The sequence below is a fragment of the Balaenoptera musculus genome, chromosome 8, assembly GCF_009873245.2.
Source record: "Balaenoptera musculus isolate JJ_BM4_2016_0621 chromosome 8, mBalMus1.pri.v3, whole genome shotgun sequence".
In the NCBI taxonomy this organism is placed as follows: Eukaryota; Metazoa; Chordata; class Mammalia; order Artiodactyla; family Balaenopteridae; genus Balaenoptera; species Balaenoptera musculus.
In genome coordinates, this window is record NC_045792.1 from 7,857,261 (window position 1) to 7,928,000 (window position 70,740).

The 70,740-nt window shown below is 40.8% G+C and overlaps 5 protein-coding genes across 6 annotated transcripts; 2 read left to right on the forward strand and 3 right to left on the reverse strand.

Moving 5' to 3' along the window:
* Window positions 1–1,187: 1,187 nt before the first annotated feature.
* On the reverse strand, window positions 1,188–20,702 carry DDX25 (DEAD-box helicase 25). Its single transcript, XM_036860932.1, has 12 exons — window positions 20,572–20,702; window positions 19,886–19,952; window positions 19,588–19,632; window positions 18,942–19,077; window positions 17,649–17,741; window positions 17,435–17,537; window positions 15,756–15,870; window positions 14,294–14,471; window positions 6,230–6,467; window positions 4,877–5,039; window positions 2,636–2,824; window positions 1,188–1,457 (listed from the first exon to the last, which is right to left on the reverse strand). Exons 1-12 carry the CDS (start codon window positions 20,632–20,634, stop codon window positions 1,396–1,398), a joined length of 1,452 nt encoding a protein of 483 aa, XP_036716827.1. The 5' UTR covers window positions 20,635–20,702; the 3' UTR covers window positions 1,188–1,395.
* A 1,157-nt stretch (window positions 20,703–21,859) lies between these two features.
* Window positions 21,860–30,512, forward strand: PUS3 (pseudouridine synthase 3). Of its 2 annotated transcripts, XM_036860933.1 has the most exons (6): window positions 21,895–21,984; window positions 23,272–23,401; window positions 28,014–28,434; window positions 28,550–29,115; window positions 29,676–29,866; window positions 29,983–30,512. In XM_036860933.1, exons 3-6 carry the CDS (start codon window positions 28,060–28,062, stop codon window positions 30,291–30,293), a joined length of 1,443 nt encoding a protein of 480 aa, XP_036716828.1. In that variant the 5' UTR covers window positions 21,895–21,984; window positions 23,272–23,401; window positions 28,014–28,059; the 3' UTR covers window positions 30,294–30,512. The 2 variants fall into 2 exon arrangements, with proteins under 2 accessions (XP_036716829.1, XP_036716828.1); XM_036860934.1 differs by lacking the exon at window positions 23,272–23,401 and having other exon boundaries at window positions 21,860–21,984.
* On the reverse strand, window positions 23,924–36,151 carry HYLS1 (HYLS1 centriolar and ciliogenesis associated). Its single transcript, XM_036860935.1, is given in 5 exon segments — window positions 23,924–24,891; window positions 24,894–25,257; window positions 27,382–27,499; window positions 32,680–32,729; window positions 35,998–36,151. Coding segments are annotated over 3 exon segments (942 nt in total). The 5' UTR covers window positions 27,396–27,499; window positions 32,680–32,729; window positions 35,998–36,151; the 3' UTR covers window positions 23,924–24,327.
* Window positions 36,152–54,532: 18,381 nt separating this feature from the next.
* Window positions 54,533–56,456, reverse strand: LOC118899005 (prostate and testis expressed protein 3-like). The gene is made up of 3 exons (XM_036859890.1): window positions 56,408–56,456; window positions 55,093–55,215; window positions 54,533–54,675 (listed from the first exon to the last, which is right to left on the reverse strand). The coding sequence occupies exons 1-3, from the start codon at window positions 56,454–56,456 to the stop codon at window positions 54,533–54,535; spliced, it is 315 nt and encodes a 104-aa protein (XP_036715785.1).
* A 3,554-nt stretch (window positions 56,457–60,010) lies between these two features.
* PATE2 (prostate and testis expressed 2) lies at window positions 60,011–61,361 on the forward strand. Its single transcript, XM_036860936.1, has 4 exons — window positions 60,011–60,102; window positions 60,245–60,268; window positions 60,737–60,865; window positions 61,225–61,361. Exons 1-4 carry the CDS (start codon window positions 60,051–60,053, stop codon window positions 61,359–61,361), a joined length of 342 nt encoding a protein of 113 aa, XP_036716831.1. The 5' UTR covers window positions 60,011–60,050.
* The last annotated feature ends 9,379 nt before the right edge of the window (window positions 61,362–70,740 follow it).

Genomic DNA, 70,740 nt, shown 5'->3' on the forward strand with positions numbered 1-70,740 from the left:
AGGTACTAAGTACCCGAGGAGAGGCACCATGCAACTCATGTTCTCTCTCATAAGAGGAGATACGATGTCTTCTCCTCTGGGAAACTGGCCCCGACGGTGTTTGGGGTGCCTCCTCTGAACCCCTTCCTTAAGCAAAGATCATTATTAAAATAATGCTGGCTTATTCTGAGTCTCTGCTGTGAGACTCTGAACTCTGAAATGACTGGTACATCTTATTCATCTCTCTTCCTTGGTGTTTAGCATAAAGGGTGCACGATAAATATCTGTTGTGGGGTGAGGAGGCTGAACGATTTTCATGTATTTCTCAGCCCTGCCCACAGGATACAACATGGGCAGGTGACACGCACATGGAATATCAGAAGACATAGGCCAGAAACACTCCTCCACACCGGGATGACGGGCGCATTCACCGAGGCTGCTGGTGGCAGTCTGCCGTGACAGAGCAGGGGTCCGGCTCTGGCTGTGGGCTGCAAAACCTGCTCAGGCTTTCTGGGAGAGTATCAATTTCCCCCCCTTTTTCTCAAGCCCACTGTTTCACTTTTTAGGAGTAAATGTGAGAAATGAGAAGCATCTCAATGGGACTTGCAGGAAAACATCCAGGATTCTCAGATACACCATTAAGTTCTTAAAAGCGAAACCCTTTGGCTCCCTGAAGTGTCACCTCTTTCCTAAGGCAAGTGGGTTCCCCCGACCTCCACTGCCTGTTTTTAAGAAATGTCTATAATAACGCCACATTTTCAGAGACTATGAAATAACTGATGATGGATTAAATCTTCTCTAATTTGAAGACATTAAGAAGTAAAATACAAAAATATCTTGAAATTCTGTGTGTTGGTTGAAACACTAAAAAAGAAGCAAAATACTCTCTTTCAAATCGTTTTACTTTGTGAAGGTTTCACCCTGCACTCACACGTGAGAGTGTGTGTCTGTGCGGGGGGTGCAGGGGTGCGTGCATGTGTGGGGAGGGAAGACACTAGGGGTGGGAGGGGCAGCAGTGAGCAAGTCTGAAGACGTGTGGTTTTTTCACTTGTCGACCAACTCAAATTCCAGAAACACTGACGTTCTACTGCCATCTCGCGGCACCGTGAGATATTCACAGGCGGCATGACCTGCTCAGATTCTATAAACTAAATCCCACAACAACCCAGTAGCCCACGCAAAGATGTTGATCTGTGAAAAGACTGGAATAAGAAATAATCTCCCTTTTTTTACTCAAAAGGATCAAGTGCTTCGCATCAATTTGGTTCAGAAAGGTCTTAAAACTAAGGCTACCATGACATTTATTTTGCCATATATTAACAGTTTCATGTTGAAAAAGGCTCAACATAAAAAATCGCTTTCAAAACCTACATTGTCGCATAAACCAGAATACTTGTAAATGATAAAGTTCTTTCTTCAGTATTCAATCTTTTCAATTTCATCCATGTCTTCAGGGTCGAGTTGCTTAATATTGCTGTCTAAAAGAACAAAAGAGAATGGAACAGTCTTATCCCAGGGCCTAAACGAAATGTCATTCCATCCAATTACATTTCTGAAGATAGTGACACCTTGTATGGAAAGCCTCGTGATACTGGGACATTCCCTAGATTAGGTAAGGAAGGGATGGTATCCAAATAACCAATCCATACTAACTACAATGGCATCAAATGCACCAGACAAGACAACACATGTCTAAATACTGTGGGGCAGAAAAAAATCACCGAGTGCAGAGAGGGGAAGGTGGGAACCTGGGAAGGTGCCTGGCTGAGCTCAGGAGGGTGAAGTGGGCGTGTGCATTGGGGGGGGCGGGTTTGCTGAATGGCCACAGGGAGTGTTGATTACCATAGCAACAGTGATCTTAATGGTTCTTTCTCCGCCCCCATCCCTCCTCCGTTATCCTAACGCAGGGGTGCTTAATCAACTTCCCTGAAGGGTCCACAGCCAGTCTGCAAACCTTTTAAAATCATATTCCAAATTGCACATATGTGCCTGTGTGCATTTCCCCGGGGATAGTGTCCTTTGCTTCCCACAGAGTTTAAGTACCATTGTCCTAAAGGTGAAAGATACATCTGGAGTCCTGCGAGGGTTCTTCCTCGCCTGCTCCGCAGCCATATCTATCCAGGGCCCTGGGGCAGGGGGACATCTCAGCTTCTGTTACCCTTCAAGTTTCCACCAGAGTGTAACACGCCCATCCAAGAGCCCCAGCGGGTCAGCAGAGCCTGCCTTGTTTAGATGGCAGGGGGTGGGGGGCACTGGAGGAAGGCAGCAGGCCTCAGGATTTAGGACTGTCCTAGCTGGTCGCTGGGGCAACAGGAAGGGAAAAATGTACATAAAAAAGGAAGCTGGGGACACAGTATAATCTTAAAGGAGCTTATTACTTTGCCTAGGGTGGTTCTTCATGGACGTAAAATCTGCTCCAGATCCCAGAATGAGCAATGACATAGAAATATGAGCTCCTATCAATTCCACTTGGTTTTCACATCTTCCCTTAGTTACCCCTGCCTCCTGTTAGGAACTCTGGCACTAAGAAGCAGAAGCCTACTCCCTGGCTCCTGTCCCCACCCGATCACGAGCCTCTGGGCTCAGGTCCACGACACACATCGTCACTGTCAACGTGGGCAGGCCCACAGCTCTGAGCACGACGGGTGCTACTCACTGAAGTGGTCCTGGATCCTCATGAGCAGGGGCAGCTTATCCACCTCGACCATGTTGAAGGCAAGGCCTTTTTTCCCAAAGCGGCCTGTCCGCCCAATACGGTGGAGGTAGGTCTCATAGTCTGGCTCCTCTGCTTGGTTCACGGGCAGGTCAAAGTTCACAACAATCGTGACCTGCTTCACATCAATCCCTGGAAGAGGAATGACACTGCAGGCTCCTGCAACTTTTTCCTCAGGACATAGCTATTCAAGAACCACATTTGCCGAGGGAATTCTCATTTAATAGACACAATCTGTAAATCAAACCTGCTTTTACGTAAATGAAATAGGTCCTTTGGTCAGGCAGTTTGCTTGCAAGTATGTATGTCTATGATGCTGGATAAAGAGTGTCAGTAGAAGCGAATTATACAGAAGTCTAAATATGTACAAAGCGCGTGTGCATGCGTGCATGTGTGTGCGCGTGCGTGTGTGCGTGTGTGTGTGTGTGTGTGTGTGTGCTGGGGAGGGGCTCTCAGCAGGTCACAGAGCCCCTCCATCTTCTCCACCCCCACTGTGCTAAGTGCCCAGCAAGCTCCTTAGTCTCACATTCCCTTACCCATCACAGGGCCCCAGCTCCACCCCATTCCATGGCCATTGTTCTCGGCAGGGCATTTTATCCATTGCCTCAACTGTTACAACAACTTCCGGACTGGTGTCCCCAGTCCCTCATCTCCCACTCCTCTAATCGTCACCATGGTCACCACAGCAACGTCCAGAGCACTTGTGTTTAGAATCCAGCTGCCCAAACAGTGCAGGATAAAGTACAAACAACTCAAGACTTCCAAGAGTTCTCCCCTTCCTTTCACACCTTTCACTCCTAATGTTTCCTAGGAAGACTTCTGTGCTCACCTAGCGCCTCCATTCCCCAACACTAATAAACTGTCTGGGTCATAATCCTTGTCCTCCCTGTACGGTGTTTTGACTCTGGAGCAATTTGTGCCCTCTTTTCTCTGGGGTCTGGAGTTGTGCTGTCCAGTATGGTAACCACTGGCCTTATGGCTATTTAAATTAATTCAAATTCAAAATCCAGTTCCTCAGCCATACTAGTCACACATCAAGTGCTCAATAGCCACCATATATGGCTTGGACAGCAGAGAATAGGAGATTTATATCAATGCAAAAATTTCTATTGGCTAGTGCTGGTCTAGAGAGCCAGGAGTCTAGGCAGCGTGCTCCCGAGGGGAAGGAACCGCGTCCTTTTTTAGGTTACTCCTCCAAATGCCAAGCTCAGCACTCATGGCAGGTCCTCAGTTCTATCTGGTGAACTAGTAATAAATTAGGAAACATGGTTTGAGTATGCGGTGTAGGCAAGGATACAGGAGGAATGAGGAAAGTACGAAGGCCCTCCTCTTGAAAAAACAAAGATTTTTCTTCCAGTAGTCAACAGTTTTAAAATTAAAAACACCTCAGAGATGACCAACATCATTAGTCATTAGGGAACACAAGTTGAAAACACGAGATACCACACACATCTACTGAAAGCTTAAGATGAAAAAAGAGTGTCAGTAGCAATCACTGACAAGGATGGAGAACAACTGGAACTGTCCTGTATTGCTGGTAGAGATGCAAAAGGGTACAGCCACTCTGGAAAACAGTTTTGCAGTTTCCTATAAAGCTAAACATACACTTACCACATGACCCAGAAATCCTCCTCCTAGGCATTTACCCAAGAGAAATGAAAGCATATGTCCACATAAGCCTTACACATGAATGTTTATTACAGCTTTAGTCTAAACAGCCCCAAGCTGTAACCAATCCAAATGTCCACCAGCTGGTGAACGGAAGACCTAATTGTGGTACGACCCATTCCATGGAATACTACTCAACAATAACAAGGAATGACCTACTGATACATGTAACAACATTGATGAATTCCAAAGTATGATGTCAAGTGGAATAAATCAGACACAAAGGCTACCAACTGTATGATTTAACTTACATGTCATTCTGCAAAAGACAAAAATACAGAGACAGAAATCTGGTCAGTAGTTGGCAGGGGTCATTAGTTACAGAGACTGATTGAAAATGAGCACTGAGAAATTTTGAGGGGGGATGGAAATGTTCCATATTTTGATTACAGTGATGGGTACGTGACTATATATGTTTGTCAAAACTCTCTGAAACGCATCCTTAAAAAGAGTGAATTTTATCATATGTAAATGATACCTCAATAAACTTGACTTTAAGTGCATACACATACACACCTCGAGCACAGACGTTGGTTGTTATAAGAACTTTCTCCTTCCCATCTCGAAACCTCTGAATGACGGACGCTCGCTGATCCACAGTCAGCTCTCCACTTAACAGAGACACCTGGTGACCATCCTGCATCATCTCCACAGTCAGCCATTTGGCATTCTGACGAGTCTGCAGGAAAATCAAAACCCAGCAGGGCGCCCACGTTGAAGCAGCCTGGCTACGTGCGCAGCGCTCACGTCTGCAGGGCATGGGAGCTGGGGGTGCTGCAGAGGAGTTTTGCTTCACCTTCCCTTTGGGGCCTAGAGGGATCTGAGAATGTGGCAGGGGATTCTCCCTCCCCCGGGCTTTTAAGGGGCACATGCTCTCAACCTGTCAGAGCTTTGGCTTCTCAGCCCTGAAACAGAGAATAAAATGCTCCGCCCACCTCTCATGGTGGTCTGATGACAAAATGAGGTAACCTAACAACGATGACATCCTTGTGTACGCCAGGTACTTTGCTAAAACCTTTACGTGCATCAAGTTCATCTGCTTTCCTCATGATCTGATGAAGTAGCTACCTAAGTTCATTTAAAAAAACTGAGAAATAAACCCAAAGCTTGGAACCATTAAGTGATTTGCCCAAGGTCACATGGCTAGTCCACTGGCAGAGCTGAGCTTTCCTTTACTCTACAAGTATGTTTCCAGGGCCCTCCATGTGCTGGGTGGGGCTATTCTAGGGCGGGGGCATGAAGATGAGTGGAACAGGTGAGAGCCTGCCCTCACAGAGCTGACACTGTGCACATGGTGGTGAAAAAATACAACCAAGACACGAACACGAAAAACGTCCGATAGGAAAAGTAAATACGAAAATAAAAACAAGGGGCTGTTAATAGTGAGTGACTGAGTGGCTGCTTTGCTCATAGTAAGTTAGGAGTAGAAGAGAACATTCTTAACCTGATAAAGGGTATCTATGGAAACACTACAATAAACATCAACCTGAATAGGGAAGTGTTAGAAGCAGTCCCTCTAAAAGAAGGATGCCCATGGAGTTCCCTGGTGGCCTAGTAGTTAGGATTCCAGGCTTTCACTGTCGTGGCCCAGGTTAAATCCCTTGTCAGGCAACTGAGATCCCACAAGCGGCACGGCGCGACCAAAAAAGAAAGAAAGAAAAAAAGAAATAAAAGAAGGATGCCCTCTGTTTCACATCATATTGAAGTCCTATTCCATTACTTCAGTTTCACCCGTGAAATACAGATAATCTCTATTCAGAGCTGCTCTGAAGATTAAACACCACAATGTACAAAGAGCACCAAACGCGGTGCCCGGCTCCACCTGCACAGAAATCTGGGCACGAGTAAGACAAGTCCCGGCGGACTCACCTGGCAGAATATGATGGCCTGGCCAACGGTGATGCCACCGTAAATGTTGCACAGAGCCTGGTACTTGTCTTTCCTGCTCCTGCACAACACGTAATACTGTCGGATGTTGTTCAGGGTCAGCTCCTCTTTTCGTAACTTGATAACGTTGGGGTCAGGAATGATCCGCTCCGCAAACTGCCACACGGAGTCTTCAAAGGTCGCTGAAAAGAGGAGCATCTGGCACTTGGAGGGTAAAGCTCTACGAGAGAGGAGGGAAGAAGGCCGTCACCCGACGGCCAGGCCCGTCCCTCTCCTGGGGGGGCAGCTTCCAGCACTTGACGCCCACGGCCATCAGCTGCCCCCCACGCCCCTGCTCCGGGGTCACCGTGAAAGGTGCTGCGGCCACGACAACTACACCTGCTGCAGAGCGCCACGTGTCAGCCCCTCCTGCCCACCAAGAATTTGGGAAAATGGATACACTGAATGTGGGGCTCCAGAGTGAAGTTCAGGTAAGTGATCTGGGTTTTCACGCCAGTCTTCTCCTTAGGAAAGGCGGGCTCGTGGAGCCTAGGGTGTTAGTCTAGGTGCTGTTCACGGCAATCATCCCGCACAAGTTCCACGCGGATGAAGGGCACAGAGGCTCATCATTCGATGGCAGGTGTTCTGTCTCTGGGGCGGGAAAGAACAGCCACATTAAGTCTATTTGGAATGGGAAGAACTTGGATATAAATAAAAGGGGAGCAGAAGGGGAAGATGCTACTGCGTGTGGAATGTAAACTGAACCCACAGTGAACACAGGCTAATTGATACCAAGTTCAAAAAAAAGGCAAAACGAGGGTACGGAGTCAGCAGTCAGGATACAGCTAAGCCTGTGGAGGAGAGAGGGGCGGGTGACAGGAAAGGGACTGCAGGGGATTTCCGGGGTGCCAGTAAAGTTCTGTGTCTTGATCTGGGCCATTGTCCCGTGAGCATAGCCCCTCCGTGACAGCTCACCCAGCAGTACCCTTAGGATTTGTATATTTCTCCATCCATATTTTATACATCAATTAAAAAGTTAATTTTTCAAACAACAAAATAGAAGAGAGACCAGAGAGGAATCACTGCCTTTGAGAAGACAACAGAGCACTTAGAGAATAAGCGGTCAGGGCTAAAAGGGAGCAGGTGAGCTCATACAGCCCAGCGATTCCCAAACATTCTTTCAAGCCTGGGACCTGAATCATCTGGGAGCTTTTCAAACAACAATCGGACCGATTTCTGGTTGGCCACAGGAGACTACGTCTGTTACCTTCTCAGTGTCCAGCATCCCACTAATGTGACTATAAAGTGATTAAGATATGAACTTACAAAACGTGCAGAATAAGAGAAGAGAAACGGGTGGATGAGATATTTCAATATATTTTTGCAAGATGGAAAAGCGTGATAACCGAGAAGGTGGATGAAGCCGCAATATGAGCGCTACAGAGGGAGGTGCTGATGCAAAGGCAGCGGTTCCCTCAGAACCACTGGGAGGTCTAGGACGTGCAAGACCAGAGGCCTGGTGGGGGTGGGGTGAGGGCTGTGAGAAGACACGAGGAGAATCTGTGTCAGCAGGCTGCGTCGCTCGGCAATCTGCTCTCCCACACCCTTCACCTGGAAAAAGAGGGCACCAGGACTGGTATCCCAAGGCTGCGGCCATTTCATTCCAGAAAGAAAACTTACACAAATTGTCCAAGGGAAGGAAACATGGGCTGTTCTGCAGAACACACTGGATTTTGAAGACTTAGTATGAAAAGAAAGAATGCAAAATATTTCATTAACAATTTTTAGATTGGTAACATTACTTGTTAAGATGCTATTTTTGATATGTCACGTTAAATAAAATATTTTATAACATGAATTTCACCTGTTTCTTTTTTAATGTGGCTATTAGAAAAATTTTAAATTACACTTGTGGCTTACCTTATATTTCTATTGGACAGTGCTGTGACTTAATGTATTTTAAGCAAAAGAAAGGAAAACTGAACAATGGAGGGATGAACAACCAACATAAATACTCTATCTAATTTTACTTAATATTCTTTTTAGTAGAAAGCCCTTTTTGACTATCGAATCTTCCCTGGACTTCCGCCATCTTTTATTCACTGTTACATTTAAACATACCAACTTATTGGCAGGGGATGGCAAGAAGGGAGTCTTGCTTGACCTTGGGCCCACATTTTTTTAAATAGGAAGGCTGGATGAAAATAGATACAAGGAGCAGCTGGACCCCACCCTTCTTTGGCAGCTAAGCTTGTACAAGCAGAAGAGCCTCAGCGGACGGTGAGGATAAAGCAGACAGCTGAATAGGGGATCAAGTGAAAATACGTATACTGAACGATGGACCCCTCCCAGCCCATCCACCGGACCATCCTGCTCTGCTCCCAAGATGCCAGCAACGGAGTGTCCCAGGAAGGAGATGAGAGACATTACATACTCCTAAAGACCTCCAGGCGACAAGCCTCCTCAAGTGAAGCTTCCAAGTTACAAGCCCCAACCGTGCACACAGAGCTGTCGATAAATAAGCTTTCTAGTTCCTCAGCTTGGGTTATGAAAGGCTAGCGCAGGGTCACCAGATGCGAGGAGGAAAGATCCGCCACAAAGACAGACTGTAGCCAACAAACACAAAAGGAAACTCAGATCACTCAGAGACAGGGTTGAGAACGGAAACAAATTTTAATGCTAGAATTAATATCCTCAAAGAGGTAACTGTAGATATCACGTATCTTTCTTGTGTTATGGATGTTTTGCATCCGTAAGACAAGAAAAGGAAGCTATGGAAAAGAAAGAGAGGGCAATGCCGGTGTGATCCAGACAGGACAGAAAAAGGCTAACCGACTGCGTTATTTAGTGACGGATGGAATGACACAAACAACTGGGTTAAAGAGGTAAATACTGCCATCAGAGCAGACTGCGCCAAATGAAGGGGTGAATTCGGCACCAGGCCTGCGGAGAAGGGATGTGGAAAGCATATATGGAAACTGAATCGCGCAAGTTCAGGATGAGACAGGCAATACTTCTAAACTAAGTTTTTTGCCTCCTCCAAACACACCAGGGCTCAGCTGAACGAGTTTGCCCACATCACGCAAAGGGACACGTGTGACTGTGTCTTTCCCTTGCCATCCCTATGAAACTGAGTAAAGTTACATTTCCTGGTTCAGAGGCTGCAAGTAAAGTGTCCTGCGGGTGAACAAGGCGGGAACTTTTGATAACAGACGTCTCTCCTCCCTCAGCGTAGAGTGGAGTGTCTCAGATCTTACCAGAGACCATGCTTCTACAGTGTATCCAGTGAGATTTCAAATCACGGCAACACAAAATACACGCCTCCCACCCCCCAATCTCTTAGGTACTTGGTTTTGAAAAAATGGAGTCTCAAAACATCTTTTTGGCTTCTATGAAGTTTTTATACAACACAGAAAATATACAACAGAAGACTGTCGACATTGTATCCAAATACAAACTAGCCTTTGTTCAACTCCCTGCATGAGCAGCAGTGCAAATGTATATTCTGGCATATTCCATTCAGTCTATAAATTCCTTATCAAAGAACATGAAAAGATCTTACCAGCTAAATGTCCTGCATCCTTTGTACACAATACTTCTAAAAACACATACAATTTGCTTACCTGTGCTATTGAGCTTTTCATTACCAAAGTTTTGGGTCACTTTGTTATTTCAAACTTGCAGAAGCCTTAATAAGATTTCTAACTGTGCAGAAATGGACGTAGAGCCACCTCAGACGTGTGCCTACGAGACGCCTGCCACTGTAGCTGGCCAGTGAAAAGATTTAAAATGTTGGCCTATTTTCAAAGTTTGAGACAAAAAGAATGTTCAACTCCAACTTGGAAATACGTCAAGGATGAGAATGGAGAAAGATTATAGTAAAATAGAAATACCACACTGTTTCTCCACAGCTGTCTGGTGACTTGTGAAGAGGCCTCGTACTGACTGCACCTGGGCTGTCTGGTGTTCTGTAAAGGTTGCAACAAAAACTTGTAGCAAAAAATGACTCATTTTTCCTTTTTTTAGGAATAAAGCTGCTGCAGAAGTCAAAAAATGTCACCAGAAAAGGACAGCCAAGTTGAGGACTTTCTTATTTCTTTACTAAATTTGTAAAGAATCCATCTTTCAGTTTGACAAGCTTAAGTCACCTCTGTGCCTTCTAATCATGTTCCCTGAGGAGAAGAGGTTTCACTTATGATGACATCTAATAGACTTCAGAGTGCTTGAAAATGATGGACATTTTAGACATGGATAACCTAAACGATGGATTTATAGATGCAAAGGATCTGAATGACAAACAGTTGGTCCACAGAAACAAGCCTGCAGATACAGTGGAAGAACATTTTGAAGGAGCTAGAAATTGATTCTTGCAAGTCTAAAAACCACTGTTGCTAGTAGGTAAACTCCTAAGTATTCTATGCTTGAACACTTCTGTTCAGAGGATATCACACTGGACTGATACCAAGAATCAGTGTGGGCTTCTACTATATATAAAATAGATAACTAATAAGGACCTACTGTATAGCACAGGGAACTCAAATCAATATTCTGTAATGACATATATCAAAAAAGAATCTAAAGAAGACTGGATATATGTATACCTATAACAGATTTACTTTGCTGTACAGCAGAAAACTAACACAACACTGTAAATCAACTATACTCCAAAAAAAAAAAATGAATCAGTGTGGGCTTAATAAGGGCAGAGCTGCAAGTCAAAATGAATTTTAGATCTGACTGTATTCTGTTTTACTGCCACATACAAGAAAAGAGGGCTGCAGGGAGTTCAGAGGATACTGGAAAAGAGAGAGTAAAAACAACTTACCAGACTGTGAGACAGAAAAAAAAGTGTCATTATTGTTTCTGTCATTAAATACAGGTACAGTAAGTCCCCTACATACGAACCCTCAAGTTGTGAACCTTCAAAGATGCGGATGTGTGTTCACATGTCCAATCACGTAATTTAGTTCACATCTCTGGCGTACGTTGTCACATGCGTGCATCCTCTACAAGTGGTTGTGCTTTTGTGTACTTTACTGTGCCATACTGTATAGAGTACAGAAGTACAGTATCTTTATTTGAAGCAAGAGGACGACTTCACTGAACTCCTTGCTGTGCAACACCAGGAGCTTACTAATGAAGACCTGATGGAATTGGAGGCCCAGAGAAAGGACGAAGAGAGACAAGAGGAAGAAGAAGTAACTGAAGAACTGAAGAGATTCACGACTCAGGAAATAGCAAGGGGATTTTCTTTATTTGAGGAGGCACTGTTAGTTTTTGACACACAGGACCCGAACGCAGAATGGTACATGAAGGTTGCAGCAGCCGTTCAGAATGCAATCCAGTGCTACCGTGTCATCTATGATGAGAAAAAAAGAGCTACTACCCAGACGTCACTGGATCGTTTTTCAAGAGGGTAGATAGAATTGAATCCAGCAAGGAACCAGAACCTGTGCCATCAACGTCAGGTGTGAGTGAAATTGCAGTTTGTCCTCCATCTCCTATTGCTGACAATCCTTCAGCTCTACCATCTCCCACCTCCTCTCCCTCCTCCAGTCAGTAACTCTTCTTGCCTGTTCACTGGATGCCAGCCCCTGTGTGCCAGCTGTTGTACTGTACTACTGTACTTTTCAAGGTACTGTACTTGAAAAGTAAGTAAGATTAAAAATGTTTTATTTTTTGTGTTTGTTTTTTATGTATTATTTGTGTGAAAAGCATTATGAACCTATTACAGTACAGTACTATATAGCCAATTGTGCTAGTTGGCTACCTAGGCTAACTTTGTTGGACTTACGAACAAACTGGACTTAACGAACATGCCCTCGGAATGGAACTCATTTGTATGTGGGGACTTACTGTAATATGTTTAATTAGTTCTATCGTATTTACGTTCTCCTCATAAATAGTTCTATAATTACGTATCTTAAGTATATACAGTAGGGAATTCCAGGGAGGTCCAGTGGTCAGGACTCAGTGCTCTCACTGCTGAGGGCCCGGGTTCGATCCCTGGTTGGGGAACTAAGATCCTGCAAGCTGTGTGGTGTGGTGTGGCCAAAAAAAAAGAAAAAAAAAAAAAAAGAATATACAGTAGCACAGCCTCCAAAATTTAAGCAGCCAATCATGTTTAAAAAGATTAAATTGCTATATCAGAGACGAAACATTATTGTTGTATTTTTCTCATACATATTATTTAATTAGTTCTCCTATGAATTACTAGTAATTGCCAGTTTAGTTCTACAGTTTTGTTTAAATAGTAGCACTAATGTAACAGAAAAGTACAGAATAATACATAATTTCAAATAAACATATTTTCCATATTTTTATGTTAAAGTAATAACACATGTACAATTATTTCTTCTGTATTATAGTTTTATATATATATGAGATATGTGTGTGTATGTATGTACATATATATTTGCCTGCTATGACTGTATCCCGGGTTGTCTTCCTAAAAAGTTGGTCACCGCAGGGAAAGAAGTAACAAGAAATTTCCCCAGATCTGGCAGGCACAAGTTTTGGGAATGAAAAGAGTGTACCATGTGTCTAGTACAATGAAGAAAAAAAAGATCTGAACCAAAGCACAACATTGAGAAGTTTCAGTACATCATGGAGAAAAAGATTCCAAAACCTTCTAGCGAGGAAAAAACAGATCACAGACAAAAGTCTGAGGATCAGGATGACATTAAACTTTCCGGCAGCAACGCTGGAAACAGAGTATTAATTATAGTAAAAAAACCACCACTTTTCTGTTTTCAACACTGTCTCCGAATTTACAGGGAGAAAGCTTTTCAAGACAGAATTCCACATCCAGGGAAACTCAACCCAAAGATCAAATTTACAGGTACAATAAAACATTTCAGACAAGCGGGGGCTAGAAAATGAACTTCCTACACATCCTTTTGCAGGAAGCCATTAGCAGGTATGTTCCAGCATATTCAGTAAACCAACAGTAAAGCAAGAAAAAGGACCCACAAGACAGGAGATTGGAAACTGTTAATGAGGACAGGGGAAACCTGTAATGTGGCTGTGACCACAGGACCGGAGCGCAACCAGCCCGGGCTGAAACCGGAGACAGTGAGTACGGGAGATCTTCCGGAAAAAAAGAAACCGACGGAATTTTAAGATGTATTTGACTATCTGGAGATATCACTGACATATGACACGTATGATGAAACAGGTAGAGAAAAATTAAAGACTGCTACACAGTGACAGTAACCAAATGAAGAAAAATAGGCAACTCCAGGGGGAGAAGCACAAGAAAAACATAATTATAGTAACTCAATACTCAGCAGTGAACGCTATTTGTGTTGTGATAATGATACCAATACCAGCTGTGAATGTAACCAACTATGTTGTATACAATGAATATACAACAAGAAATAGCAATGTGAGCAGGTTATTTAAAGATATGAAAGTTAATGTCATAACGGACAGTATTCTCTAGGGGTTGGGGCAGGGGATTACTGGTTATCATTACAAGTCTTTCAATATTATACTTGAATTTAACACAGTGTATAAATACTTTATTTAAAAATGAGCGATGCAGACTCTTAAAGCCCACTCCCATAAATTCTGATTCAGTAAGGTTCAGGTTAGGCCTGATAATCTCAAATTTTAAGCCCCTTGGTGATCCTGGGAGAGAGGCCTAGGAAATCGACAGGATTTATTTAACAACTTACAGGCAAAGTCAGGACTAGATACTAGGCTCCTGATCCCAGGCTACTGTGTCCTCACGATAGCGCTATCAGGTTTTAATGAATTCTCTTTAGAATTTTGCTCAAATATAAGATAACTGGCAAAATTTGGTGCAGATCCACTGTATATGGATTCCATCTGTAAGCCTGCAGCACAAGAGTAAAGCAATCAGGCAAGATTACAAGATGAAGAAGTTGGGAAATTACAGCAGGCTGAAGGCCCACTGAGCTGGTGAAAATAATAAAAACCCAACTTGTTTCAAAGGTGAACGAAGTGGGGAATAAGCAGTAAAGACAATTAGGGGCAGCAGACAAATGAAATTCCTCCTCTGGACAGAAGATCCAGGAAGAAAAGGCTGGATGTGAAGGTTACCTTTGAATACGAATGCTTTGGTCTGAGAATCCTTGCGTGTCGATCATCACATCTGCTTCATCCAGGACAAACACACGAATCTTAGTCAAATCAATTAATTTTTGCTTGAAACACCAATCTAGGACAGTCCCAGGAGTGCCAATTATGATCTGTTTGGTGACATCAGTGCCTCTGGCAACTAGGGGGAAAAGGAAAAGGGTTTAAAGGCTTCCTTCAGGCGCAAACGACTCTAACCACCCACAATTCCCGGTAATGAAACACATGTCGTAATGGCTTTCCAAGTGCCAACCCTGAGGGTCTTTGTGGTTTTTGATTTTACAGAGTTTTAGGATAAATTCCCAAGTTTCTAGGTTTACAGTAATGATAATAGTCGTGCATATTTGATTCTGCCCCACGGTCATCTAAAAGCCACCCTGCAGCATTCCCGTTGTTCTACAGAAACACTGCACAGCAGTGAAAGGCCTACAAATCTTCCCCAAATGAAAACAACAAAATGTCTATCAACAGGTTACATGAAATAATGACAGAATATATACAGCCAGTCAAAAGAATGAGGTGGGGCTATACATACTGACATGAGAAGATGTTTAAAACGCGTAAGTGGGGCTTCCCTGGTGGCGCAGTGGTTGAGAGTCTGCCTGCCAATGCAGGGGACACGGGTTCGAGCCCTGGTCTGGGAGGATCCCACATGCCACGGAGCAACTAGGCCCGTGAGCCACAACTACTGAGCCTGCACGACTGGAGCCTGTGCTCCGCAACAAGAGAGGCCGCGATAGTGAGAGGCCCGCGCACCGCGATGAGGAGTGGCCCCCGCTTGCCACAACTAGAGAAAGCCCTCGCACAGAAACAAAGAACCAAACACAGCCTAAAAAAATAAAAAAAAAAATAAATAAATAAATAAATAAATAAATAAATAAAAAATTAAAAAAAAAAACACACAAAACAAAACGCGTAAGTTTTTGAACAGCATGAAAAAAAATGCTCCCATTTTTGTAAGCACTCAAAAACAAAACAAAAAAACACACAAAGATTTGTTAACAAAACCATAGCTGTCTTTGGAAATAGGTTTTTGAAAGAACTTTCACTTTTACCTTTGAATTTTCTGTGTTTTAAAGTTTTTTTGTTCACTTTATGCATGTAATACTTTAATGAAAAAGTGAAACAATAAAAGCTGTTCTGCACAAAACAACTGAGCTTCACAGAAAAGAACAGGGAAAAGCACCCTCTTCTGGGCTGTGGGAATGATGCAGCTAACATTTTCTGGGTCCTTATTACGTGCCAGGGGTGTGCCCAGTGCTTTATCTGTATCATTTTATTTAATTCCAGTAACAACTCTATGATATGGGTGCCATTATATCCACCACTTTAAAGGCAAGAAAGCAGAGAAGGTATATACCACGACTGTGTTAGTGGTGCAGTCGGGATTTAAAATATCAGCCAGGGCTGGCTTGCTGGTACATACTTCGATTCCCTCGAACGGCGTACATCACTTGAACATCCACACAGAATTTCCCCATCCGTTCGACCACACGGCCAGTTTGCAGAGCCAGTTCATAAGTAGGAGCCAAGCAGAGGCACTGAGAGAGGGAGAGAGAGAGAAGCGGGGAAGGAGAAAGGTTCATAACAGCCATCATGCAATTCTGAAATACAATTAAAATTTGTGGAGGGAGAGGCACAGAAGTGAAATTGGAGATTTTGGTTGAACAGAATATTTTTACTTGAATACGACTTAGCAGCTGATAGATCTGGGGTGAATGTTGAGTATGGAAGGGGAGAAGGGGCTGAAGGATGGAGAAGCAGCTTCCTTTTATACATTCCTCTCTGAAAGGTCATGAAGAAACACAGGTTATGGGTCACGCTGTTTTGGTAGGGGAAAAATGGGATGAAGTGGGGCTGGGAATCAAAAAGAGAAGGGATGCAAGACTAATTACAGCTTGAGTGTGGTCGCCATCACCTCTTCCCTGATATTAAAAGTCTGCCCATTTCCAGAGCACTCCCTGCTTGGTCTAATCCATCTTACACATCTCTGGCAGAATGTTCCCTGAAACTCTTTCATTTGTTACTTCCATACCCCCTATAAATGGTGGCTGTTGATGAATGAAGATGTCGATGGAAGAAACTGGTGATATTTAACGCATTTCTGAACTTCAATCAAGGATCTGAGATAGAGAGAGGGAAACACAGCTAAAGTGATAAAAACAGTTTCCACACACATTTCTCAACATGTGTTCAAGCATGGCTTCTCCTAAAGGATTTTTACTCATGAAATCAAACCCCAGATATAAATTTATCTGAACTTGTCTAAAGAAAGCACAGAATTTCCTATGCCTGCCACTAGTCACCCATATCCATGTCCACAGGTTATCTTGCTGCGCAGGTTGTAAACTTCCTGAGGGAATCCTTGCTGCCCCATAGCTCTGAGCGCACCCAACACTTGGGTTCCCAGTTTGTCAACCAAGTTGATGAACACAGGTTGGAGAAAGAGGAAAAGATCACCAGATACTTTCCATGTATTGACACTAGGTTGGGAGAAGGGCAAGCGCAGTTCCAGCCCCTGCTCAGTCGCTCTCTGACAACTGTGACCTCACGTGTGACCTTTCCCTCTCCAAGCCTCTGTTTCCTTCTCCACTAAATGAGTAGGAGGGACTGGGTGACCTACAGCTATACAGCTATCACTACTGAACGCTCACTTTATGTTGAGCATGGTGCTAAAAATGTACATTCATTCACTCAATCTGCATGACAATCCTATGAGGCAGGTATTCATTCATTCATTCATTCAATGTTTAAGGAGTGGTTTCTACAAGCCAAGCACTGTGATTGGCGTTAGGGTTCAAGGGTGAACAGAATAACTGATCCATACCTTTATAAGTGTCATCTTTACTGACAAGAAAACGTAACTCCAAAAGATTTACTACCTCGCCTAAGACTTTCAGCTGGTGAGTAGAGAGGCTGGAATTGGAACCAGTCAAACTGTAAAGCCTGTGCTCTCAATCACTGCCCCATACTGCTGCCCAATACTCTGATTTTATGAAAGAACATCTATTCTAAATATCATCACGTCATTGCAGCAATATTGCCTATTACTAAAATATCTTTGGCACCGCAACCATTCCCATCTGTCTCCCAGCCTTTCCTTACCTGTGGAAACAATTCCAAGGCATTAACTCTGCTTAGCATTGCCAAGACAAAAGCAGCTGTCTTTCCTGTTCCAGACTGACTCTGGGCTATGAGGTTCTGAGGTCTGTAGGAAAGAGGATATGCTGGACATAAACTGAATACAAGCTCCTGGGCATAAACTGAATATAAGAGACTAAAAATAACCAGTTGGAATACCACTACCCTAGAAACTCACGGATGTGCCAGCATCATAGGGAGAGCCATCTCTTGAATTTTGGATGGTCTATTAAATCCCATTGCATAGATCCCTTTTAGTAACTCTTCTTTTCTGTCAAAAAAAAAAAAAAATCAAATACTTAAAGTCTATGATGCATCAGTAGCCTCAGAAATACAAACCTGAAAGGTGCATTTCTAAATTAGGCCCCTTTGCAACTGAGTATAAAAAGTAATATTTGGAAATATACAAGTTAAACCTCAACTCTCAAACATATACAATCATGTCTGCACAGTTGGAGCACTAAAGTAATAAATTATGTCATAAGCCCAGGCCAAGGACAGTAGTAAGGGCCTAACGTTGAACTTTCTCTTGAACCAAGAAAAAAAAAGGAAAAACTCATCTGATAGAAGTGCATCAATTTTCCAGTAGAGTTTTATTTTCCACACAAGCAGAAAACTAAGTGACATTTATTGTTTATTTCCTTTTAGTCAATGACAAACTTTAACGTTTCAATGGCAATTTTCAGAGAAAACAAAATTTCATTTAGGTGATTCTTAAATCAATTCTCTCTAGGAGCAGAAGACGCAATATCAGCTCATTCTTCTGAGCCAGTATTTTTAAATGCGTCTTTCCTGGGGTCTCAGGATAGATGTTAGAAAGAGGATAAAGTGAAGTAGGCTGGAATACTTCCACTACAATGACATGCACATTTTGGACACGCTTAATTGGTAGATTAATTGGTAGATTACTGGCAGCCAACCTTTAATCATAAGTAAGCTTCTCTCCAACTAGAAAGCAGGCATTGGGATTTTGGATTTCCCCACTTACATAAGTCCGTATCAGTAACTCGACCTATTCAAATACATTTCCTTAATGCCAGCTGATAACTCCCTAGGAAATGCAAACCTATTTGGGAAAGTTATTCATTTAAATACCATCTGAGACCAAAAAAATAATTAAAAAGGTAAAAGCTTGTAACTTATCTAAAGGGGTATTTGGGTCATCAAAATTCCTGTTATCTGTATTCTGGTATGGAGAGTAGCAATACGGCTGTGTCTGGCTTAGCTATCCCCCTTAGCACAGCAAGGTTAAAATATTTTACCATCAAAAATGTTCTCAAGTCGTTGAACAATTCAGGTATCCTAGTGTTCCTCTTTGAGCTATATTTTAATTGCAGGCAAAATGTCCATATCTCATTTGAGTATTGACCATTAGAACACCAAGGAGATCCTGATGATTATTATTAGCAGATTAGTTTGTTCTGTGCTATGCTCTCTGGAATTTTCCTACACTTAAAGTAAAAATACTCACAGCCGCAGCTCTTCAAATGTTTTCACTGAGTAGAGTGGAGAGCTGGGATCCTTTTGTAAGACTTCAACTCGGTGACTGGATTCTACTAAGGACTGCCGGATTAACTTGTTCAAGAGTGAATTAGCTGCCAATTCCACTGGAAAAACAAGGATAAAACAGGGGATATTGCAGGGGGAAAGTCAAGCCTTCTGAATGACATCTAACAAGTTGCTTCCTTCCATTCAGGGGTTGTGTATCAAGCAACTAACTGTTCCTACTCTCATTTTTCTTCCAAAAGAAGGTTCTAAAAAGAATGACACAGCACTGAGAATTCCTTTTTGTTTCCACGAGGATCCAGTTTCTTATGCTCTGTTGCTACACCAACCTCTAACCTCAACCAAGCCTACATCTATTGCCAGCAGACCTAATTTTTCCTTGCCAGCTGAAAATTCATAACCCATTCCTGCATATTCTATTTCAATTTCCTCTAAAGAAGTAATCCTGACTTCTAAGTTAGTAGTTCTTCTGACATTCACTATTTATAAAGAAAACAGAAGCAAAGATGGTTCTTTTCCAATTAAGATGGTATTATTCACCCACATTGTGAAAGTCATGATTAAAGGAAACAGAATGCCAGTAAATACACGCAAATGAATTTATTTCCTACCTCCATCTTCTTCATCATCTTCTTCGGTGTTATTAACAGAACCGTCTAAAAGGATGGAAGAGAAACAACTGTAAAGATAAATGCCAAGCAGGAACGTCCAGCGTTATCATCCCAGTTTCTCCTGCCGACTCTACAATGTGTACAAAGGAAGGGTCAAGCAGTGGAGGAGTTGGTAAAAAGATTGGAAAGGTAGTGGAGGGTCTTGAATGTTAAATTAAGGGAGCCAAAATTGCCAGGGACATAAGGAAAGCAATGCTTTTTAAATGAACTGAGACCAATCTTCTTTAACAACACTCACCTACGTTTGGAACGGTAGGACTCTTAATACCCCGAAGGTTCTTCCGGGGATGGATGACGTTTGAAAACTATTGAAAGATACAAATTTCAATCAATATTGGGAAGCAAGGCATCAAGCATCCCAGTGCCACCCCCTAACACGGGCTGGCAGGGAGGCAGGGAAGGCCACGCCAATACTGCTTCCTTTGCGATATTATGTATTAACGGATTTCTTTGAGAAGCAGGTCTCCTGAATGAATTATCCTAAAATTGGAGGAGACTTTCTACTGCCCCTGTATATGAAGTTCCTCTTTATAAGCCTCGAGTCTAAATGTGACAGTCCTTGAGGGGTCACAGCACGAGCAAGGGATAGCTGATAGGAAAGCACGTTGGTAGATGAGATGGAGGCTAGCTGAGGCTTAATGGTCAAACTGGGACAGTAGAAAACTCAGGGTCCACTTGGGGCTCCCAGCTGCTTTCCCTCCCGCAGGTGTCTTCATTTTGCCTTTTCAAACCAAAGGTCTTGTTTCTCTTGGGGTCTCCTTTCCCGTGGCCCTCTTCCAAATCCTTGTCACACCTCCCCTCCACCATCTGACACCCGGCTCCAAACCCTGGCGGAGCTCCCCCTTCCCCTCCCCAGCACATTTCCCTCCGGGAGTGCTGTTCTAGCCCCTGTCCCCTTGCCCTCCCCGGCTCGGTGGCAGTTACGTGGCTGTTCAGCCGCTCGCTCTCCGCAGCCCCTGCGTCGCCTCCCCAAAGTAACGACGCCATAACTGCGATCGCTGCTTCCGCTCCCAGCACGTGCGGCCGCCACAGGCGCCAGGTAGTGCCCGGCCTCACCCAGCGGCCAATGGGCTTTCTCGGGGTTGGGGGGCCGACCAGCCGCCACGCGCAGGCGCCCGAACTCCGAGGTGGTGGGAGGAGTCGGGGAAGGAGGGTGGGGTCCGCGCAGGAGGGAGCGGGCTGTAGTGGTCTGCCAGTCCCCCAGTCAGCGCCAGGCGTTGGAAACCCGGCAGGGGCGCTATCGTGGTGAACTTTCGCCCGCGGCTGACCTCTGCTGAGCCAACAGCAGCGTGGGACTCTAAGCGGCAGCAATCTCCACACGGATTCGAGAGTCCTACCTCTCCTACCCCACCACCCTCTCCCCAGACTATTCTCCTGGTGGTGAGGCAGGACCCCTCCACCCCGCTTCAAGCTCTCGTGCCCGCGTCCCCCCGAAGTTTCCGCTTCTGTGTTGCAAGATGTCAGAAAGGCTAGTGAATGGCATAGGAAAGTGGAGAGTCAGAATTGGTGAGTTTCATCTGACAAATGAATTCGAATGCGAAAGATGCAGAGAGGAAGTAAAGTTGTTCAAGCTCTAACTACAGTCCCTGTTACTAGATACCTGTGATGTTTCCACATACTGGCTTATTTTCATTTTAATTCTGATACGCGCCTCTTGGTAAAGCAATCCGGAGAAAACCGTTTCCCTTTCGGTACAACCTTCACCTCCTACCTTCACCTGCATAATCCGGGATAGATTCTGTGCACTAATGACTGCTAAATTTGGACAAAAGAACCAAATCCCCACCCCTCCCCCACCGCCAGTTTTCTAACTGGAATCTTGCGGTTTCGATCAGCATCTCTAGAAAAATGCACAAACAAAACCTAGTTATGATCTCTCCGTGGTACTGAAGCAAGACTCCCCATCCCTGTTCGGTCACTCTCGGACACCTCAGTCGTCTGTTTTGAGATGATCACATTCCTTTTCAGCCTTTCCATGTGGATTCTAGTTGTAAATGTTTTTGACTCTCAATGATAACTTTCTACTAATTTAAGTACGAATAAAATCAGACCAAGTTCTTTAATTTTAGTTTTCTATTATTTTAGCGCACTAGAAATTATCCTTTTATTCTTGTCCTACCGCAGGACCCAGATTCTGCCTTGTTGGAGGTGGACAAATGGTGACTAGATTAGAAAACATTAGGCAGATTTCAGCGTCAAGCCTGCACTCCCGGCTCTTAGAACTACATTTCCCATGAAGATGGACTACATTTCCCATGAGGCCCCGGACGCGCGCGTAGACGACGCAAAGGGACAGCTTCCTGTCTCGAGAAAAGCTGCGTGGCCGACGACCGGAAGGTAAATGTGGGGGTTTTGGGGTGGGTTATTTTCTGGGTCCTTGAAAGGGGAACGGGCAGATGGACAAACAGATGGACGTTTCTTTCTTCCCTCTAAGCCCCTGTTCCCATACCTTGATCTTTTCAGGAAAGCACTCTTTAGAGCATGGAAATGGGAACTCGCTAAAGACCGTGTTTTTGTGTCTGGTGCTTCTTGGAGCACTTGTCAGAAACGTGCAGCAGTAGGAGCTTCTTTAATTCGATTCCTTGAGGGCCCTGGGACTGCGGAGTGTAATCTCTTCTGCCTCAGTTAGACTTTTGTTTGCTCATAAAACGAAATATTAGTAGAGGTCGGGATCCCAGTAGTATGTGGGGTGGGCAGGCGTGGCAACGATTTTCAAATTGTTTGGGGGATTACTTTCCAGTATTAATGATCATAGTGCGTCTTTCCTAATCCTTTGGCTATTACCCCTGCTTCCTTCTTTGGTTTAAAAGTTTATCATGGGGAATGCTCTTTCTACTATTTACACTGGTTACTAATATTTTCGAGACTAAACCTTTTTAACTTCAAAAAATACATCGAAAGTCTAGCGACGGCTGTTTTAATATTTACAATCAATGCTTAGCGCACGCACGAAATTCCTTTGTGGTAATTTGGTGGCCCCCCTCCAGGTATTACATGGCTGTTTGGGAACCACTGTGCTTCACCCGTCAGGAGTCCTCTTTTCCCCAAAATGTCTTACTACTCGCTTAACCCCTTTGGACTAGTTTTTCGGTTATATAAGGGGTTGAACTAGATAATCACTTCGGAAACTTTTTGATCCGGTAATATTGGTCTTTGAGATATGAAGATGTAAATCATTGTTTTGCTGTAAGTTGTATGTAAAAAGTGCCATGCGGCTTTTAACTTTAAAAAAAGAGAGGTTTAAATAAAAACTACCTTTAATCCCACCACCTAGAGTTAGGTGTGTTGATCTTTCCTTGTGCCTTGCGTGTGCAGTATGACTGAGATTGTACGGTACAGTTTGCAACTTGATTGACCTAATTTGCATTTTTCTATTAGCTTACCATAGATTTCCAGTGACTAATAGTCTAACGTTTATTTCACTGTTGTTGGGTAGTTTGCAGTTTTTACGTATTTGCAGTGAATGTATCCTACATATATCTTTGAGTCACTGATTCTTACTTTCCCTGATGAATGCCTAACGATGGAACTGGGTGAGTGAATGAATGATGTCGCTTAAATATTACGGAGAAAATGTATTTTAGCAGATAGTAATGGTCAAGGTCATTCATTTTTGTTACACAGCTGTTTTTTTCCTAGAACAAGTAAGCTATTTCTGCTGTCACTCTTCTGGCTTAAATGCTAAAACTGACAACCTCCAGATTTTAGGTGTTTTTGGACCAGAAGCATCAGGAACAAATAGATCCAAGTTCAGGTGAGCTAAATTAGTGATTTGGTCTGTACCCTAATAGATCAGATTCATTTTGGTTATTATCTCTCCATCTGGTTACAGCTGCTAGGAGTTTGAAGTTCTGTTGCAGAGTGGGAATAGCCTTCAAGTGACAGGCATAATTTCTAAGAAAATCTTAGTGGCAAATTATAAAAACTATGGCATTCTAGAAGTAACAAATGGAGGGCAATATATTGCTGAAATAATTCTGAAACAAAACTTGGGTTAGAATCTTGCATGTCACACAGTGCTGTAATTGAGCATCTATTAAAAATTATTAAAACAGTTAGCTGGATTTACTATATTCCTTTAGTAACGAAGGTTATCTATGCTGTTACCTTCCCTCCTTTAGGACTGTGTGTAAAGGGCAGGCTTTTGTTCATTCCCTTTGGCTCTCATTATTTAGGTGGTGAGAGTATGATGGGGAGTATGACTGGAAGCAGAATCAAAACCTAGGTTTGAGATCATCTTTGGGAAGTATTTAAGTAACAATAAGGTCAAATTCACAAATTTCCAAAATTCTTTAATAGATAAGCTTACTACCCAGCAACTTTAAAAACACACTCATAAAAACAGCAACTCACACTGGCCAAAGGTAACAAGTTTATAAAACAGAAATAGTGCTGGCTTTGCTTACTAGTCTGACAAAACAGAAAGACCAGGTCTGTTTTTCTTTTCCTGGCATGATTCCTCTTGCAATTGCTAGGTATGAGTGGTAATTTGGAAGTTAAGTGGTATCCGATACCAATGTGACATATACCTAGGAAAGACCAGTGATGGGTGAAGTCCTCACTCTGTTCCATGGTCTTTTGAGTTAGTTGTTTCTATTTAAGTAAAAGGAGAGAGGTTAAGAACCAGATTATCCCAAACAATGCTGTGAAAGGAGAGACAGGTTAAAAAAAAAAAAAGACTTAAGAAGGAGAAAGAGGGAAGGGAAGCTTCTTGGGCATCACACCATTTGCAAGGTCACAACGAACACCCCAACGAAGGGCAGATCGTTTCTTCTCAGTTGGTACTAGGTAATTGTTTGGAACATATATGTGCTGAGGCTTGGATTGGTGTTCTGCACGACAAAGCATCTGCTCTCGGACACCCCAGCGTAATTCCTTCCTATGATCTTCACCAGGTAACCGCATCAAGTCCCAGTCTCGTTTATACTCAAAATAGCGGGCTACCCGGTCTACCTTGCCCCGGTTTCGGCTCAACTGGTCCAGCCTTGGGAGAATAAAGGACTTGGGTCGGCTGGCAACGATCAGGTCTTGTTCATAAGCTGGAGAGCCCATTTCTTCTCTTCGTAGACAGCAAATGAGCTGATCTTGAGAAATTCCTTGGTATTCACGTGGTAGACTAAATTTTTGTGAAATATCAACTGGAGATTCCCTGTCATCCTGGAACTGCAGATTCATCAGCCTTTGTCTTAAGTCCCAGACATCCATGTCACTTTCTGTACCAGACTCTGATTCACTGATGTCGATCACTCATCCGTCACTAATACTTCCCCACCTGGCTTTCGACGCAGCACCTTTCTCTTCATCACGGGCTTTCGGAGTCTTTGGGAGGCCTCTGAGACTGCTTCTGAAGAGGCATTGCTGTCTATATGTGGGTAATGCAGTTGCACAGGAAGAGCAGGTCGCGTTCCTGGGGTTACTGAGGCTTTACTGTAGGGATCACATGGGATGCACTGGGCTGCTCTCCTGACACCCCCCTCACCCTGCCCTGCACAGATACGGGTAAAAGCTGTAGCAGCTGCTAACATTCGTTCTTCTGGATCCATATTGGCCCATTTTTGTCCATCAGGTCCCACAAGTTCCTCCACTGCTTCCCCTACACTGTAGGACCTTCTGCAAGAGAAAACACCGATCAGTTTTCCAGTAATAAATTTCCAGTTCAAAAATCGTTCATTCCCTTCTTGTGTATTATTTTATAGCAGTGAAATGGAGAAAGAATGGCTAAGGCAGTCATAAGTAGAACAGTTAAGTATATAGTAAAATACAGATTAGTACGGGCAGTAGGGGAGCACTTTGGAGGGGCATTAACTCAACTCGAGAGTTTATTAACCGCTTTCATTTCCACTCTCTTCTTATTCACTCCCACTTTTACTGCCTGGTAGTCTTGCCACCTTTAGTAGCTCCTAGGATAGGTGAGTTCAGGCATGAGAAAAGCTCAAGAGACTAATGATATGGGGCACAATACTTAATGTACATTATGTAACTTGTACTTAGAGGGACACTTTATGTATCCAGCACTGTTTTTCGTGCTTCACATTTATTAAATTCGTGTAATCCTCACAACTGTGGGATAGGTACTCTTAGTATCCTCTTTTCACAGATGAGTAACATGAGGCATTGGGAGATCAAACAGCCCAAGGTTACACAGCTAATAAGTGGTGGACCTGGAATTCTAACTCAGGCAGTCTGGATTCAGAGTCCTTGCTTTTAACCATGAGAGTGATTTAATTCAAAAAACCATCACAAAAACAGTAATATAAATGCATACACTCCTTATGCTTAAGAAATAACACGCCTTCAGCTGCCAAGCTAACTATGTTCATCCCAACAGCCTGTCACTGAATTAACTTTTAGTACCCAAACCAACCAGTCAAATACCCAATGCCAGTTTCCTGACTGGATCTAGAATAGGTATCTACTGCCCAGTATTTCCTGTGTCTCTACTATTTTTCTTCTTAAGCTGAAAAACGAATACATGTAGTTTAAAGCAAGGACTCCCCACCTCACACCACCCAAACCTAGTTTCACTCTCAAAGGCAGCTTCTTATAATTTCTCCAGTAATTTTCCATATTCATATGCACTTTTATACCATAAAGGAACATATTATACAACTCTTCTGAACCTTAAAGATAGTCTTGGTGATCCAGCTGTTTCAGTACATGTAGACATACTTCATTTTGTTTAAAGGTACACGGAATTCCAGTGTAAGGATGTACCATAATTTATTCAGCCTGTCCCTGACTGATTTTAGACTTAGTCTTTTGTTCTTAAAAACGAATGTTACAACAAATATCTTGTAAGTTTTTACATACTTGTGCAAGCATATGTGTACGTTAAATTTCTAGAAATGGAATAGGTGGGTCAAAAGGTATGTATGTGCTCAATTTTGATAGCTGTTGCTAGATGCCCCCTAAAGAAGTTGTACTGAGTGTATATTCCAGATCTTGTTTCTCCTTCCTCTCTCCAAGGTGGTATACTATCAAACCCTCTCCTCTCTTTGCAGTCAGTTTGGTAAAGAAAATACTTCTCACATAAATTGGCATTTATTTAAATTGAATAAATTTGAGCATCTTTTCATACATTTACAAGCTTTTTTTCCCTTTTGTATGAAATGCTTGTTTCCATTTACCTCTCAGGTTGTTGGATTTTTTTCTTGTTGATCTTTATATTAAAACTGATTTATATATTCATGGAATACATACCATCTTTACATTTTTCTTGCCAGTTAGTTATTTACCTTCTGACTTTTTGCTGGTAGAAACATATTTTTAGGTAGTCACATTTTTTTGGTTTTCTACAGTTTCTGGGTTTCTACAGTGCCTTACTTATAAATGCCTTTCCTACTTCAACAAGATTATAAGAAAGTTATCTCATGTTTTCTTCTAGTACTTTTATAGTTTCATTTTTTACATTTAAACTTTTCATCTATCATAGATACAGAAACTCAAAGAGCAAAAACTAAATGAGCTACCTAGACTTAGATAACCTAGTCAGCCTTAGAACAGATGTGGAGATGATATTCTTTAACTAAAGTAACCATCAGTCAAAGATTGTCTAGTACTGTCCCAGTATTATAGATATAGTACAGTTGTCCTCAGGTTATTGCAATATGCCAGGAATTTCAACACTGATATCTAAATTATATTATCTAGAGTGACTTTTAACTGCTAGAGGTACAGAAATCTTTTATCAGGACATGCATTAAATTTGACTTAAAGATCTTGATGCTTAATTACCTTCTTTCTGCCATCAAATCTGCTTAAAGTAGGAAAATCTTGACTCCAGATTCTACTTCCAGTATGAAGTACAATCACTGACAAGTTTCTTCCATCAAGCCAGCTCTTATTGTACCACCTTTAAGACGGAATTGAGTATTAGATTGAACATACAAGCCACTAATTTTATCTGAAATATTGGAAAACAATAGAAACTTGGAGTAGACATAAATATTCCATATAAACAGATCTTATGATTGGAAAGATGGGACAAATATAATGAGAAGTCAAAAGGAAATGTTTTAGGGGAAAAAATATCAGTAACATCCGTCCTCAGTCATCTCAGCTCATGAAGAAGAGAGAAATGAAATCTACATATTCCGTAAATTCTGACTACTCTTAACAATGCTAGCTGAATATTTTTTGATGCTACTTTCCCTTTCCACTGTGAATTGGCCAGACAGGATGGAAAAGAGTAACAGCTGGATGATCAACCCATAATAAAGCTAATGCTTGTATCCCTGGGCAGAATCAAAAGTCCATATCCTTTAGGCATCAAATTAAATCTTAGATACTATTTGAACATAATGGAATGATACTGACATCACCAAAGCAATCAGCACTAAAATTGTACCTCTTTACTCTCTTTTCAGATAGGGTGGATCTCTATGATTTGTTTATTCCTGAGGTTGTCTTATCATGGCTGAAAATGACATAGAAAGAATCCAGACTGAGAAACTCCTAAAAAGAGTGCAAGAACTGGAGCAGGAGGTACAAAGACTTAAAAAAGAACAGGCCAACAACAAGGACTCAAACGTTAGAGAAAATTCTTCAGGAGCTGTAAAAGCTAAGCGTGCATTTGATTTCAGCGCTCACAGTCGAAGACATGTAGCCCTAAAGATAGCTTATCTGGGCTGGGGATATCAGGGCTTTGCCAGTCAGGAAAACACAAACAATACAATAGAAGAGAAACTGTTTGAGGCTCTAACCAAGACTCGACTAGTAGAAAACAGACAGACATCCAACTATCACCGGTGTGGGCGAACAGACAAAGGAGTTAGTGCCTTTGGACAGGTAAGGGCCATTGTACTGTTCCACAAAGCGAGCAATACCAATATATTCTAGGTGTACATACTGAGGATTCAGATTATTTGTATCTGTAAAACAATATCTTTCTCTATTTCCACAGGTGATTTCTCTTGACCTACGTTCTCACTTTCCAAAGGGCAGGGATTCAGAGGATTTTAATTTAAAAGATGAAGTCAACGATGCAGCTATAGAGATCCGTTATACCCACATTCTCAATCGGGTGCTCCCTCCAGACATCCGTGTACTGGCCTGGGCTCCCGTAGAACCTAGCTTCAGTGCTAGGTTCAGCTGTCTTGAGAGGACCTACCGCTATTTCTTCCCTTGTGCTGACTTAGACATTGTAACCATGAACTATGCAGCTCAGAAGTACGTTGGCACACATGATTTTAGGAACTTATGTAAAATGGATGTAGCCAATGGGGTGATTAATTTTCAGAGGACTATTCTGTCCGCTCAAGTGCAGCTAGTAGGCCAGAGCCTGGCTGAGGAGAGATGGCAAGAACCCTTTCAGTTATGTCAGTTTGAAGTGATTGGCCAGGCATTCCTTTACCATCAAGTCCGCTGTATGATGGCTATCCTTTTTCTGATTGGCCAAGGAATGGAGAAGCCAGAGGTTATTGATGAGCTGCTGAACATAGAGAAAAATCCCCAGAAGCCTCAATACAGGTAAGTTTAAAAAAAATGAAACAAGGAAACACCCAGACCCCCAAAATAAAACAGCTATTGCGCTGAGATATGTAAGAATATTTTAAAATATTCTTCCTCTCCCCACCATTGTTTAAATAACTAAGTCTCTGATCCTGCCTTCATGAAGCTTTTACTCTTAACTTGTAGAATGTTATGAACATGTAGCAGGGAGTGGTATCTTTTAATTTTCTTCTGTTACTGTTCTATCCCTTCAGTAAGAAACCGGTGTTTGGACCAGGCCTCTTAAATAGTTTTATAGCATTATGGTGGGGCCAAGTCAGCTCACTTCTAGGTGACTTGTTACCACTGAAATTTAACGTAGACCAAGCCTAACTAGTTGATCCATGGTTTGCTGCCTTTTTCTTTTTTTAATTATAAAGTTGTTCCAGGTTAGGGATGGTGTTTTATTTTCTTAACTGTTAGATACTCAATATTGACAAAGTTTTCCCCCTCCTTTTAACCCAACTAATCCTGTTTTTTAAGAATTGTTGGATGGCTGCTGTGTATTCTCATACTGTTTCTTCTCTCTTTCTCTCTAGTATGGCTGTAGAATTTCCTTTAGTCTTGTATGACTGTAAGTTTGAAAATATTAAGTGGATCTATGACCGGGAAGTTCAGGAGTTCAATGTTACCCACCTTCAGCAACTCTGGGCTAATCATGCTGTTAAAACTCAGATGCTGTATAGTATGCTACAAGGACTGGACTCTGTTGCGGTACCCTGTAGGACAGGTATGACAGGGAACCAGAGTTATACAGGGTTATGGGGGAGGGAGATTCACATAAAGTTTGGAGGTGATTCTATTGTGGTAAAGTATCCATGTAATGCTTGATTGTATACATTATAGGACCAAAGATGGATGGAGTGATAGAATGGAGAAATGTTAAGCCCTCTGTCATAAAGCAGACCAGTGCCTTTGTAGAAGGAGTGAAAATGCGCACTTATAAGCCCCTAATGGATCGTCCTAAATGCCAAGGATTAGAATCCCGGATCCAGCATTTTGTACGTAGGGGACGCATTGAGCACCCACATTTATTCCATGACGAAGAAACAAAAGCCAAAAGGGACTGTAATGACACACTAGAGGAAGAAAATACTATTTTGGAGAAACCAACAAAGAGAGTTTGTGTTGATACAGAAATTAAAAGCATCATTTAACCATAGAGAACTCACCAAGATCTAGGAGGCAACAAAAAACCATTAGGCTAAAGAAGTTCTTGCTTGAATAAGAAAGAATTTAAACATTCTTGCATTCCTGTCCAAGAGAATTAGAGATGGAAGAAGCAAAAAGTAATTTTAAAATGGACATATGTTTACATACACCTGGAAACCTGTGCCTTGTGTTCACATTCATTACAGCCAGATCCTGCAAGTGTCTGATTTGTTGTGCTGTCCTTTTTAAAAGCAAATGAGATATTTACTACTCATCTGAATTCTCATAAAGAGCTTTGCCCAAGTGTCAAAAATTAAAAATACAAAATTTAGTAAGTGATATATTTGATTAACTGGTTTAGTGCCAGGCGAGATACCTGAAAATGACCCAAGTGGGTAAGGCAAAGCATCTCTTATGAAGCTTATCAGTCTAGTGCTGTGTGAGCCACAAATTGTCTCTGTTGCATAGTCCTTTTTTTTTTTTTTTAATAAAGGATATTTTTTCTCTTTTTTTTAAATTAATTAATTTATTTATTTTTGGCTGTGTTGGGTCTTCGTTTCTGTGCGAGGGCTTTCTCTAGTTGTGGCAAGTGGGGGCCGCTCTTCATCGCGGTGCGTGGGCCTCTCACTATCGCGGCCTCTCTTGTTGCAGAGCACAGGCTCCAGACGCGCAGGCTCAGTAGTTGTGGCTCACGGGCCTAGTTGCTCCGCGGCATGTGGGATCTTCTCAGACCAGGGCTCGAACCCGTGTCCCCTGCATTGGCAGGCAGATTCTCAACCACTGTGCCACCAGGGAAGCCCCCCCCCCCCTTTTTTTTTTTTTTAACATTTTACACGTGCAGAAAAAACTCTTAGCCCACGGGCCGTATAAAAACAGGCCATGCAGTTTACCAATCCCTGGCCTAGTGGTTTAAGGAAAGTTCTTATAAAGAGGAGACATGCAAGCTAAATCTTGCAGAACAAGGGGGAGTCAATTAAAGTGGGGATAAAGTAGCAGAGCTTTAATTGTGTTTAAGGCAGAAGATGCAGCTGTATAAAAGGTTAAAGGTTACAGCATTTGCATTCAGGTAACTGTAAATAAAGTAGTACGGCTTCAGTGACAATAGCACAGTTAGGAAAGGTAAGCAAGGGTCATGTTTTAGAGCCTTGTAGGCCTTCCTAAAAAAGCTTAAATTTTACCTTGAGGGGCCACTGGAAAAAAAAAAAAATTAAGAGCCAGAATTGTGTAGGAAAAATATTGCTCTGGGTTTACTGTGCATTGCAAGAGGGCAAGACAGTGGGACCAATTAAGAGGCTGTTGGAGCAATCAAGGAAATAGATGATGACGGCCTAGACTAGATTTGCAGAAAGGGGAACGGAGACAAGTAGGTGAATTTGAGATTAAGAAAGGAGAAGCAACAGGACTTCGTGGTTGAGTGAGTTTGACATTTAAAGCAGGGACCTTTCAGGATAACTCCTACATTTCAGATTTAAGCACATTCTGGAGACACACACTAGGACAGGAAAATGAGGTGGGGCTTTGCTTGTTCTCTAAGTTGCTAAGTAACCCTCAAAATATGACTTATAAGCACCAATAGTCATTCAGAAGAGTTTAAAGTTCTCTTAAATAATACATTATCCTTTATAGCAATTAAAACAATAAACATCAAAGTAAATGAAGTCAGACCTTCTGCCTCAATAGTAACAATTTTCATCACAGCAGAGTGTATTGCTAGTCCACATTTGTGATATAATACTATATACTATATGAGATCCAAAGTTTTATTTACCGCCAACAAATAGTTTGTTCCTACCTATATTCAAAACTCCAGGTATACAAATATGATTTATACCGTCAAGCTGCTAGGTAAAATATAATAATAGATGGGACAATTAGAAACAATACTAACATAGAAATAGTACACTGACGCTCAGTAGTGGATGGGCCACAGAAAGAAGACTTCACTGAAAGAGTTCCAAGTTTAGGAAATAAAATAGTATAAGGAAGTGAAGTGACCCTGTAGTTTTGAAGAGCAAGAAGACACAATAGCTTTTACATTCTAGCAGAGTAGGAACCAGAAAAGAGCCCCATTTTAGAGATGGGGAAATAGCTGGACGAAGTAAGATTTTTTCTAAATTGCCAATTGTACGATCCAGGTCTTCTGGAGTTTGAATCACGTCATCAGTTTTTGGGACTTGATCTGCCAACATTTCATAATACCCTAAATGTCCTTAAAATATGATTGCTTTCTCCTTTAATTTTGATGTAAAGATAGTGTAAATGTCCTTAAAATATGACTGCTTTCTCCTTTAATTTTGATGTAAAGATAGCGTAATCACTGAGCATAGCAAAATATCCCCACTTAAACATGTAAAGACAAACCAAAGCATTTTATTTTTTTCAGGTTCCTACCTTATTTCAATGTACTTTCACTGGCATTAGTTTTCAAGTCAAAGAAAAACCTAGAAAAGAACAGAGTTTAGGGAATCACTCAAAAAAAAAATCAACTATAAAGAAATGATACATGGGACAAAAAGCACTAACTAAAAAGCCATGCTTAGCAGATTCTATAGAAGCAAAAGAGAGGATCAGGGTCTTTGATCTTTTTTTTAAAAAATAAATTTATTTATTTATTTTTGGCTGCGTTGAGTCTTCGTTGCTGCATGCAGGCTTTCTCTAGCTGCAGCAAGTGGGGGCTCCTCTTCGTTGCAGTGAGTGTGCTTCTTACTGTGGTGGCTTCTCTTGTTGCGGAGCACGGGCTCTAGGTGCGCGGGCTCAGTAGTTGTGGCACACGGGCTTAGTTGCTCCGCGGCATGCGGGATCTTCCTGAACGAGGGATCGAACCCATGTCCTTAACCACTGCGCCACCAGGGAAGTCCAGGGTCTTTGATCTTAAGTGAAATCCTTTCAAGGTTAACCAGGTTATATTATCAAATCTAGAAGAATAAGGATCTAATGACATTACTTTTGGCAGTTACCCACAGAAAAACTCAGGACAATCATCATAGATGAAGCAAATCAGAAGTCCCAAAATGTAACTTTGAAGAATTACTTCATTTATCTGTATTGTATAATACGTTGTATAAATTCCAGAGTCAGACCGATGGTAGGCACTAAATGAATGTGAGGAGTAAAGTAGGGCTTAGCTTTTTCTTTCTTCACTGGAAAAATGGAAGGAATTATTTCAACAGGTTGTGAAGTTTAAATGAGATTTTATATGTATATGTTTTTATAGATATTACATATGTAATATATATAACATGTAATATACAAGTATATATATTATGTATATAAATAAAATGGTGCTTTGTGAGAAGTATTACACCATTCATTTCAATGTTCATGCAATACAAAACTACCTACTGAAAAGATAAACACAGAACAGAGGAAAGTAGGGACAGAAATGGAACAGGACTCTGGGCTGGAATGGGCTGGAAGAATTCCAATACTAAAGCCCAAAGAGATTTTTTTTATGGCATGTGTAGTATACTATACTATGATTAACATGTTTTCTTTGCAGTTAAATTATTGTACACTTTTTCTTTCTCGAATGTATGAAGAAGATAGGTGTTTGCAAATAATAAAATATAAAATTTAATAAGGTCCACAAGTAGCTGTCAGTTTTTTCTTTCTTTTTAATATAAAGACCTGATAATCCTTTCTCCTTACTTAGGGGGAAACTTTCACATAGAAGCTAGCACAGCTTGTATTCTGTAGATAAATACAGATGATATTGACCAAAATACCCAACAGTACCTTCTGGTCAAAATCTTAAGCAATTCTGTGTCCCATGTTTACCTAGTTGCAAGTGAAAGGATTTTGAGTGTGGAAGGGAAGGATTTTAAATTGGAATAGCGGGGCTGGATCACTAGTTAGATTCTAAACTTTGCTGGGAGGCTATTGCAGATTTAGAACAAATTTCTCTACCTCTCGGAAGGAAAGCATGCAGCTTCAAGAACAAAAGTATTAGAACAAAAGAAAACAAAACACCCTAAAAAAGACAACCATAATCCAAAGAGACAACAAACTAGTGGAAATACTGTAACAGGTTCAAAATCACTAATTCAAATTCCTATTAGAAGGCTATTAAAAGGTACAAACACCAGCAGAATAGGGAAAAGACAGATGATTTACTGAAGAAATAATGACTAATAAACATAGAAAAAGATGTTTCATCTCATTAATAATGCAAACAAAAACATTAAGCTATCCTTCTAGATTGGTAAGACTTTTCAGTACCCAGTGCTGGCTGGAATGTGGAGAAATAAGTACTCTTACACTGTGTACTATGTGTGGGGGGAGGGTGCGGAGGGGAGATGACAGTTTTTCTAGAGGGCACTTTGGCACTATGAATCAGAATTTAAAATGTACCATAATTTCTAAGCCACAATCCGTTTCCAAGAAATTATTCTAGGGAGATAAACTGGACAAGAACGCAAACATGTACATGTACAAGTAACCACTACCATGCTATTTTCTGTTGATGAAGAAATTGGAAAAACAAATGTCCATCATTAGGGGATAGGTTAAATAATACATGGTATAGTAGAGCCATAGCAAGAAATACCATGCACCCATTAAAAAATGATAATGCAGGGACTTCCCTGGTAGTTCAGTGGCTAAGACTCTGCACACCCAATGCAGGGGGCCTGGGTTCCAGCCCTGGTCGGGTAACTAGATCCCAGAGGCCGCAACTAAGAGTTCGCATGCCACAATGAAGATCCCGCGTGCCACAACTAAGACCCGGCGCAGCCAAATAAAGAAATAATTTTTTTAAATGATAATGCATATCTACATTTGGCATGGATCAAATCACTTATTCCTAAACTATTAGGGACTAAATAAGGCATAATCTGCTTTTTAAATGAATATACTTTGTTATATTCAAAATACACAATTATATAAAAACAAATACATTTTTCCAATCATGTAAATATATACTCATAATGAATACATCTTAAGTAAACCCAAATATGAACACTGATTTTTTTTTTTTTTTTGATCTGTGGCTGATGGAATCTCGAGTATTTTCTTCCTTTTTAAATATGTACTTAACAGTGCTTGGATTTATTTCTACAAATACTGAGATTGTATACTTCTTATAACCAGAAAAAAAAAAGTTGTTTTTCTTTCTTCATTCTGGGGCAGGACTATAGCATTCTTCAATTTTACACACTTTCCTAACTCATTAGGGAAAGAGCTTCTCGCACTGTGACATCCGGAAGTTCATAAAAGGTGAAACTAGAGGGAGAGACTTTTCTCCCTTCACGACGACAACAAAGACCAGCGTCTGCACCAGCTGGCCCGGGGCGTGGTTATCGTCTCGGACGCTCACGGCCTCCGGGGAAGCCGGCTGCCCCGCGGGCACCGGTTCCGCCGCCCACAGGCCCCTCGGCCCCGTCCACCTCGCAGAGCGGCGACCACGAGAGTGCTCGCCGCTACGGGCGCCGGGTTGGCAGTGGACCGGCAGCTGGCGCACATCGTGACCTCGAGGGGTCGAACGCGCCGGGGGCACGCACGGCGCCGCTCACACGTGCCTCCGCAGGCCGCACACCTAGGCTCGGCCGGAGCGTCAAGGCTCCGTACGGCGCGCTGGGAAGACCGGCAGCCAGGGGAGGGAAACTCCAATGCCGCGCTACTCAGAACCTGACCTCTCCACATCTGTGGGCGGGCAGGCGGGCCCTGGGGAAACCCGTGCACACATCTCTCCCCCCGCTTTTGCCCGCTTACCGGTCCAGCAGACGTCCAGCGGCCGCACCGAGTCCCGCCGCCCCGCTACCGTAGTACCGCAGGTTTCAGTTAGCGTCCCACAGGTCGCGCAGGCGCACGGCCCGCAAACGCGCCCAGGCTACCGTTAACTGCCCGGCCGCCCAGATTTAAACCCGAAGAGCGAACGGCCCCCCTCGGCCCCGCCCTCCTCCTTCCTATTGGCCCAGAGGGTGAACGTCTTCCAAGTGTACATTCCGATTGGTGCCTATATTCTCTTGGCCCTCCCCCATGGGCGGGAGGAGGCCTGGGACTCCGGGCTTGGATTTGGCAGGGCCGCCACCCGCCGACCTCCAGCGCGTAACCCGGAACCGACGCGGCGTCGCTTTTAGGTGTTCCCTAAGGGGAGGAGAGGACTCTCAAGCTTCGGCTAACAGCGAGGTAGCTGGATTTGGGAAGAGGTGTTCTAAACGTTCCGTCCATCTCAGGGGAATCAGTCTCCTCCCTTCCCTGCTCCGGCGGCTGCGGGGCTGCGAGACACCGGGGAGGGCGGCTCTCAGAGCCGGGTTGGAGCCACTTCCCCCGACCCCGCCTCTTGCCTCCTGACGGTCGCCCTGGAGTGTGATACGCGCAGGTTCCGTATAAAGACCGGACGCGCATCCGCAGAGACTCCTTCCCGCGGTTTCCGAGGCTCTCTGATTTGACGCGTTGCTGTGTCTCCAGCCCTTGCCAAAGTGACTGTCAAACTGCTCCCGCCACTCCAACTTCCTTGGGTGAACGAGGCCTCGCTTGTGGTTTTCCTCTGGAATGCTCCCGTCTACTCCCTTCGCATAATCTTACCCTTAAATTTGTTTTGTTTTGTTTTGTTTACGTACCTGGGGGAAAAGGTCTAGTGCTTTGGGAGTTGCTGACGGTGAGACCTAGAAAAGAAAAAGGGTAGAGGTCGTCACAGCTCAGTGTCCTCGTCACTGCCCTGCAACCTAACTAAAGCAACTTGTCCTCCTCGTCCGGAGCGTTCTGTACCCCACCTCACAACAAATAGGAAGGTGACAAGTTTAGTTTACACTATTAAATTCAGGAGTCAGTGAGAGGGAGAAAATAATCTGTAATCTTTTCCTCCAAACTTCATATTACCTCTTACTCTTACCCCTTTGTTCTAGGGCCTTTGCACTACCTCTAAGGCACTTTGGATTTGTTGGGGGAAAGAAGAAGGAATAAACAAAGAAGACAGAAGTAGTTTGTGAAAGTTTGAATGACCCGACCCCTAGATCTCCAGTGTCTTAACACGACTTTAGTGCACACATTCTTTTCTCATGAACAAATATCCCACGTTTTGGTTTGGTCATCTCATAGCTGCATGCCTTTTTCAGTGGCATTGAATTTGTCTTAGAAACAAGAGCGGACAGAGTCATTTTTCTTACCTACTGCTTTGCTCATTCAACAAACTCCTTAAACACACCGCCCCATTAGTTTCTTGTTGTCCTTTATGTTAAAATTTTATCTTTGAAACCCTTTAATCAGTAACTTGAAGGATCTGTCTTCCGTCGTCTTTCAAGTGGTATCTTGTGTTCAACTCAATCCCTGTTATTTGGTGGACCACTTCCTCCTCCAGCTTTGTCTAGATCTGATTTGATAATCCTCGTGGTTCCTTGAAATCTACTGAACCCAGGTCAAGAAAACTTAACCAGGGCCATGTAAACTACAGTCTATGGAAGGAAATCCTATTCCTGCAAACCAAACTGCATCTTTTAAAAAAAAATATTTAGGAAAATTTCAAACATAAGGAAAAAATGAAGCTCTGTGAACTCAGTGCCAGCCCCAGCAATTGTTAACTCCTGGCCAATCTCGCTGCTCCCATATCACTATCTACATAACTCCTCTTGTGTTTCTTTGAAGCAAATAGCAGGCATCTGAAAGCTATAAATATAGCAGTATGATTTCTAAAAACATAAAGGACTTTTAAAAAGTGTAACCACAATATTATTATTACAGCTAAAATATTTAATGTATTTCCTTAATATCATCAAATATCCAGTTTAATTTTCTACTTGCCTCGTAATTTTTTTTTTTTCTCTACTGTGCTTGTTTAACCCAGGACCCAGTCCACTTCACACATTGTGATTGGTTGATACGTCTTTCAAGCTTCTCTTATTCTACAAGTTCCACCTGCATATTTTTCCCTTGCAATTTGCTTGTTGAAGGAACCAGGTTGTTGGTTCTGTGAAGTTTCCCATAATCTGAATTTTGCTGATTGTGTCTAAGTGACGTAGTTTAACATGGTTTCCTTACCTTTCGGTAGTAATGCATCCTTTTCCAGATGCTTTCCCTGATTGGCCTAGCTAGTTTAATTAACGCATCAGGATCTTTATGCATTTGAATATTGCTTTCAACTGGTTATATCCTCATGTTTAAGTTAATCACTCCTTTATGATATCTTTGCTTACCTCACCCCTTTGTTGACATTTTCAAACTCCTTCAACTATAGATCTCTTATCTTTTATTTGCATGTGTGTGGATGGTAGTTTAAGGAATAGGTGAGAATGAGATCTTCCAGGAGAGTACAGAGTGAAAAGAGAAGGCAGCCTGCTCTCTTCTGGAAACTCTCATCTGTTGAACTCTGGGAGACTACCCTGTCCTGTTTCTGCTCCTGCCTCTCTCCTCTGCCTTTCAGTTGTTGCTGGTCCCCAAGGATTGGTCTTTTGTTTTTTTTTTCCTCCCTTGGAGAGCTTATTAGTTTTTTTGTTTCCACTGTTCATTTTATGTGAGATAATTTCAAAATCTATAATTTCAATCCTTACTCTCTCCTGAGTTTCTGAAATCTATCTTATCTGCATATTAGAATTTCTACGTGAATTTCTTTTCATCTTTCCAAATGCAGCATATCTGAAATATTACTCATCTTTCCCCTCTGGATTCACCCTTGTGATTTCCAAGGGTGAATGGTATTATCATATCCCTGTGCTCTCACCCCTTAAGAGATGATCATTTTTTAGTCTTTCTCATCCCCATGTATCTCATTAAGTTCTGTCATTTGTTCCCTTGTAAAGTCTCATCTCTCTTCCTTCCATTTCCTTTTTTACTACTAATCATTAGTTCAGCCCTATTATTTTGTTCTTGGATTCTTTCAGACACATTTAATAATACTGCAGAATATGGGATAGTAGCTAAGACTGTAGGCTCTGGGTCATATTATCTGGGCTCAAATTCTGACTCCTCCACTGCCTAGATACGTGACCTGAGCAAGTTATGTAGCCTTTCTTTGATTCTGTTTTCTCATTGTAAAAATGAAGATGATAATTCGACTTCCTTTGTATGTTTTCTGTGAGAATTAAATGAGAAAAAGTACATTAGCATAGTGTCTATGGAATAATAACTCACTTCATTATAAATATTGTATAGTATTCTTTAGTCTTTATAATATTCTTTATTCTATTCTTACGAGAAGAATAGCTCTCTGCCTTCCCTTTTATCACTCTTGGCTCAGTCCATCCTATACATCATTGCCAGAGGAGTCGTCCTAAAACATTAATCAAGTTATTCTGCTAAAGCACCTGCAGTGGTCTCTCTTTGCCAGAGTAAATTCATTCTTCTTGGGGCCCTGCATGATCTGGACCCATCCTGCCTTTTCAGCCTCATTTCCCAGGTCCCCTCTACTCAAGCTTCCCATTCTAGTCAGTCTTGTTTCTTCACTGTCCTCAAAGCCACTTGGTTTATTTAACTTTGGATCCCTTCCTTATCTAGATTCTCCTCTTATCTCCTTTCAAATCCTATGCCTCTTGAAAGCTCATCTCCAATTTACCCCTTCCACCAAGCCATGCCTGATTACCCTCAGCCAGCTGGAATTTGACCCTTTTTGAAATTCCTATAGCACTTACCTTTATTTCTCACTTAACTTCTAAAATACCTAGACTGAGACTGTTAATATTCTGTTTAGTTTAATCTTATCTCTTCATCCCAAGCTGCTCATTCCTTTCCAGTCTTACTTTCTGATACTTCATAATGTGAGCCCTTCACCAGTCTACTCACTAAGCATTCAAATGTCAGCAATGATTATTGTTATAACTATGATGATGTACACTTCTACCATTGCTCATACAGGGCCTTCTCTGCTCATCTCTCTCTCTCTTCTTTTTTAGCAGTCACAAAGGCAACAGTTGTAAATGAAACAGCAAGGGTCAGGAATCAGGAGACCAGAGTTCTCTTCCCAGTAATTTGCCAGCATAATTTGGACAGGTTAGTTTCTCTTTGTTTTTCTTCTCACCTGTTAAATGGAGTTACATTAGATATTATGTTAATTGCTTTCAGTTCTAAAACCCTTTCATTTTAAATCTATTTAAGGGCCAACTCAAGTATGTTATTCCCAATCATTCTTATTTATGTCTTAAGCACTGATACTCATATCTTGCTTTTTATTCTTATTACTTCTCCAAGTGTGTATTTCTTTTCCTCCCAAGAAGATCAAGCTCTTTGGGGGCAGGTATATGTCTCATATTTGCTGTTATTTGCCACAACTATCAAAGCTCTGTGTGTAATGGAATTCAGTGTGGTTGGATTAAATTTTAAATTAAATGTCCTGCCATTAAATCAGAACATTTAATTACTTCCTTTCACTCAGGAGCAAAACTCCTGTCCTGAAATTTCTAATAATCAGTGAGAGATGCCCCAGCTGGGAGGGGCAGATGCTGTATGAGTTGATGTGGAATGAAATATGGTGATGTTGTAAATCAGAGTTTCTCCACTTCAGCACTGTTGATATTCTGGGCTGGATAATTTTTTGTTTGGGAGGACTGTTCTGCACATTGTAGGATGTGTAGCAGCATCCCTGGCCTCTACACTTTACATGCAGTGGCATCCCAATAATGACAATCACAAATGTGTCCAGATATCACCAAATGCCAACTGTGGGGGCAAAAACCATCCCCAACTGAGAACCACCTCTTATAAATGAAAGTCTTAGACAGGACATGCCAGATGGTGAATGAGGTTTTCTTTACACCATGTTTCTTTGTATCTGCTGTACTTCTTACAGATGTTTACCTTTTTAGAAATAAAAGAATTAAGAACCGAGTAGAGTTTTTTGTGTGCAGAAGGGAAAATATTGGAAAATTTCTGTGCCCACAGTCCAAGGAGAAGTAGCAGAGTAAAGCCAGCATTTAGGTGGCTTCATAGAAAGTAGTTTCAACCTGAGGCTCAGAGAGAAAAGGACCCTGATTTCTCAGAGCCTTAGGAGGTTGTGAGAAGGAATTTTAATTTTGGAATGAAGAAGGAAAGTAAGATACCTAGGAGAATAATTGGCCCAAGGGTTGACCTAGAGTAGGAATGAAAGAAAGAAACAGGGGAACCCTGGGGAGGAAAGAAACCCTTGGATGCCTTAATGTTGCGGTTATCGTGAGGTTTTGATATAGCAGTCTATATGTATACAAGATTGCTTTAAGTTGCTAGTCTCTTAATTTCACATGCATTTCCAATGTCCTGCATTTGTGCTCTCCTCTTGATTTCCTGCCTTTACTATATGTTTTCCTTTACTGTTAAGCTTTCCCATTTGTAATTTTCTTGTTTCTAGTTGTGGGCTTTTCTTTTCTGCCTAGAGAAGTTCCTTTAGCGTTTGTTGTAAAGCTGGTCTGGTGGTGCTGAATTGTCTTAGCTTTTGCTTGCCTGTAAAGCTTTTGACGTCTCCGTTGAATCTGAACAAGAGTATTCTTGGTTGTAGGTTTTTCCCTTTCATCACTTTAAATGTATCATGCCACTCCCTTCTGGCCTGCAGATTTTCTGCTGAAAAATCAGCTGATAACCTTATGGGGATTTCCTTGTATGTTATTTGTTACTTTTCCCTTGTTGCTTTTATATTTTCTCTGTCTTTAATTTTTGTCAATTTGATTAATATGTGTCTTGGTATGTTCCTCCTTGGGTTTATCCTGTATGAGACTCTGTGCACTTCCTGGACTTGGGTGACTGTTTCCTTTCCCATGATAGGGAAGTTTTCAGCTATTGTCTCTTCAAATATTTTCTCAGGCCCTCTCTCTCTCTTCGCCTTCTGGGACCCCTATAATGTGAATGTTGGTGTATTTAATGTTGTCCCAGAGGTCTCTTAGACTGTCTTCATTTCTTTTCATTCTTTTTTCTTTATTCTGTTCCACAGCAGTAATTTCACCATTCTGTCTTCCAGCTCACCTTTTCGTTCTTCTGCCTCATTTATTCTGCTATTGATTCCTTCTAGTGTATTTTTCATTTCAATTATTATATTCTTCAACTCTGTTTGTTCTTTAAATCTTCTAGGTCTTTGTTAAACATTTCTTGTATCTTCTCAATCTGTGCCTCCATTCTTTTTCTGAGACTTTGGATCATCTTTACTATCATTACTCTGAATTCTTTTTCTGGTAGTTTGCCTATCTCCATTCGCTTAGTTGGTCTTCTGGCGTTTTATCTTGTTCCTTCATCTGGACGATATTCCTCTGCTGTCTCATTTTGTCTAACTTACTGAGTTTGCAGTCTCTGCTTTGCAGGCTGCAGGATTGTATCAATAGTTCCTCTTGGCTTCTGGTATCTGCCCCCTGGTGGGTGATGCTGGTCTAGAGGCTTGTGCAGGCTTACTGGTGGGAGGGACTGGTGCCTGCCCACTGGTGGGTGGAGCTGGTTCTTATCCCTCTGGTGGACAGGGCTGTGTCAAGGGGGCTGTTTAGAGGTGGCTGTAGGCTCAGGAAGACTTTAGGCAGCCTGTCTGCTGATGGGTGGGGCTGTGTTCCTGCCCTGTTGGTTGTTTGGCCTGAGGCATCCCAGCACTGGAGCCAACAGGTTATTGGTGGGGCCAGGTCTTGGTGTTAAAATGGCAGCCTCCAGGAGAGCTCATGCCAATGAGCACTCCACAATACCTCTGTCACCAGTGTCCCCATTCCTACAGTGAGCCACAGGCACCCCCTACCTAGCCAGTATACCCTCCAAGACCAGCAGGTAGGTCTGGCCCAGGCTCCTATGAAGTCACTGCTTTTTCCCCAGGTCCCGGTGTGCATGAGACCTTATGTGTGTCCTCCAGAGTGGAGTTTCTATTTTCTCCAATTCTATGGAGCTCTTGCATTCAAGCCCTGCTGGCCTTCAAAGCAAATGCTCTGGGGGCTCCTCCTCCTGATTCCAGAACCCCAGGCTGGGGAGTGTGACATGGGGCTTAGTACTCTCACTCCTGTGGGAGAACCTCTGTGATATAATTATTTTCCAGCGTGTGGGTCACCCACCCAGCGTGTATGGGATTTGATTATATTGCGTATGCACCCCTCCTACAATCTTGCTGTGGCTTCTTCTTTGTCTTTGGATGTATAATATCTTTTTTGGTAGGTTCTAGTCTTTTTTGTCAATGGTTGTTCATAGTTTGTTGTGATTTTAGTATTTTCATGAGAGGAGGTGAGTTCAAGTCCTTCTATTCCACCATCTTGTCTCCTTCCTCAGGGACATTTTCTTTACTGATATAAAATAAACTTTTTCCAGCCTGGCTTGAGCATGTGGTGAGAGAGACATTAACACCCCACCCTCACCCCAGTTACATACACCCTCATTAAGAACTTCTTAATAAAAATAAATAAATTTAAAAATAAATAAATTTAATAAATAAATTTAAATTTAAAATAAATTTAATAAATAAATTTAATAAATTTAATAAATAAATTTAAATTTAAAATAAATTTAATGAATAAATTTAAAAATAAATAAATTTTAAAAATATATATGTATATTTTTTAAATTAATTAATTAATTTATTTATTTTTGGCTGCACTGGGTCTTTGTTGCTGCGCACGGGCTTTCCCTAGTTGCAGAGAGCAGGGGCTACTCTTTGTTATGGTGCGTGGGCTTCTCATTGCAGTGACTTCTCTTGTGGAGCATAGACTCTAGGTGCGTGAGCTTCAGTAATTGTGGCTCATGGGCTCAGTAGTTGTGGCTCGTGGGCTCTAGAGCACAGGTTCAGTAGTTGTGGCGCCTGGGCTTAGTTGCTCCGTGGCATGTGGGATCTTCCCAGACCAGGGCTCAAAGCCGTGTTCGAGCAAGACCCAAGCCCATTTTAAACGTCTGATTACATTAAGTTTGCTGACACCCCAGTGGCCAAAGCAAGCTACATGGCCAAGCCTAGAATTAAGAGACTGGGCAGGTTATCCCACCTACAATAGGAGGACAATGAAAAATTATAGGTCAGAGGATGTAGACAAAACGAGGGGTGAATAATTGGAGCCAGATAATGCAATATATTTACTATACATCATGACTATGTGAGTCTTATTCTAGGGATGTAAGCGTGGTTTAATGTTAAAAAATATCAATTAATATAGTATTATAATAACTGAGAAAAATTAGATGATCATCTTCAAAGAAAAGAAGTCATTTGACAAAATTTAACACCCATTTATATGATAAAAAACAATAAAAGGGGAATTGATGAGTATCTTTCTTTTTGTACTTTATTTTTTATAAATTTATTTATTTTTTATTTAATTATTTTTGACTGCGTTGGGTCTTTGTTGCTGTGCACGGGCTTTCTCTAGTTGCGGTGAGCGGGGGCTACTCATTGTTGTGGTGCACGGGCTTCTCATTGTGGTGGCTTCTCTTGTTGTGGAGCATGGGCTCTAGGCGTGGAGGCTTCAGTAGTTGTGGCACGCAGGCTCAGTAGTTGGGCTCTAGAGTGCTGTCTCAGTAGTTGTGGTGCATGAGCTTAGTTGCTCCGGCATGTGGGATCCTCCCGGACCAGGGATCGAACTCGTGTCTCCTGCGTTGGCAGGCAGATTCTTAACCACTGCGCCACCGAGGAAGTCCCAATGAATATGTCTTTAACATGATAAAATGATGTATACGTCAGTCCCAAAGCCACTATTTTATATAATGGGGAAACATTAGATGGTCATGCTAAAATAAGGAATAAGGCAAGGACAGCTCATTAATATAATATTAGAAGTATAGCCAATGCAATTAGACAACAGAAAGCAATTAGAGGGCTTAGAATTTGAAAGGAGGAGGCAAAACTATTTTCTTTTTCAAATGAAAGAGTGTATAAAAAACCTTATGAAACCAAAAGAATCAATAGAAAAACTGAGATATAATGATAATTTATTAAAGTACTCGGACATGAAATTAACATTCAGTTATCAATAGCCTTTGCATTACAATAACAACTTAGAATATAAAATGGAATCTCATATACAACAGAAAAAATCCATATAAAGAAAGCTATTAAAACCTCCTGAAAGATACAGTAGTTGGCTTGAAAAAATACCGGTAAAAGCATACCATCACTTTTTGCCCTGGAGTTAGACATGTTGAATATAAAGATCAACGGGAAGAATAAACAAGAAATGCCAGCAAAATGCTAAAGAAGAGCAATGAAGGAGGGATAGCTTTTTCAAATATTGAACTCAACTACAAAGCCTCTATAATTAAAACAATATTAATACGTGAATAGTTGAAGAGAACTTCTCGAAAATATTTCCATGATGGTTTAAATGGCCGTTAAAATTTTTTTAATTGAAGTAATGCTCCCTCTGTTTCTTCCTATGTTATAACCCTCAAATATAACTAACAGTTCTGAATTCTGTCATCATATGTCTGTCTTACTTGTTTTTAAAGTTCAGGTAAATGAAATTGTATAAATGAAATGCACTGTACCCTTGTCTGCCTGGCTCCTGTTGCTCGTCATCATGTCTTTGAGAGTTATCCATGTTGCTGCATGTAGCAGTAGTTCAGTCTTTATACTGTGACGTAGTGTTGTGTTGTACAAATATACCACACCATCTTTTCTGCCGTTGATGAGCAGTTGTACTGTTTCTAGTTTTTAGCTATCACAAATAAAGCATCCATGAACATTTTTTTGCAACTCTTCTGTTAGAAAACAGACATTAATAAAAAATTGACTGTGTGTTGTTTGTCCAAAGGAAGCAAAATAACTCTATCAGCTGCTCTAAGGGCATGAAAAACAATGATTAAAGCAATCTTCTAATCTGATCCAGGACTAATATGGCTGGGAACAGTTAAAAGGTTCAAGAAGAAGGTTGGGGTTTTAAATGAAATGCTTTCTGGAAAAGTAGCAGACTATGAAACTATTAAATAATTCTCTACATTTTTTTAAAGATTAAAATGTAGCACATTTTAATCACAGCTGGGCCTTTCATAGGGGGATTCAACTGGAAATGTGACCTCCCAAAATACACACTAGCCCTCCAGTGAGCTAATTTCTATTAAAGAAAGAAGTGCTTTCTAAGGAATTTGGAAGCCCAAACAGCTTGTCCAATTGCCCTGAGTGATAAGGGGGGGAAAAGACAAGTCTTTAGAACCAGAGGGATTAGAGCTGTTATAGTGATTTAAGATTGTGCAATTTATGCTAATTCTGTCATCTCTCTTGGCCTCTGTTTACTCCTCTGAGCATTCTTATAAACATCTTTTTTTGGACCTATTCACTCATTTTGCTACCTAAGGTAGAACCACTAAGTCATAGGGTGCACCTATAATGAGGTTGAGAACATACTTAGCATATTTTTTCAAACTGATTGTACAGTCTCATCAGCAACATTTTTCAGATACTTATTGACCTTTTGGGAATTCTTTTTTGTGAAGAACTTGTTCAAGCCTTTTGCCCATTTTTTGTTGTGTAGTTTGTCATTATCAAATGGATTTTTAATTTTTATGAGATATAGTTGTTATATAACAATGTGTAAGTTAAAGGTGTACAATGTGTTGATTTGATACATTTATATATTGCAATATAATTACCACTGTAGCGTTAGCTAATGCCTCTATTACATCACATAATTATCATTTCTTTTTTGTGGTGGGAATAATTAAGATCTAGTCTTAATTTGCACATGTACTGCAAATGGCAGAATTTCCTTCTTTCTCATAGCTGAATAATATTCCATTGTATATATATGTACACCACATCTTCTTTATTCATTCATATTTTGATGTTGATGGAGACTTAGATTATCTCCATATCTTGGCTATTATAACTAATGCTGCAATAACATGGGAGTGCATATATATATATTACTTTTGTTGCTTGTGATTTTGGTGTCATGTCTAAAAACTTTTGCCAAGACCAGTGTCCAGAAGTTTCTTTCCTATGTTTTCTTCTAGAAGTTTGATGGTTGAAGAGACTATTCTTTCCCCATTGAGTGTTCTTGGCTCCCTTGTCAAAGATCAGCTGACTGTAAATGTAGGGGTTTATTTCTGGGCTCTCTATTCTATTTCATTGATCTGTGTGTCTATTTTTATGCCAGTACTGTACTGTTGTAATTACTATAGCTGTGTAGTATAGCTTGATATCAGGAATTATGATGCCTCCAACTTTGTTTTTCCTTCTCATGATTGCTTTGGTTATTCAGTGTCTTTTGTGGTTCCATGCAAATTTTAGAATTGTTTTTCTATTTCTGTAAAACAATGCCACACCATTAGAATTTTGATAGCTATTGTGTTGAATCTATAGATGGCTTTGGGTAGTATGGACATTTTAACAATATTAATTCTTCCAGTTCATGAACATGGGGTATCTTTTCATTTGCTTGTATCTTATATTTCTTTCATCAGTGTCTCGTAGTTTTCATCGTATAGATCTTTCACTTCCTTAGTTAAAAGGTATATTGTTTTTTATGCTATTGTGAATGAGGTATTTTTATTTCTTTTTCAGATGTTTTGTTGTTAGTGTATAAACACAACTGATTTCTGTGCATTGAGTTTATATCCTGCAACTCTACTGAATTTGTTGATCAGTTCTAACAGTTTTTTGGTTAAGTCTTTAGGGTTTTCTATATTGAAGGTCATATCATCTGCAAATATGACAATTTTACTTCTTCCTTTTCAATTTAAATGCCTTTTATTTCTTTTTCTTGCCTAATTGCTCTGAGTAGGGCTTCCAGTATATGTCAAATAACAGTGGTTAGAGAGAGCACCCTTCTCTCATTCTTGATTTTAGAGGAAAAGCTCTCAATTTTGTACTGTATATATAATGTTAGCTGTGGGTTTGTCATATATTGCCTTTGTTATGTTGAGGTATGTTCCTACTATAACCAATTTTTTGAGGATTTTTATCATGAAAGGATGTTAATGTTTTGTCAAATGCTTTTTCTGCATCTATTGAGATGATCGTATAATTTTTATCTTTCATTCTATTAATGTGGTGTATCACATTTATTGATGTGCATTGGTTGAACCATACTTGCATCCCAGAGATAAATCCTATTTGGTCACAATGTATAATCCTTTCAATATGTTGTTGAGTTTGGTTTGCTAATATTTTGTTGAGAATTTCTGCCTCTATATTTATCAGAGATATTGGTCTATAGTTTTCCTTCCTTGTAGTGTCCTTATCTGGCTTTGGTATCAGGGTAGTGCTGGTCTTGTAAAATGAATTTGGAAATGTTCCTTCCTCCTTAATTTTTGGGAATCTTTTGAGAAGGATTGGCATTAGTTCTTCTTTAAATGTATGGTAGAATTTGCCAGTGAAGCCATCTGGTCCTTCAGTTTTCTGTGTTGGGAGGTTTTTGATTGCTGATTCAGTCTCCTTACTTATTATTGGTCTGTTCAGATTATCTATTTCTTCCTGATTCAGTCTTCATAGGTTGTATGTTTCTAGGAATTGATCCATTTCTTCTAGGTTAACCAACTGATTGGCCTGTAATTGTTCTTAGTAGTCTCATATGATCCTTATTATTTCTGTGTTATCATTTGTAGTGTCTCCTCTTTCATTTCTGATTTTATTATTTGAATCTCTTTTTTTTTTCTTAGTCCAGCTAATGGTTTGTCAATTTTGTTTATCTTTTCAAAAAAAAGAGATCTTAGTTTTGTTTATGTAAAAAAATTTTTGGTCTCTATTGCATTTATTTTCACTCCAATTTTTGTGATTTCTTTGCTTCTGCTAACTTTGGGCTTAGTTTGTTCTTCTTTTTCTAGTTCCTTGAAGTGTAAAGTTAGGTTGTTTATTTGAGATCTTTCTATTTTCTTAATATATGCATTTATCACTATAAATTTGCTTCTTAGAACTGCTTTTGCAGTACGCCATAAATTTTAGTATGTTGTGATTCCATTTTTATTTGCTTCAAGATACTATTTGATTTCTCATTTGATTTCTTTTTTGAGTCATTGGTGGTTCTGCAGTGTGTTGTTTAATTTCCACATGTTTGTAGATTTTCCAGTTTCCTCTTTTACTGATTTCTAGGTTCATACCATTGTGGTCAGAAAAAAATACTTGGTATCATTTCAGTCTTTAAAAATTTCCTAAGACTTGTTTTGTGTCCAGATGATCTATCTGGATCATCTATCTGTATGATCTATCTATTGCTGAAAGTAGGGTACTGAAGTTCCCTACTACTGTTGTATCATAGTCTATTTATCTTTTACTCTGCTAGTATTGTCTTAATACATTTATGTGCTTCATAAAGTTGGGTTTTTATATATTTATCATCATCATATCTTCTTGGTGAATTGGCCCCTTTATCATTATATATTGACCTTCTTTGTCTCTTGTTACTGTTTTTTGGCTTAAAGCCTAATTTTTGTGATATAAGTATAGCTACCCCTGCCTTCTTTTGGTTTCCTCTTGCATGGATTACCTTTTTTCATCTCTTCACTTTGAGCCTATATGTGTCCTTAACGCATTTTTAACTGGAGACATATTATAGCCACAAGCATTAGTTTCTGCAAAAATCTCCCAGTCAGTAATGTGTTAAAACTGAAGTCAGTCTCTTGTAGGCAGCACATGGTTTGGTCATGTTGTTTTATCCTTCCAGCCACTGTGTGCCTTTTGATTGGTGAATTCAATCCATTTACATTTAGAGTTATTATTGATATGTAAGGACTTACTAACGCCATCTTATTAATTGTTTTCTGGTTTTTTTGTATTTATATTGTTTCTTTTTCCTGTTGTTTCTGCCTACCTTTGTAAATTGGTGTTTTCCATGATGGTTTGCTCTGTTTCCCCTTTCTTTATCTTTTGTGCCTCTACTCAAGGGTTTTGTTTTGTGGTTACCATGATTCTTCCCCCCCCCCGCCCAGTTTTATTGAGAAATAATTAATATACATCACTATATAAGTTTAAGGTGTACATCATGATGGTTTGGTTTACATATATTGTGAAATGATCATCATAATAGGTTTAGTTAACATCCTTTATCTCATAGAGATACAACAAAAAGAAAAAAGGTCTCCTTGTGATGAGAGCTCTTAGCAACTTTCTTATAACTGGAAGTTTGTACCTTCTGACTATCTTTTTCCAATTTCCCCTCCACCATGAGTCTTATATAAGACATCTCATAGGTAAAATAATCTAGTTCAACCTGATAGCAACTTAATTTTGATTGTCTATAAAACTCCACTCTTTTACTTCATCTTTTTTATATTTTGAGGTCATTATTTACCTCTTTTTATATTGTGTATTTATTAACAAATTATAGTAGCTAAATTATATTTAATGCTTTTTCCTTTGACCTTTGTAGTATAGTTAAGTGGTTAACAAACCATGCTATTAGAGTTTTCTAAGTTTGACTGTATATTTACCTGTACCACTGTGTTATATATTTTCATATATATGAAAATCATATGTCATGTTCATATGTCTTCATGTCATTAATTAACATCTTTTTATTTCACCTTGTATAACTCCTTTCTGCATTTCTTGTAAGGCAGGTCTAGTGGTGATGAATTCCCTCAGCTTTTGTTTGTCTAGGAAAGCTGTAAGATTTTTATGTTCTGGATACAAGTTCTATGTAGGTTATCAGTATTGCAAATATCTTCCCCAAGTCGTTAACTTGTCTTTTCACTCTCTTACTGATACATTTTGATGAACCGCCATTGTTAATTTCAATGAAGTCTAACTTATCAATGTTTAAAAATGGTTTTGCTGTTCAGGTGATGTTTAAGTAACCTTTTGCCTATTCGAAAGTTACAAATACATGCTGTGCTTTCTTCTAGAAGTTTTATTGTTTCACTTTTCACTTTAAACCTACAATCCAGTTTGAATTTGTTTTTTGTGTATGTTGTGAGGTAGAGGTAATGTGTAGAAAAATTTAACTAAGTAGAGAACCCAGAATTAGTGTTAAGTGCTAATGGAAATTCAGCATATTATGAAAGAAGCATCTCAAATTAGTTGAGAAAAATATAAACTTTAAAATAAATGTTTTTGGTACCCTGAGATAACCATAATTCAAAAAGATACATGTGCTACAATGTTCATTGCAGCACTATTTACAATAGCCAGGATATGGAAACAACCTAAATGTCCATTGACAGACGAATGGATAAAGAAGATGTGGCACATATATAGAATGGAATATTACTCAGCCATAAAAAGGAATGAAATTGAGTTATTTGTAGTAAGGTGGATGGACCTAGAGTCAGTGATACAGAGTGAAGTAAGTCAGAAAGAGAAAAGCAAATACCGTATGCTAACGCATATATATATATATATAATCTAGGAAAATGGTACTGATGAACCTAGTGGTAGGGCAGGAATAAAGATGTAGATGTAGAGAACGGACTTGAGGACACAGGGGGGGAAGGGGAGGCTGGGGTGTAGTGAGAGAGTAGCATTGACATATATACACTACCAAATGTAAAATAGATAGCTAGTGGGAAGCTGCTGCATAGCACAGGGAGATGAGCTCGGTGCTGTGTGATGACCTAGAGGGGTGGGAGGGAGGCTCAAGAGGGAGAGGATATGGGGATATATGTATGCATGTAGCTGATTCATGTTGTACAGCAGAAACTAACACAACATTGTAAAGCAATTTTACTCCAGTAAAGATGTATTAAAAAAATAAATAAAAAATAAATGTTGTTGGACTAATTGGCTAGTCATGTGGAAATAGATTAAATTGGATCAGTTTCTTACAAGGGTAAATTCCAAATGGAGAATCAAAATGTTAATTTAAATCCATGAAAGTATTAGAAGGAAACATGGATGAATTATTATCTAACCTGGAGCATAAAAAGTGGCTGAATTCCATTAGTTATCAGTAAGTGTAAGATAACTTTTACGATGAGTAGACTAGTTAAAATTTAAATGACTGATAGGACTTCCCTGGCGGTCCAGCAGTTAGGACTCTGAGCTTCCACTGCAGGGGGTGAGGGTTCGATCCCTGGTCAGGGAACTAAGATCCCACATGCTGCAAGGTGCAGCCAAAAAGTAAAAAAACAAAACAATAAATGACTGATAATAATTGGTGATGGGAATTATGTAGAGTAACTGGAATTCTCATACAGTACTGGTAGGACTATATATTGGTACCACCACTTTGGTAAACTATTTGGCAGTTTCTTTTAAAGTTATGCATATGCCTACCCTATGACTCATACATGTTACTTTTAATTACCTACCAAAGAGAAATGAGTGTGTATGTCCATCAAAACTCTTATATGAAAATGTTCATAGCAGCTTTATTCACAATAGCCCAAAGCTGGAAACAACTCAATGTCCATCAATAAGAGAATTGATTTAATAAATTGTAGTGTATGTATACAATGGGCAAAAAAAGAATAAACTTTTGATATAAGCGAAAACATGCATGAATCTTAAAAATATTATGGTGAGTGATAGAAACCAGACTCAAGGTAGTACTTTCTGTATAATTTCTTTTATAATAAGTTCAAGAACAGGCTGGGACTTCCCTGGTGGCACAGTGGTTAAGAATCTGCCTGCCAATGCAGGGGACATGGGTTCGAACCCTGGTCCGGGAAGATCCCACATGCCGTGGGGCAACTAAGCTCGTGTGCCACAACTACTGAGCTTGCGCTCTAGAGCCTGTGAGCCACAACTACTGAAGCCGTGCTCCTAGAGCCCGTGCTCCACAACAAGAGAAGCCACCACAATGAGAAGCCCACGCACTGCAACGAAGAGTAGCCCCCACTCGCTGCAACTAGAGAAAAATCCGCGCGCAGCAATACAGACCCAATGCAGCCAAAAAAAAAAGAACAGGTAAAATTAGTTCTATGGTGATAGAAGTTAGAATAAAAAAAAGAATAATACTTTTGGGAGTGGATTGTTACCTGAAGAAACTTACTAAGGTGATAAAAATATTCTATGTTTTAAATGAGATGGTGGTTATATAGGTTTATACATTTTTCAAATCACATCAAACTGTATATTTAAAATATGTGCATTTTATTATATATGAATTATACTTCAATTAAGAAGGTAATTATTATTCAACTCATAATGAATAACAGATCTTGTTAACAATAATCAATAGGGCTAAAATCTGTTAGATGAAAGATTGAAGGGAAACTTTAGATGGTATAGATAAATCTGAGAACAAGCAAATTTATGTGATCAATCCTGACATCATTAAAACTAGGAAAACATGTGCTTTCAGATATTTCCAAGGGTTGGGCCAGTTTACCCTTTCTAAACTTCCAGGCCTATATCATACTTGATATAATAAAGTATTGATTATGAATTTTGAAGTAAGATTAGCTATTGAGTTTTAGAAGAACCCCATCAAAAAAAATTTTTTTTAGTTAATATATTTGAATAGTGGAGGGTCCCATAATAAGAAATGTCCTTTTCATAATCTTTTTGAGAAAAACACATGGTATGTTGGCACTGGAGTGAACATTCTATGTCTGGTAGGGAGTAGAGGTTACCATTCCCGGTACACTCAACAAAATAGGTAAAAAACCAGAAAAGTCATGCTAAACAGATGGACAAGAAAAATTCCATCAGCTTTACTGGCTGTTCATTTAAACACAATAAAGTTTAATTGGCCAGCTAAAGGCAATAGAGATGAATAAGACAAGGCACATGTTCTAGCTGTGATTTATAACATACTAGGGCAAATTAGACAAACAGAGAAATGATTCATTTTTGTGAGAGAGTGTCAAAAAAAAAAAAGTACCCATAAAGTGACTTGGGTATTCAGAAGAGGGAGAATTTGTATAGTCATTGTGTTCATTGCTGGGGAGGTCAGAGTAGAGGTGGGTGGCAAAAGAGGAAAGGAATTGAGAAGACTAGAAGAGGAATAGGAAGAAATCAGAGTTGTAATGTATCTTGAATGTATATCTTGACAGGCCTAGAAGTGGCTATGTGTGAGCTGTGAATGTCACAGAGGCAGGAAATTCTTTATTTGCTGTTTCTTACATTGTATGTGGAGACACCGTGTAAATGCTAAAAAAATCATGACTGAGTGTGAGATGGACACTGTCCATGGGGGAAAATAACTTCTTGCCACTAGAGGAAAATCTTGAGTGTCCACCATCTGTTTTATTGCTGTTTCTGCTTAATCATGGCCATGATAAGAATTTCTAGTCCGCCTCCACTATCTAAGATAATCGCAAGGATCTAGAATGGTCTTGTTTTAAAGTTTTCTGCTGGGCCTCTTGGGGGAGGCCTCTTGAAGTACAGAAATGCCAGACCCTGTAATGGGAGAAATCTGTTGTTCAGAATCATTATCCTCCGACTGAGGTAGGAACCAAGCTTGAGGCAACAGGAGGGATAACACTGAATTACAGAGAGAGCTGAGATCCTTCCAGGACAGACAGGGCAGAAAAGCAAGGGCGGGCAGACTGTGAAGGCAGAGAAACATCAATAACATTTTAAAGGGACAACTTAGGAGAAAAAATATTTTAGATTTTTGAAGTTACAATAATTGTAGTTGCAGCATGTATGAACATAAGTTCGATCGTTGAGTTTGTATGTCAATTCTCTGCAGAATCTCTGACACACCATATATGATAACTGGAGGATGTTATCTGTAATAAGAAGGAATCATAGAAAATAAGCCAGTGATCTAAGTTCTTTAAAGACAAGTCAAACCTGGCACTAGTCCTGTCAGTAAAAATTTAATTAGGCATCCGAGGTAGGTTTGGGGTTGGCTTCCCATCTTGTACTTCCCGAGGGGACTCAGGCAGGGAGATGAAGAAATCACAGGTCCCCTGCAGGGGTTATTTGCCTAAGTTCCCTGGCAACCCTCAACTCTTTGTACAGATGCTTCTTCCTCCTGTCTCATTTCCCTAAGTCCTCTTCTGTCTGCATGCACAGGGACCCCTGCCCAGGGGTATAAGGCACTTCGGTTCCTCTCTTGAGTTGGCCTTAGTCTGAGATAGGAAATTGGTGAAGTACTCTCCTAAGAAGTTTCTAGGCATCTCACAGCACCTCCTCTAACTTACCCTGGAAGACCTTTAAGATCATGCATGTCTCGTGCTTCTCAGCAACACAGACACCGAAGCCCCTTCTACAGCGATCTGTCTGTGTGCGAAGGTGGCATGTTATGCATCTCAGGGGTGTCACTGCTGGAGAGCACAGAGCTGGTGTGAGGCCAGGGGAGGCAGGGACTTAGAAGAAGCTAGACCTATCCAGGCCTGGGGTGCGGGGTGCGGTGCAGGGGCGGGTGGAGAGCTGGCGGCTGGGATCCGGGAGTAAGCAGCTGGATCTCTCACCAACTCCACATCCCCGAGAAATGCCTCTGTGAGAGTTAAAGGTTTCTGGTCCCGACTTCAGCCCTTTTAACCTGGTGACTTTGAGCAAAGATTTAGCCTCCGGCTAAATGGTTTTACGGCTTAAAAATGGTTCTGTTAATGCTGGCCTGGCTTACCTGGCAGCACTGAAGTGTATCACAAGAGTGTGATAATGAGGCTGAGAGCTTTAAACTGTTTTACCTACGCTAGCATTACTACGATGGGATTTGTGAGATTGGCGGCTAACATATTGTTAGGTGATATACTCTGTTTTTAACTTGGAACTGAATCTACGTGAAGACCTCATGAATTATATCATAGTCAGTGCCACTTTATGTGGTACTGTGGGGTGAGCTGGTCAAAATACAAGTTTAATTAAAAAACACCTCTCCCGGGTGCACCTAAGTGAGAAGGTAACATTTATGGAGCATCTCATATGGGCTATGTTCTCTTACTTTGTATCTAATTTAATCCTCACAAAAGCCTTGTAAGTAGGGATTTCCCCATTTCTCAGGTGAGCAACCAGAGGAACAGAGAATTTAAGACAGTGACTGAAACATTTTTTAATCTGTCTGATTCCAGTGCATCCAGTATTTTCTTTCCTGCAATCACTTGTTGTAATATAAAAATCCCTGATAAGGGCATCAAAAGCCCTTGATAGCACCAAAACCAACTATCAAATTATTCATTGTAGACTCAGCAGATGGGATACAGATTTATAAATGGAAAGGATGTCCTGAGGAAAATCTCACTAGGAGTTTTGATTATGGGGAATGGTAGGGACAGAGTGGGGAGCAGTCTGATGGGGCGGCCACAGCGGCTTGAACCCTTGGTGGGGAGTGGCCGAATGTTGAAAAGGGCAGACAAGTTGGCATGGAGGCCCAGGGAGCATTCTGAAGGCTGGCTTCCCCTCCCACATAAACGTGGTCAAGACTCAGCCCCACATGGATACCAACTACACGTATGGAGTACCATGGGGCTTCCTAGATCCTGTCTCTCGAGCCCACTCCTCAAGTCTGTGACTCACCCACAATGCAGCAGACGACGGGTAAGAGCAACAAGAAGTGTTTGTCCATGCTGACAGAGAAGTCTGTTACACAGGAAGAAAAGAAGCCAGGGTCTGCAAGCACAGGTCTTCAGGCCACAAGAAGAAACCTTCCTCTTCATCATAGGGCAGGGATTATTCATGCCTAAGGGGAACCAATCACACAAGGTTCCCTCTGGGAGCTCAAGTTCATGCTCACTCCACCCCATAGCAGAGAATGATAATTAATAAATGTTGGAGCTTACATGAAGTTAACTTTGTTTTTTTATATACTGTTCATCATAGTAATTATTATTAATGCAGTTATGATATTATCATTCTTATCCCAATTTCACAGAGGAGGAAACTGAGGCTTGGTGAGGTCCAGCATCTTACCCAATATCACGTATCTAGTGACTTATAGCGCCAGTACTCAGAGCAAGACTTTCTTGTTCCAGAAGCCATACTTTTAACCATCTTGATTGAATGCCTCTTGGAGATTTATTCATACATTCAACTAATATTTATTGAGAGCTTTTATGGACCGGGCACAGTTTCATGTGTAAGAGCAGAGCAACGAATAAGTCAAAAAAAAGCTCACCTAGCTCCACACTTTATGGATGAGAAAACGAAGAGTGAAAGAGATGAAAAGGTGTATAATCTATGACCAAGCTGGGCCTTCCACCTAGAATTTCTGATTCTCAGCCCAGAACTCTTTCACTTTACTAGAAATCTGTTCTCCAAGGCCAGGGACTGTTTACTTTGTAGGGCTGTGAAATCATCTCTAGAATTATCACATAGCTTGATCTTTAGGAAATTTATATTGTGAATCTGGCCAGTTTTGCCCATGCTTTAGGTATCTATCTCTACAAAAGTTAACTCAGGTAAGGTTCACCATGGGTAAACCACTGGAAAATTATGACCAGTTCTGGCACTGTCAGTCTCTGAAACCCATCAGTGAGCTTATGGTAGTTTGGCTAGAGGCAATAGGAATCTTCTGTCATGAATTCATTTTAACGACATGTTCTTTAGTTGTAGGAACAATATGTTCATCAAAATATCTCAAGTATGACATTTTTAGATATCAGATAAAGATTGGGTGAAGTAAAGTCTAGCTCAAATGCCACAAAATTTATAGTGTTCCTTTTCTATGATCAGAGTGTGGAGCCCATCTTTGCCTAAGAAGAGAGGCTTTAAACATGAGGGGATTTGTTCCTTTGAAAAGAATTGATTCTAGAATGGCAATCAAGATTGTGAAGTCTTTGAATCTCATTTTCTATTCTTCCATCTTTCAGGAGAAGATGTTGGAAACTAGATAGCATTTTTTAGGACTTTCCAAAGGCTTATCAAGAAGGCAAACTTCTGAGCCTTTATTTGTCACCTGTTTTCTCTTCTCTCTCTTTAAAGCGAGTGACTCTAGAATCATAGCAAAGGAAGAAGAAATTCTAGGTTAAACCACAGAGGGTTTGCCCAGTTTCTATTCTTCTTCCTTCAAGGTGCCCCTTGGCAGATATTTTCTGGAAGGCCCATTGAGTTCTGAATCTCTTCTCTACGGGATTATTTTCAGTTAGGATTGTAGAATTTTGCAACTCCACCCAAGCAAGAGGTTCTCTGATCTACTTCTCATCCTACCGCAGTAACTCATCCATCACATTTTCTCTTGTAAACAATGTCTTGTGATATGTGTGAGCCTTCTAAGGTAGAATGTGTATTTGTGGATGTGAATCTGGAACTCGAAATAGGGGTCTGAGGTAGAGATATGGAACTGAGCATCATCAGCTCGTGGATGACCTCAAGCTTGAGCTATGAGAACGGGACCCAGTTCTCGCCCAGTCTCAGTGAATCAGAACTCAACTACTTCCCAGCTGCTAACCCACCCAAAGCAAATTAAACAGTTCTAAAGCTGACTGTGTCTTCACAGTTCATTCTAGAAGACAACGTAATTAATCTTTCCATCTTTTCCAATACCCAAAGCCAAATGTAAGCCTCGCTGCAACTTAACACCCGACAGGATGCTCCCAACGTCATCCTCACAGCCAGGCTCTTGGCCCTTGAATGCCAGAACCACAGTTACAGCCTCCACCTCATTGCCTGTCTCAGTCGGGTGCCCTTTCCTGCATGTGGCTCCTTTTGACTGCAGTTTCTGACACCTACCCTAGCAAAAGGGCCCAGGCTTCTCCTGAAATTTTAAGCACTGCACAGGGAGTTAGTGCTTGATAGTTTCCAGGGCCTTAACAAATATGAGCTTTCTCTTTTCACAGACTTTAATAAACTACTAATACCAGTCCTATGATGAAAATTGTTCTGGACGTCAGTAACTCACCCAGAGTCACATGTTGGCAAGCAGCAGAGCCAGGACCTGAACCCATGTGTGTACCAAACTTAAGTTTGGGATAAAGGGAGATGTCCTTTCTAGAATTCAGTATTGGTACAGAGGAGTGGGTACTTTAATGTCTTTTCCAGCCCTGGGAAAAATGACTGTTTTCATTGATGTCTTGCAATGGCACAATAATGAGCAGGAGATCCCATTTTATGTGCTTGGGACAAAGTAATCTCAGCAACAAGTGCAGTGCATTGTCCCCTTGAGCCCCTCTCTTTACCCATATGCCATCACCTCCAACAAGGTGCATCTCTCTGAGTTTCTTGCTCACCCATGTCTCTAGAACCACATGACCAGCTCTCATCCCGGTGTGTCAGGTTGCCTGACATCTCTGTATTTTGACATTTGCTGTTCCTTTGGGTGCCTGTCCCTATTCACTTCTTTTAGCTAACACATCACTAGCCTTCAAAGTCCAGCTCAACTATCCCTTCTTCAGGGAAGCCTTCGCTGGTCAGGCAGTCAACTTTGAATGTCTCTCATTTAGGACCCCATAGCCAACTGCGCTTGATGTACTTGTGGTCTCCTTAACTAGACTCAAGTCTTTGTGAGGCCACAGAATAGTGGCCTGGTTTGCTTGGTGACTTCTCTCTTTGTGATTTTGGCATTTGGTATGTTTGTAGAAAATATTTACTTTAAAAAAATCCATGAATTAGTTAATAACACCTGAAGGCAAACTAGGCACATCTCACCTTTCTGCTGAAACGTCCCTTTCCTACACCACCGAAGGGACACTCAGTGTTTCCCCCACATTCAGACTATACCTGGAATCCTGAACTTCATTCCTGGTGCTTCAGTCTAAGTGAGACAAAGACAAATCTGAGATTATTCTGAGATTAGTGAAGAGAGCTAAAAGGAACTAAGGTGTCCAAATCCTGTCTTGAAATATCTGAAAGGTTAAAATGTGGGAAAAAAATTTGACTTTACTTGCAGAGCACAAGGCTTAGCTATACAAGAATGAATAAAGAATGTATATATATATGTGTATATGTGTGTGTGTGTGTGTGTGTGTGTTTGTGTGTGTGTATATATATATATATATATATATATATATATATATATATTCATCATTGAGGAGAATTTTAAAATAGATGCCTTAGGGGCATTGAGACTTCAGTTGGTGGTTTGGTTGGTTCTGGGAACATTGAGGTACTGTTTGTCACTGAAATTTTATGATTATATGATTTAGATGAATAGCCCAAGGACAGAACACTGGGGGAGATCAACCAGTACCTTCCACAGGCAACTGCACATGACCAAAGTCCCAGGATGTTTGTTCTGTTTCTGCTGTGCATAGCCTTTCTGGTCTGCATGAGTAAGGGTAAGTCCTGGAGACAGAGGAAGGGTTGGTTGTTGAGTAAGAGATGGGAAGATGCTGGGGGAGGAGAAATTTCCAGAATTGGCTCTTGGGGCTTTGGCTGATGCATGTGTGATTATGACAGGGAAAATTCTTCTTTTCACAGGTGAATTTCGTGAACATCTGATAGGTACGACCACAGCTAGTCTAAAGTCCTTGGTAAAAAGGTTATTGGTGACATTTTTGGAGTAAACCTTCCCCTCCATCTTTTGAGAGAGCTGTTATCCATTCCTACTATAGAATCCTAGGAGTTTGATCTTCTCCCAGACCAATTTAGTCCATTTCGTGGAGTAAGGAAGCTAAAATCCCTGTCTTTGCTTCCTTTTCCCCATTACTGGACAAAATCATTAGGCTAGATAAGGGGTTCATTACTTGGGGACCATAGATAAATTTTACAGGAACTCCAACCTTTTGAGATTATATACAATATTTGATTTATGTCTGTATAAGTTAGCTTTCACAAGATTATCAAAGGGATCAGGGTCCCGAGATAAGTTGCGAACCACTAGTCAATAGTAAGTTCCTGTTGGGAAGCCCCCAGGCCTGGAGAACCTTCTCCATACTGCATCCTTTAAGCACCTCTTTCTGTGTCTGGCAGAGCCTTCGACGATGTGTTATAAATGTACAAAGTATCATCTTGGGATATGCTATGAAGGCATGAGGTCCTGCACCCTGAAGTACCACCAGACCTGTGCTGTTGAAAACATTTACTTACTTACTGGAAAAGGTAGTGTTGGGTATAAAGTGACTGCGAAATAACCACCTTTTTCCCCTTAGAGACAGTTACCTGCTTTTGTCCGCGGAATACATGGGTGAGTGGGATGGGTGAGGGTGGGGTGGTCCTGCAGAGGGTATGGCAAAGATGGACTTTTCCTTAAGACAGCACTGAGGAAAGGAAAGGTGAATGTTCCTTATAAGTTAGGAAATAAAATCCATTCTCTGGGTCAGTAATTAATAGACTCTGTCTTTTAGCTCATTTGGGTCTGGAGAAGAATCAGTGAGTCTCTGAAAAGAGGTTATTCCTAGGAATATGATAGGAGAACACAGAGTCATTACAGTTATATTCGCTTTCTTTCACCTCCTCAGGGCGGAGTATGTATTTTTATTCAAAACTGTCGTGTATGACCAACTGTGAGGACATCAACTTCTTAAGTTTTGAAAAGAGGACAGAGCTCATCTGTTGCAAACATAAAAACTATTGCAACCTCCCTGAGGGAGTCTAGTTCTGCATCTCTCCTGGATTTTTGATTATTCTTCAACTCACCATCCCCTTTATCTTTTCCCCCAAACCTGTATTTTGCTCTCCACTTCTAACCAATGGTAGAGAGTGAGAAAGCCAGCTGGTAGTGAAGAGTAGCCATCATAAGGAGGCTACTAGGAGATAACTGATTCTCGTTAATGATGGAGCACTAGATGGAATGTTTGCAAATCCCCGCACACAGCGTTCTGGTTTTCTTATGATGGTGCTGCCATGAATAGTGTTGGGTTTTAAATTGGTTATTTATTATCTCCTATATGGAAATGCAAAGACTTGGGTCAAAATAATCCCAAGCTCATCCTGGGAATTCGGTGATCATACTTTATCCTTGTCCGTACCCACTCCTCTGGGCTGGGATTCTCTCTTGATTAGCTCTGACACCTGGCACTCTCCTTTTGCCCATGGGTTATGGAGATAAATGAAGACTAACTCCAGTTTCCCAATTTGCTGGCAACATGAGCCCCATCTTTCTCTGGTAGAGCTCTCAGGAGGAATCTCAGGCCTGGGAAAAATCTGGACAGGCAAAGGGATGAGGCATCAAGAAAAATTTTAGGGGCATTTCAGTTTGTGGAAACTAAGACATGAGAAACAATTTGGTGTGGGTGGAGTTATCATGGCCCTTCCAGGCCAGGTAGCCAGGTAGCACGTGGTTGAACTAGGTTATTGAATTGGAAATGGAAACCTTGTGCCAGAATGGCTGGTCAGTCTCCTCTCATAAGAATGTGAAAAAAATGTTGATAATAAAGCAGGTGAAGATAATAGAATGTATAGAGATGCCATGTGGTAGTGTTCCAGTTACAAAGTGTCCTCTGTAAGATGCAGTTATGAGTAAACAGAAGGGATGATACAGCAGAAGCTAGTGGGGTTGGGAAGAGATGCAGGTGACACGGAATGAAACAAATAGGCAGAGAGAAACTGAGTAGCGGTTGCGGTGAAACAACCCACCTGAGGCCAAGGTGGTGAAGCTTCCCTGGGTATAGACTAACCCTGGCATTTCTCTCCTTGTGAATGAAGCTTACTGCAGTTCTTGGTCCTGGATTTCCACGATCATTTTTCTCCCTTACTATGCCACATGAAATTTTTACAGTAAAACAATTACCCCTCTACTTGAAGAGTTTGGTGTACTCTCTGCCTTTGCCTGCGCCTGAAAATATAATCCTTCCTGAGGAATTCTCATCTGGGATTTTAGCTGGGATGAAGAAAGACGTGTAGATAACTTTTTCAAAATAGGCAGGCAGGTTGGAAAAGCCAGTGTAACATGGATATTTTGAGTTAGGGAAGCAACATATATTTTTAAAAATTTTATTGAAGTAAAGTCGATTTACAGTGTTGTTTTAATTTCTGCTGTACAGCAAAGTGATTCAGTTATACATATATATGTTCTTTTTCATATTCCTTTCCATTATGGTTTATCACAGGATATTGAATATAGTTCCCTGTGCTATACAGTAAGACCTTGTTGTTTATCCATCCTGTATATACTAGTTTGCATCTGCTAATCCCAAACTCCCAATCCTTCCCTCCTCCACCCCCCACCCCCTTGGCAACCACAAGTCTGTTTTCTGTATCTGTGAGTCTGTTTCTGTTTCATAGATATGTTCATTTGTGTCATATTTTAGATTCCACATACAAGTGATATCATATGTTATTTGTCTTTCTTTTTCTGACTTACTTCTCTTAGTATGATAATCTCTAGGTGCATCCATGTTCCTGCAAATGGCATTATTTCATTTTTTTAATGGCTGAGTAATATTCCATTGTGTATAGTACCACATCTTCTTTATCCATTCATCTGTCGATGGACATTTAGGGGAAACAGCATATTTTTATTTCTGGCTGTATATGGGCTCTCTCACCCATTGAATCATGGGGTTGGGAGACGTCATTCAGAAAAAAAAGAGAGACAGGGATCATTGTTTTTCACCGGGTTTCAAAATAGGCTTTAAAAATATTTGTGAATCAGTGTTTAGACAAAACTTGGCTTTGTTGAACAGGAAGTTTCTAATTATAAAATCTTTCCTTGATCTTTCAAGAACAAGCATTGGCATTCTCAGCAATAGAGCACTGAATATTACATTATGTAGTGGATGATTTTGATTTGATTTTGGTGCCCTGCCCAAATCCTTTTTGCTAATCAGTGCATCTGCGACCCAGCTGCGTTGAGTGTTGGCTTATGACAATCCACAGCTATTTACTTCTCTGGAGATTTGCCTTCTGCCAAATGGGAGCTACCTCGCCTGGATGCTGAGCTCCCAACTAGAGCAAAGACCTCAGCCAACAAACGGCCGACTCCTTCCATCAAGCTGCGACTAAGTCTGCGGTGCAGTTTCTGTGCCAGAGCTTTTCCATGGGCTCTGACTAAAGCCAGTCTCCAGTTGAGACCAAGTTACTGTTAACATTTCCCCTGACCTCCCTTGCTTTCTTTACTCCCCCTCTAAATTTTAAGCTGAGAAGACCAAGTGTTTTCTACCATCGTAGGGCATGGAGCTCTAAAATAAGATGAGGAAATTCCCCGGAAGTCCAGTGGTTAGGATGCTGAGCTTTCACTGCCGAAGGCACGGGTTTGATCCCTGGTCGGGGAACTAAGATCCCACAAGATGCGTGGTGTGGCCAAAAATTTAAAAAAAAAAATTTTTTTAATAAAATTTTTTTAATATAAAATAAAACAAGATGAGGTTGGGTTAGAAAATGCAGTTACATTTTGGTACCTCTGAGTGACAGTGCATGTAGTGTGTGAATTAGCTCCTCATGAATGAGGAGAATCTTTTTTATTAGGCTTCCTTACAGCCTAGATAAAATTGCTGTAATCTTGGAGAGAATTTTCTTTTGGTTTACCCCATCTTTGGATATACTTCCTGTTTCCATTTTCCAACTTGAACAAATGAACAGAATAAGACCTAGGTGAAAATTTCTTTACCCCCATGATAGCACACCAAGTATCAATCCTGAAATAAGCATAAGCTCTTTTTTCATATATGCACATTTTTTCTTCACATATCATTTTAAAGACAGTAATTTGCCTACTAATCTAAATGTTAATTTGGAGTTGACTGGTAAGTAATACATACAACCTTATGCATTAAATCAAAATAATTTTCACATATATTAAAGATTTAAATGTAATAAAATCCTTACTTTTTAATTGTTGTGACTATTACTGTTTGACCTCTTAGTGTGCGATAGACATGTGTTTTGTACTTTTCATAAATGATCTCATTTAATCTTCACAACTTCCTATGAAGTAGATAGTATTGTAAAACAATGTAATAGATGAAAAACCCAAAGAAGAGATTGCCCAGATGCTAATTGGGTAACTCAACAAGTATCACACAATTTTCCAGTTATTATTGATGCATAAAAAATGATTGTGTTCACTAGTACTGTGGGTCAGCAATTCAGAAAGTAGGTAGTAGGGATGGCTTGTCTCTGCTGCATGATGTCTGCGACCACAACTGGAGAGACTTGAAGGCTGGAGGTGATTCGAGAGTGGGAGACTGGAATTATTCAGAGGTGTCTTCACTTCTACATTTTTGCCGTTGATACTGGTATAAGTTGTGATGTCACCTGGGGCTGTTGGTCAGAACACCTACATATGGACTCCATATGACTTGAGCCCCTGTACTGCATGGAGGCCCAGGCTTCTTACACAGAAGCTTAGGGGCTCTAAAGGCAAGTGTATATTCTAACAAGGTGGAAGTTGCCTCACATTTGGAAGTCATGCATCATCACTTCTGCTACATTCTATTGGTTATAAGTGAATCACAAGCCTGGCCAGGTTCCACTTTTGATTGGAGAGTAGTTAAGTTGTAGAAGAGCTTGTGATATGGGAGATATTGTTGTAGCCATCTTTGGAAAATGCAGTCTGTTACAACTGGTTAATGGCAGAGCTGTAATTGAATCCAGTATCTATACAATCCCAAAGCGCTTTCTCATTCTAAGCTCACTATTAAAGATATTGAGAAATATTTATATAATCTAGTGATAGAGGGAGCTTTTCTAATCATGACATCAGTCACAAAACAGGACAAAATTGATAGATTTGGGAATTCCCTGGCAGTCCAGTGGTTAGGACTTGGTCGGGGAGCTAAGATCCCACAAGCCGCGTGGCGAGGCCAAAAAAAAGATTGATAGGTTTGACCACATACAGAAGTAAATGTTTTTGTATGGTAAATCAAAACCATCAAAAAAAACCCCACATAATATAAAGATTGTTATTTTCCCTTAGCTGTTGTATCTTTAGTTGAATACTTAAAGATAATAAAGCTCCCTAAAGACCTGTTACCATGATTGTCTATTGTTGTCAAAGAAAGGATTGTGGAAATAAGAAAAAAAAGAAGAGTCTCCAGTGGGTCAGAGAGCAGGATGGAGAAGGGTAGAGAATTGATCTGAAAGGAGTAAATGGAAGAAAGCCAGCACACTCCACCACCTTTACCTCTCAGCATCCATTCTCCTTCATTTAGGTGGAAACTGCATTCCCAGCACGGGGAATGAGAAACTTCCCATTACAACCTTGGAAGATGATAGAAATTCAGTCATATTATCACCCAGAAGTAGGAAATAGCTACCCCCAGGGCTCTTTCTGGTGGGAGTCAAGAGAGAGCCTTGAAATGAGCAAGCAATGTGAAATCTTCGCTGCAGGCCCCATCCTGTAACTGGACGTGAGACTGAGGATAATACAGCTGCATTCGCGCAGTGTCTGCTCCGTCTTCTCTCACTTCTGCCAGTGTCTCAGCTGGACGGTGTTCTTGACCTGATGGCCTCGTCCAGCCTTCATTCCTGTAAGATCTGAACCCTTGGTGGTTTTGTCCTTATTGCATTGCTGCAGGTTTCTATTGAACAAGTCTGTTGGGCAAGAGAGTACTAAGGATGTTCCAGCATATCCTGTGGTTTTCAAAAAAGTTCTTCTTGCCTTCATTGAGTAGCAGCAACCTAAGTTCCCTTGTAATCCAAATAAATCACCACAGTCAGTACAGTGAATTTTTCTCCGCCTCTTAGCAACAGGCATTTGAGACACTGTGATGTTCTGCTCCCTCTCCCCTGCCCCCACCCTCTCTCATCACAGGCATTGTACATTGATGGGGGTGGGGTGAGGCATTCCCTTTATACCATAGGAGAACTGTCCAATAGGTGTCTCCCAGGTTCCATCATAAATGAAAGGTAAAGGAATTTGGAAAGCTCTTTCTCAGAATAATTCCCTGGCTTATTGTCATGTTGCATACTCTGTTTTAAAATGTAAAACCCTGCCTATTACTACGTTATTTTAATTTTCTTTTGTTTTATACCAGATCTCGTTTTATTCCTGGACAGAGGGTTACCCAGGCTGGAATGGGGTCAGGTTGGTTCCTGAAGGAGACAAAAGAGAAAAATCACAGAAAAGATAAAACAGAGCTTTTCCTGGTACCACTTCTCCCAGTCTTAGAAGCCTCTGCAACTGCGTGCAGGACTTGGGCTGCTGGGCCACACGTACTTCAGTGCCTCTCAACTAGGCTGAGCTTGGGTTCAGAATGTCAACTTGAGAGACTTCAGATTTCTCCTGTCAACCAACATAGTGTTTCTTCTATCTTCCTCCTCTTAAATTACCTGTATTAACAGTGAGAATTTTCTAGGAGCTCCTCTTGTATCTTATGAAATCTAAGCTTCTACAGTAATGTTTTGCTGTTAAAAGCCTCAGAAATCTTCTCCCGTGAGTCCTGAATTTCCCAACTATGTTCCTATGTTTCCTATTTGCATGGTCTCTGCGATAATTTATCTAACCTCAGCATATAAGAAAAGATATTTTGGGTTTTCTTCCAGCAGGTGGCCAGAAGTTAAATGTACTTTCTCTAATATTACCCATGAAACCAAGTTTCTATTCTAGGGCTGTTGAAGACTGGCCATCTACCCTGAGGCACTGGCTGCTTTGAAACCACAGGCAGAGTGTAGCACAGGCCCGGAGGCTTTCTCACGCTTGGCCGCCCTCTGGCTCAAGAGAGCACACGTTGCCACATTTTAGCAGTTTGATCCAGCAGCAGTTCAAAGAACTCCTCTCTAAGTTCTGTTTCTGCACTTCCTGAAAACTTCCTATTCAAAGAGCTCCTCTTGTAACTATATTTGAGAGTAAAGGAGGTTTAGTCTTATATTCACTCCTAATTCAGTTTAATCCTATAACTGCTTCTCAGTGCAGTCTTGTTTCCACAGTAGGCTCTGGTTCATTGGATGCTGGTCACCCTCTGGGACTCCTCAGCCACTGTCCTTCTTGATGTAATAAAATTTACTATAACTATAATTTTTACATTAAATAGGTAACGAGCATTTTCTTGTGCCAAGTGCTGATCTAAGCCATTGACGCACATTACCTCATTTTATTCTTACTGCCACGTTATGAAGTACAGAAAGTTAATATACTTTGGTAAAGTCGCATATACAGTAGAGCTGTCATTTGAACCCAGAATTCATAGGAATATTATTTTAAACTGATATGATACTGCTACCATAAAATGGGCCTCAATAAAGAAGTTAATGTACGAAGGCCCAGTTCCTTTATTCCCAACAATACCACCTTTCAGGGCTGAATGAATATATCAGACTTTATGGAGTGTCTGGCATAGGTGGAGCAAAAATGCAAACCATTGGGTTGGCCAAAAAAGGTCGTTCGGGTTTTCCATACCATCTTATGGAAAAACCCAAGTGAAATTTTTGCAATACATGCTAAATATGGCTATCTCCATAGTCCAATGGAAAGAGAAGGAAAGTGAAATCTATCCCAGGTAGCCCTCTCAAGCATATGACCCAGGTCCTAGCTTTGTTCTGTCAACCTAAATAAAGAGGTAAACCAAAGCAAGTTTGAATGACCAGAAATTGAGTTTATTCAGGAGTAGCAGAGGAATTGCAATTCGGAAAATGTATACTGTAGCAAGATACAGGCATGTTTGTTGAGGGTTTGGGGTGAGCTGTATTTATGGGCAATGAGTGCAGAGGGGTAAGTCCAGCCAGAGTCCAAGCAGTAAGTTCATTGGCTTGAGGATGGGGAGAGATTCCTGGTGGATGTTCATTGGTCAGGAGATAAGTCTCAACCTTCTGTAAATCAGGCATTTATGGGAAATCAGTCTCTCAGTAAGTTCTGTTCTTCTCAGGGAGCATGCGTGAGATTCTTCGTTACATATCCTCCAGTTCCATTTTAGATTGAAATCCCTTCCTCTGTTCCTCTGAATCCTTCTTCAAAGCACTATTTACCCCCTCCTTCTCTCTATTGTTCTTAGTAGCAACCCCAGCACCTCAAACAATTCCCCAGTATCTATCAGATGGCAAGCATCCAATATATTTGTTGATGGTTGTGTAATTGAGTGTTAATTAATACTCTATTAGGCCTGCTCCCTCCCCAGCAGTCTGATGGCAGTACTTGGCAACCCATAGAATTTTGTTTCTAAAGCAATGAATTGGCCCACATTGCTACGGGCTTGAGGATGTATATTTCAGGAGGACAGTCTGGGATGAGCTTTAGCTCTCTAAATCCAGCCCAAAGTGCAGCGAGTGGTTTCAGCTCCTCAAAACCTATTGCCTTTGAGATCTTCCCAGCAATACAAGATGAGGCAAAGCCCCCTCAATCGTGGGAAGTTTAGTTGTAACCGATCTTATCCCAAATGCAAACATCGATTTTCAAAGATAAATATCCTACTAAATGAATTGTAACCTCATGGAGTTCCATCAAATATGAGGACACATTTTTCATGAATATGCTCAGTGTTACAAGGGCTTCCTTATTCCTCCTCCTGTTTCAAACCCTGCCTAGAAGCTCAGGTGCATAAAAAGGCCATAAATGCTATCTTTTTATTTTCTTCTTTTTAATTTTATTTTTTGATTTTTTTTTTTATTGAGGCAACCTTGGTTTACAACATTATATTACTTTCATGTGTACAACAGTATATTTCTACTTCTGTGCATACTACAGTGTGCTCACCACCAAAAATTTAGTTTCTCTTCATCATCATACAGTTAGCTCCCTATACCCATTTTGCCCTCCAGACGCCCTTCCTCTCTGGTAACTACTACAGGTGACCCTTGAACAATGTGAGGGTTGGGACGTCAACCCTCCACCAGTCAAAAATCCACATATAACTTTACAGTCAGGCTTCATTATAGGAAATTCCACATTCGGGGATTCAGCCAACAGTGGATTGTGTAGTACTATAGTAAGTATTTAGTGAAAAGAATCTGGGAATAAGTGGACCCACACAATTCAAACCCTTGTTGTTCAAGGGTCAACTGTACTCTGTTCTCTGTATCTATGTGTTTGTTTTGTTTGGCTGGGTTTGTCACTGATTTTGGTTTTTGTTTGTTTTTAATATTCCATCTATGAATGAAATCATATAGTATTTGTCTTTTTCCATCTGTCATTTCTCTTAGCATAATACCCTTAAGGCCCATCTGTGTTGTTACAAAAAATGGCAAGATTTCATCTTTTTTAAAGGCTGAGTAGTAGTCCGTTGTGTGTGTGTGTATATATATATATATACCACATTTTCTTTATCCATTCTTCCACTGATGGGCACTTAGGCTGTTTCCATAACTTGGCTAATGTAAATAATACCTAGATGAACATTAGGTGCATATACCTTTTCAAACTACTGTTTTTGTATTTTTTGGATAAATACCCAGAAGTGGAATAGGTGAATCATATGGTAATTCTATTCTTAATTTTTTTGAGGGCTATCCATACTGTTTTCCATTGTGGCTACACTGATTACATTCCTACCAACATTGTATAAGGGTTCCCTTTTCTCCACATACTCTCCAACACTTGCTATTTCTTGCCTTTTTGATAATAATCATTCTGTTTTGATAATAGCACATTCATGGGTGTGAGATGATATCTCATTGTGGGTTTGATTTGCATTTCCCTAATAATTAGTGATGTTGAACATCTTTTCATGTGTCTGTTGGCCATCTGTATGTCTTTGGAAAAATATCTATTCAGTTCCTCTGCCCATTTTTCAATCGAGTTTTTGTTGTTGTTGTTGAGTTGTATGAGTTCTTTATATTTTGGATGTTAACACTGTGTTGGATATATGATTTGCAAATATCTTTTCCCATTCATTAGGTTGTCTTTTTGTTTTGCTGATGTTTTCCTTTGCTGTGCAGAATATTTAGTAGTCTCATTTGTTTATTTTTGCTTTTGTTTCCCTTGCCGGAGGAATCATAGCCAGAAAGATTGCTAAGACCAATGTCAAAGAGCATACTGTTTTCTTCTAAAAGTTTTATGGTTTCAGATCTTACATTCAAGTCTTCAATCCATTTTGGGTTGATTTTTGTATATGGTGTAAGATAGTGGTCCAGTTTTTGTTTTGTTTTTTGGGTTTTTTTTTTTG

Coding starts and splice junctions, on each gene's coding strand:
- DDX25 (XM_036860932.1), bottom strand. CDS start 20,634: ATGGCGTCGTTACTTTGGGGAGGCGACGCAGGGGCTGCGGAGAGCGAG. Junction 19,953..20,571: donor GCGAGCGGCTGAACAGCCAC/GTAACTGCCACC, acceptor ATCTTTCAATAG/TTTTCAAACGTCATCCATCC. Junction 5,040..6,229: donor AGGCCATCATATTCTGCCAG/GTGAGTCCGCCG, acceptor ATTTTCCTGCAG/ACTCGTCAGAATGCCAAATG.
- PUS3 (XM_036860934.1), top strand. CDS start 28,060: ATGGCTGAAAATGACATAGAAAGAATCCAGACTGAGAAACTCCTAAAA. Junction 28,435..28,549: donor GAGTTAGTGCCTTTGGACAG/GTAAGGGCCATT, acceptor CTATTTCCACAG/GTGATTTCTCTTGACCTACG. Junction 29,116..29,675: donor CCCCAGAAGCCTCAATACAG/GTAAGTTTAAAA, acceptor CTTTCTCTCTAG/TATGGCTGTAGAATTTCCTT.
- LOC118899005 (XM_036859890.1), bottom strand. CDS start 56,456: ATGGACAAACACTTCTTGTTGCTCTTACCCGTCGTCTGCTGCATTGTG. Junction 55,216..56,407: donor CGTCGTCTGCTGCATTGTGG/GTGAGTCACAGA, acceptor TGTGCTCTCCAG/CAGTGACACCCCTGAGATGC. Junction 54,676..55,092: donor GATCTTAAAGGTCTTCCAGG/GTAAGTTAGAGG, acceptor TTCTTATTACAG/ATAACATCCTCCAGTTATCA.
- PATE2 (XM_036860936.1), top strand. CDS start 60,051: ATGTTTGTTCTGTTTCTGCTGTGCATAGCCTTTCTGGTCTGCATGAGT. Junction 60,103..60,244: donor TCTGGTCTGCATGAGTAAGG/GTAAGTCCTGGA, acceptor TTCTTTTCACAG/GTGAATTTCGTGAACATCTG. Junction 60,866..61,224: donor TTACTTACTTACTGGAAAAG/GTAGTGTTGGGT, acceptor TCACCTCCTCAG/GGCGGAGTATGTATTTTTAT.